Source organism: Anas acuta, chromosome 2, assembly GCF_963932015.1.
Source record: "Anas acuta chromosome 2, bAnaAcu1.1, whole genome shotgun sequence".
Classification (NCBI taxonomy): domain Eukaryota; kingdom Metazoa; phylum Chordata; class Aves; order Anseriformes; family Anatidae; genus Anas; species Anas acuta.
Genome location: NC_088980.1, coordinates 61,008,518 through 61,080,606, shown reverse-complemented (window position 1 = coordinate 61,080,606; position 72,089 = coordinate 61,008,518). Strand labels below are relative to the sequence as shown.

Sequence of the window (72,089 nt, the reverse complement as noted above, 5' to 3'; positions counted from 1 at the left end):
ACATAACCCCAAAACTGCTCGTAAAAATAATTATGTTTTTTTTAAATCACCCTTTTCCTTGTAACTTTGATTTTGCTTTCAACATTGTCAAGACCACCCTGTTGCAGTCAGTTTTAAATAAAAATAAACTTTGTTTTCACATTGAAATGCCTTTTATTTAGAAACATAATTTATTTTGCATTTTTCCATGAACTTAGCAAAATCAGAATGAGCCACTGAAAAATGGCTTCACAAAACAAAAACACGAATCTGAAATATGCTTTGAAACTCAGCTCAGGGTTGCCTTTTACATTTTGATTTTCCTGATTGGAATAGTCAGTCAGTCATTTATAGCACTGGAAAAATTCCCTAAGGATGAGAAAATTGTTTCCTGTTGTAGTCCCCAGATCTCAGGGATGTTTTGGGAATATTACAGGATAGCTTTAGTCAAGAGGAAAGGGGCCTATTGCATTCAGCAAGATCACACATCCAACCCTATCCACATTCTACATTTGTCAGGTGCTGTATGATGCCACAAAATGTTTTACTGTAGTAGAGAACTTATCCCAGTCTTTCCAGAGGAACTTTCACATTAATGGTGTGATGGAGGATTTACTTCCTGATCTGACCTTTTAAATGTTTGCAGTTGTTGTCCTGCTTGTAAGAAGGTTGGGATCCCTTCCAGCTTTCTAATCCTTCCTGCTCAGTTATTTCACAAGCACAGCCTGGAAAATAGTCTGAGTTTGTAACAAATCTGCACTTTAACCTCCTTCCCTTGTATGCAAGTATTCCCATCAGCACTTGGGGAACTCATCTTGTAATTAAAGATAAGCACATGTCTAAAAGTTTCCAGGTTAGTGCTTTAGAAGACAGGTGGTGCAGCTTCGACAGATGGGAAAGGAGAGGACAATATAATAGAAACCAGATAAACATGCACACGTATATATATATGTATACATATGTGTATATATAACTATTACCTACTTATGCATGCTATTTTTACATTTATTTCTGGCTTGCTTTGCAATTCAACAGTCAAAATTGTGAATGTCCAAAGGGCAGTGAGAGTATGGCCTTCCTTTGATATTTTTTCGTCTTAAAATCTTTCCTCACTGTACAAAATAGTTGGCTTACCGAAGCTTTTAAGCAAAGCATAAGTAAATGATTTTCTTTTTCTTTCTTTCTTTTTTTTTTTTTTTTTCCCGAGAAGTATGGTGTTCCCTGATGGTACACTTGTTGTTACATAGTAGGTCTTTAGTTAGTTTTGCAACGCAAGCACAGCTGGCTTTTCATCACTGTGGTAGCTAGTATTGATTTTTCCTATCTGTAATTTTGCTCACAGCAAACTCACTTTGAATCTGTTCTAAATTAAGGCCAAAAGCAAGTCTCATTCACAGACATGACAATCCACTATGGTCCAGTCAAAACACTGAATTTATAGACTAGGAATCCAGATGACACTCTATTCCTTATGTGTGTAATGCTCATTCTGGCAAAAGTGAAACTACAGTTTGGGCCAGATCATACATGATATATGAAACATGTCTTACATTAAATAAAAATCCCACTTTTACGATGGAAGGGAAATTTCTCCAAGTTGATTCCTCAGCTTTGCTGAGCACAGAGGATAATAAACCTGGTATTCTGTAAGGTCTTCAAAATGATGAGGTCTGTGTTTTCTTATTTTCTGCTCTCCTCTCTGTACCATCATTAAAATAGTTCAACCACAATGGATTTTGCTGCTAGTATTCTTTAATATACACTGTCTTTTTAATAAACAATACAGTCTGGGGAAAATGACAGATATATAACGGAGGCTGCCTACAAGGCCTCATGCAAAAACCTTCGTTCTAAAGAGACAAAGGTGAGCACGAGTATCGGTACCAGGAGGTCCATTGTTCAAAAGATATTATAGCATATTCCACATCTGCTTCAAAAGACCATCAAAGTGTTTAAAAACTAGTATATAATCAGAGTTAGAGATTTTTTCACTGTGGCTGTGTGGGGTTTCATGCTTTTCTATTTATGTTAAGATTGTCTCAGATTTAACTTTGAACCCCTGGCACTGTTTCCAGATGAAATAAGAGATGCTGATAAGGTAAGGTAGAAATGAAAGGTAATTTCATTTTAACAGTTCTTAGGCATTTAAAACTGTTAATGGTCCAGCCTCAAGTGGCTTTTCTGTACAGTAACGTGTAGTTATATCCATGTTAATATTCCCTCTGGATAAGCAAATTCAGGCCTCACACTATCCTGATGAGCTCAAGCCCACCTTCAGTCTGTGCTGCTTATTTTTATGTGAAAGTATTCTGCATTGTACAGAAAGTTTTGTTCAGGTTTGTGTTAACTCACCTGCATGCATGTACATGCCCAAAATAAATTTATATATGGAGAGTTGAGGAACTGTAGCTTCTAAGGACTCGTTTATTTACTTGGTCATTTTATAAATGTCATCATAGGCATAAGACTGTGGTTGATTAAATAAGCTACTTTGCAGCCAGATTAATTTGATCAATAGACCAATGCGAAGCGTTGCTTTTCTGTCAAACAGATTTCCTGATGTACAGTCAATAATTGTCTTTGGTAGTTTCCCTTTCAGATGGAGGAGGGGGACGGAGGGGTGTTAAAAGTGCAATAGATTGACACTTGCCCATAATATGCCTAACTTTTCTGACAAATGATTATACACATTTACATTTTCCCTTATATGTAGAAGAATATGCATGGAAAGGTTATAAGTTGTGTTTATCATAGACCCAAACATCTAGATGGCTCAAGTGTTTTAAACAGAAGGTTCACTTTAGGAAAAGCATTGCCTTGTCCTGGAAGACAGCATGCTTGTCTCGGGTCCAAGAGGGAAACCATCTGCGTTTGTTGTACTGCTGAGTGAAACCTTCAAGGCTGGAGCAGTCTCTAAGGCCCAAAGGAGTCTGGGATTTGTATGTGCTGTGACAGATGGTCCACACGGACGTCTTCTCTGCTGCCCCTGCAAAGGTTAGGAGGATTACTAAGGGGACCCTAAATGCTGGAAGATGAAAACCCCATTTAGAGTGGTAAAGGGAGTTTCTATCAAGAATCAGTGTCATGCCAGGGTTTCTCGTGCAGTGCTGAGGAAAAGAAGAGTCACTCTAATTTGTAAAGAAAATGATTTTAGATCATACAGCTTTTACATTTAGATAGGTACTTTAGCATTTTCTATTGTAGCTAGTCTGTAACTATGTCTTCTTGCTTACTCCAGGAGTAATAAGGAGAAAACAAGGAAAGAAAAGGACATGGTTTTAGATGAGGAAGAAAACTTTTCAGGCTTGTCACTCTTAAAGACTCCATTCCTCTGCTTTCATCAATCTTTAGGTCAGGAGGTTTGGGGGAGGTTACTTTTAGGGAAAGACAGATGTCATTCAGTAAATGGCAGATGGCATGGAAAACTATATTCCAGAGAGACTAGGGACAAAACAGTACTAGATGACCTCTGGCCCATGTAACTTGTGCTTCTCCATAAATGTACTTGTCTTACACAGCATAGGGTCAAGGTGGGAGCTGGGATCAAGAGAGAACTGCCTTTTGTCTCTGAGAAATGTTTCTCTCTTTCCTTTTTCTGAGCCATTAGATTAGTCTTGTTTCTTATGCTGGAGCTGTGATTCCTCACCTTCCCCTCCTGCTTCTTGCTCTAGTTTGAGGTGCTTAATCAGCACCTTCCCATACATTGACACACAGGGGCTTTCTGGTAAAACACTTGATGAGATTACAGAGTTTTCTAACCAGGCATCTGAGCTTTTATTTCCAAATATAATCACAATTCTTCTGTACTTATACCTTAAAATATTAAATGATTGATAAAATACTGCTGTATTTGTTCTCCTTTCTAACGCCATGTTGGCTGCTTTGTTTTGCTAGACTCCAAATCTGGGAAGAAAACCCTTTATATGACTGGAAATTACATGCATAAGTGTGAGAAATGACAGTGTCTACAACATGCTTATCTCTCAGGCTAGAGACAGAGACTCGTTGGCAAACTTGGACTGTCCCTAGGCCTGTCTGTGCCTCACAGTAAGGTGGCAAAGATACAAGTCATCTGAGCTTTGTGAACTTTCCAGACAAAGGGCATTTTAGTGCATGTTATCTGGTAAATACTCCAGTATCTTCTAAATGTTGCATCAGAAGAGGAATAAACTAGGCTTGTTGGAAACCAAACCACAAGGCTTTCAGCCCAGGGCATGAAACAAAGAAGCAAACAATGTTCCATATGGGAGGGATTTCAAGGATAAATTCAGGGGAAGCTGAATAATGTCTCTTAACTTCACTGGGAATCTCTCAGTTTGATGCAAGCATCCTGCATCCTAAAAAATCATACCCTTTACTCTTCATGTTATGGCAGCACCACAAGCCCTTGCTAGTCACTGTCCTGCTGTATAATGGAGCTCATCTCCGTGCCAATGAACTTACAGTTAGCAGCTGGCTCAGGTCTCGAGGGGGAACCTGGGCAGAGATACTCACTTGTCTACCGGCATGTTGTCAGCAGCAAAGCTATGAGGTGCATCTCTGCCATTGTTGAGCACCTTCTCTGTGGAGGAACCAACAAGAATTTACCTTTGTATATCCTTATTTTTTTTTTCCTTGGGGTCTAAGAAGGAAAATATATCTAGTTTTCAGTACTTACAATCCTGCAAAATTCATCAGATAAGAAACTATAATAGATTAATTGATGCAGGCTAGAGAAGACAGGGGATGATAGTTCAAGGAAGTAGTCTCATACATTCCACATCTTTCTACTGCATTCTGTGAGGCCTCATTGACAAATGTCTGACATAAGTGCTTACATGGTCAACTGACTGGCTCAGCCTAAGCCATGAGCCATGCTGGCCATCAGGTGATGCTGGCAGGCTTAAGATTGTTGGTTTCTTTTTATCAGGGTATGCTTTTGAAGAAAACATTTTTTTTCCTTGTATGTGTGTGTGTGTGTGTGGGGGGGGGGGTGTTTATTTTTTAATGTCTATGGAATACACATATACATGTATATATAGAATCATAGAATCATAGAATATCCTGAGTTGGAAGGGACCCTTAAGGATCATCAAGTCCAACTCTTGACACCGCACAGGTCTACCCAAAAGTTCAGACCATGTGACTAAGCGCACAGTCCAATCTCTTCTTAAATTCAGTCAGGCTCGGTGCAGTGACCACTTCCCTGGGGAGCCTGTTCCAGTGTGCAACCACTCTCTCTGTGAAGAACCCCCTCCTGATGTCAAGCCTAAACTTCCCCTGCCTCAGCTTAACCCCGTTCCCGCAGGTCCTGTCGCTGGTGTTAATGGAGAAAAGGTCTCCTGCCTCTCGACACCCCCCTTACGAGGAAGTTGTAGACTGCGATGAGGTCTCCCCTCAGCCTCCTCTTCTCCAGGCTGAACAGGCCCAGTGCCCTCAGCCGTTCCTCATACGTCTTCCCCTCCAGGCCTTTCACCATCTTCGTAGCCCTCCTCTGGACACTCTCCAACAGTTTCATGTCCTTTTTATACTGTGGTGCCCAGAACTGCACACAGTACTAGAGGTGGGGCCGCACCAGCGCAGAGTAGAGCGGGGCAATCACCTCCCTTGACCTACTAGCGATGCCGTGCTTGATGCACCCCAGGACACGGTTGGCCCTCCTGGCTGCCAGGGCACACTGCTGGCTCATATTCAACTTGCTGTCTACCACGACCCCCAGATCCCTCTCTTCTAGGCTGCTCTCCAGCGTCTCATCGCCCAGTCTGTACGTGCAGCCGGGGTTTCCCCGTCCCAGGTGCAGGACCTGGCACTTGCTCTTATTGAACTTCATGCGGTTGGTGATCACCCAGCTCTCCAACCTATCCAGATCCCTCTGCAAGGCCTTTCCACCCTCAACAGAGTCCACAACTCCTCCAAGTTTGGTGTCATCAGCAAACTTGCTCAAAATACCTTCTATTCCTTCATCCAGATCGTTTATAAAAATATTGAAAAGTACCGGCCCTAAAATGGAGCCTTGAGGGACCCCACTAGTGACCGCCCGCCAGCCTGATGCAGCCCCATTCACCATAACCCTTTGGGCCCTGCCCGTTAGCCAATTGCTCACCCATCGTGTGATGTTTTTATTTAGCTGTATGGTGGACATTTTGTCCAGTAGGATCCTATGGGAAACCGTGTCAAAAGCCTTGCTGAAGTCCAAAAAAATCACATCAGCTGGTTTCCCTTGGTCCACCATACGGGTGATCTTATCATAAAAGGAAATCAGGTTAGTTAGGCAGATATTATCTATATATGTTGTGGATATTGTCATTTGTAATGCCAGGAATTTTTTTTTTGGAAAACAGTTATACTCACTCAATTAAGGAGGTATAATAAAGATGTTAAAGAGCCCTACATTTTAGCACAAATATATAGCACACAAAAACATCTTGCAGGTCACATGCAGTCAGCTTATTTGAATGTCTCTGTTCTGTGCAGTTTGCTCAAAGGATCCCCAAAAAACGATTTTGCTCTGTGTTGCTGTGGGAAAGTGCTAGAGTGAGTGAGAGAAATCCAAGCTCTTGCAAAATACCGGGGTACCAGGATTTTTATTTATTTATTTGTTTGTTTGTTTATTTATTTATTTAGAGCTGACTGGCAGATGCCTTGTTTGTGGTCCTGGCTCCTGAGGAGTGTAGTAGTGCTAAGGGGAAACAAGGGGATGTTGCATCCTGTGGAGAATCCTCAGAAATCAGTGACCTGGAACAAATATTGGACCAGAGTTGCAGGGCAGTGGCATGGCAGTCACAGTGCTACAGTTGGGCTGGTGGGTACTTCTAGTAGCACAAGGACTATGCCTCTAATAAAGCTACTGCTACCAAATAGTGGCCAGTGACAGCAGACATACAGGGTTTACTACATTGTCTCCCTCAGCCCACAGAGCAAAATGAAGGGAAGGAGGAAGAAAATGTGCAAACAGTCCTTGCATCGCTCCTATTGCTAAGCAAATTATTACCTGCTGTTCTGATCAGGAAGCTGTCCACTGTCTGGGGTGATCTTTCATGATGTGTGGTGCTACAAAGGAGAAAGCACAAAATATTTCAAAAGGAGAAAAACAAAACCTTTATGTTGGATGGGATTTGTAGAAGCAGCTCTGCTTCCACTGAAACTAAGACTAAAACTCACCTTAATTTCAGTGCCTCCTTTTCAAACTTGTAATTCTAATAGCAAAAAGGTGCATTAGTCATTAACATTTTATTCATTCTTATAATGTCAGCAGAGCTGAGCCCAGCTGAAGGTTTGGCAGCAAGATGCTGAACACTGATCCCAGCATGAGTACATTACATGTCTTTCATTAGAGCTGCATAAGCTTTGCTTCATGTGGGATTTGTGTAAATACTTGCACAGATTCCTTACCCACAGAAGCTTGCTCCTAGCAAGTTGTTAAGCTCATTAAAAGGGCAAAAGGAAGATTGTGCTCATATAATTTCCAGTTCAATTATTATAGAGTGTACAAGATCCTAATTCTACTGCAGTCCAAGGCAAAACTCCCATTGATTTAATGGGGCCAAGATGGCACAAAGTTAATTTCCCAACACAACATAAAAATTGGAAACTGTCCCAGAAGAGTGACTTCAATGGAGTCTGGACCTCAGGAGATGTTAACTCTCTGTTGTCTCAGAAAGGCAAATTCCGTACCTTACCAGAAAGACCTTTCTAAGGAGGCAGCCATTAGAATAAGGAGCATTGTTGCAATGCACAGAAAATGTGCTCAGTGTAATCAACTAACGCAATATGATTTCCATTATGTGCATAGAGTTTTGACATAAGAATGATCTGGGCAACTGTTCTGCCCTTGAGGACTATCATGCACATATTCACTTTAAGCCTGTAAAGCACTGAAAAAGGTCTTTTTTAAAGTAATACTCATAGTGAAAAGAGCCCACTTGTGTTATGCAAAGGGAACAATGCCAGAATAATATCATAGATAGGGATGTTTGTGTACTCAGTATTCAATGGTCAGTATATATTTCAGTGATGTTAATGAAGACCGTTTCAATTCATGCAGTGCCCAATCATCAAGTACCTCTTTGCTTGTATTTTAATTACACATCCATTCTTCAGTAAGTTTCCTACTTACCAGCAATGAAACATCTGAACAATACCTTCCTAATATCAGGAAATTTGCAGAGACAGGTGAAAGCTACTTCTCTTTTATAATAGTCCAATGAGATCATAGACAACTTATTTTTGTTCATCACAGACAGGAAATTATTGACATAAAACATGATAGAAAGGATGTTCACATCTTCCAGCAAGTAGGCTTTGAGAACAAGTTGAACCAAAACCTCTTTTCGTTACATAAGTAAGCTCTGACCCACTAGAGGTATGACTCATGTTTAAACCAAATGCCATGAGCTTCCAGACACAACCAAACCTCTGTGAAGATTTTGTGGAGAGTAATGATGGGGTGCCCATCTTTGTTGCCTGTTGTCACGGATGTTGTTCCCTGGAGGTGTTCAAGGCCAGGTTGGACAAGGTCCTGGGTAACCTGATCTAGTGGGTGGCATCCCTGCTTATGGCAGGGGGGTTGGAACTAGATTAATTTAAGGTCCCTTCTAACCCAAACCATTCTGTGATTCTGTGATTCTATGAAATGTTTTTATATTTATGGTGGGAGAGGAAGTAGGACCAAACAGAGATATCAGGAAAAGCATCCGAGTGTGACGCTGTTGAAGGTGCTCCAGTGACAGTCAATCCAGCTTTCCACTGAAGCCTCCTAATGTGCTTACAACCCCACATAAAAGCTGAAGCTGCATACCTGCAAAGCCAGGAGAGAGGAGACCCTCCTCTCCTCCCCGCTCTCTCTGCTGCCCTTCCAAGTTCCCCTCCCTCTGGACTGGGACCAACAGCCTCCCTGTTAAGGCAGCAAGGAGGGGAGCTGCCAGAGTTAGGAAGATGTGGGGTTGGGAAAGGCAGGCATAGTCCAGTCCGAGTTCCAATTAATTTCTAATTATTTATGTCAGATGGAGCAGCTCCCTTCATCCAGACACCCTGCATGCCAGACCCCGTGACATGCCACACTCCTGTCGCTGAAGTACGCCCAGGCTTGGATAAGGATCAGCTGGCAGTGGTATACATGAGACAGAGATTGAGTCTGTTTCACTCAGTTTCTCCAGGGCCTGTATGAACAAAAAGAGAGGACTGCATCTCTCTCCTCTCCACCACACTTCATTTTGTTGTAATGATTTACCATATGCCCCAGATCCAGACTTTATGAATACAAATGCTAAGCAGGCAGGGCTGCCCACCGGTTTCTGAGCAGTAGGACCTATTCCCCCTCCTCTGCCAGCACAAGCATTGCTCCACTAGATACAGGGGCATTTGTGAAACCCATTCCTTAACCAGCACGGGAAGATTTGGGAGCTCATTCCTATCAGACTGTCAGCTGTGAATTCTCTGTGAATGTAATGTCACCCTTCTGTTGCCTCTTGTGGGCTGGTACACTTGTAGCTGCTAGGAGCTTTGTATATAGCCATACACATGACTGCACAAAACAAATTGGAAAGTAACTTCTTGCTCTGCCTTAGCTGTGTTGACTCCTGCTAGCAGTTAAATAAAAAGAAATCAAGATGCTTTTAGCTCCAAAAGTCAAGAGCCTTTCAGAGCTTCTGCAGGGAGCATATCTATTGACTGAGAAGGTCAACTCTAACAGAGACTCTCTAAAAGCAGAAATTAATTCTGAGGTCTTTAGAGAATTTTGTGAATCTATTTCCCCCCCTCATAAGCCTTCTTTATTCATATACACAAAATTTGCAATAGTCTTGTATAGTGATGCAACATTGGAAGAGTAATGGTCATATCTTAATTTATATAAAAGGGCTTAATTTTAGCCAAAACAGGAATGAAGGATTATTTTTTTGCTAATTAGTTCTGAAAATGATTGACTTTAGACAGCCTTCCTCCCATTTGGAAATCCACAGGCTGTGTGAAAGTGGTGCTAAATCACACTTCTTGGCCCTCTACAGAAGGGCCCAGATAACAAAAGTCAACTGGCTGCATCCATGTCATCTCTAGCCTAGTTATGGGCACCTTTCCTTTATACTTTACAAAAGTATAAGTAACAATGTCATGATTGAATATATCAGGGCTTCCTCCATGTCATAAAATTGGGAAGAGGGAATAGTTTTGTGCAGTTAGTAATTTCCAGCTGCTTAACTAATGTTTACAATATCTCTCCTTGAAAATAGCCATGTGCATTTCATTCCCTACTTGCTTGTTTAATTTAATTTAATTTAATCAATTGTTACACACCTGTTTCCACTTACTTAAAGCAAGCATTATCTGCAGCATAACAAATATGAAGAAACATTAAAAACAATTAATCTTTATCCTTGTAATGTTTCTCTTGGAGTGATATAATTAGAAAACAAACTATAACAATAATCAGATACCAAGTTTATACCTTAAAATACCCATGGAAACATGAACCTTCCTTGAAACCATATGAGCAGATCTGAAGACAGCTGCAGAGAAAGGAGAAATGTGACTCCTTGAACATTTCATTGGATATGCTTGGGGGAAAAAAAAAAATCTCTCTCTTTTTTTTTTTTATTTCTTAGAAGTTATGCTTTATTACTGAATGGTTGGAAGAGACAGATTCAGAGGGTATCCAGCAGAATTTTCATGCGCCAGACCAAAGATAAATGAATCTGATCCTCTTTAATTTTATCAGGTACTTCATGCACAAGGACAAATACTAATGTACGCTGCTTACTTTCCTAACAAGATACAGAACGGCACATCCAGCTAAATTCCTAGACTGTAGGGAAAATCTTGAACAAGGCTCCAAACCAACAAGGCAATTAAAAAAAATCACACACACACTCACCCCCCCCTCCCCCCTCCCCCTTCTTATTTTTCATTTTTAAAGCTTTTTAAAGAACTCTGAGCTGTTGTCGGTGTGAAGCGTGCCATCTAGAGGTCAGGCAGAGCTGAAGTGCTGGCTCCAGCCATCACCAGCTTTCTGGTGTAGCTTGGTTCTCCTACAACAACCCTAGAGGGGATAGTGGGCTCATCACAGGGTGTCCCTAAAAAGCACCTCATAGGCTCTTCTTTCCACTCTGGAAACCATAACCACTAACAAGCATTAAGAAGCAATGCTAGCCAGAGTTTCATGTACTTGCTGCTAACTGAGACACTAAATCAGCAGCATGGGATTAGCGCCTGAAAAGCCCTGTGCTTTCATAACCTCTGAGTTGCCCCAACTGTCTTAGACTTTTGGAGTCCCTATCTGTCTTTTTCTGAGACCCTTTTCCACTTTCCTTTTATGATCTAAAGACAGAAATTAATTTATTCCACCAAAGGACATTAGTGACTGGGTCAGCAACTTCATACAGTTCACAGGTGTGCCCTGCTGGTTCACCACTTCCCCTTAGCAAAAATTGAATGCAAAAGAAACTCCCAGAGACCTTAAATTAAGGTAAGTTTTTCCTTTTTCTTTCTTTCTTCCTTTTTTTTTTTTTTTTTTTCCTTTCAATTTTTCTTCTTTACTTCTCTTTCCAATGTCTGGAAATCCCCAGTGAGTCTGACATAAGTCCCTAACTCGGCTGGTTTCCGCAGAACAGAACGCTGCCAGATGACGGCTCATGCTTCACTGACGACGTTCTGTCATCTATCGGTGCTAACTATGGATCAGTGTCTATCTCTACAGCCTTTTTAATAGGTACTTTATTATTTTGACACATTTCCTTCCCTCCTGTTAATCTAGGGATTAGCAGTGACATGTCTAAATTCATGCTTAACTGTGTTAACATCATCCCTCTTGTATTGAATTTGCTGCGATCTCACAGTGCTAGCTGCCTAGAAGAAGACCAACATATCCTATTGCTTAAATATTCCCGTGGAGAGTCTCTGAGGTTCTCTTTGTGAGCGCCAAAGCTTTACCTGACAAGTTGGCTACAACACAAAGCACAAAAAAGACTGAATATGAGATGAAATGCTATAAAATCAATGGAGCTCCCATGGCAGAAGTAAATAATAAAGTAGTAAAAAAGAAACAAAACTATAAACTAAGGGGAAAACAGCAAAAGAAAATTGTCTACTTGGTCACACAGCACATGGGAAAAATCATTTATCCATCTCCTGGTCCTAGCCAGGATCTGCAAATTTATTCTGACCTGATACTTTGCTGATGTACCCCTGGGTTTTATTCAGCATGGATGTGTCTGTTTTCTTGTAGCTGAATGAGGTGGGCAAGTAGTGCCTGTGACTGTCCCTGCCTTCCCCGTGGACCCACTCCTGGGAAAGATTGAACCTCTTTCCTGATAGTCATTTTGTCTCTTAAGCATGGCCCCTAGCATGGGAACCCAGTCTGCCAGCTCCACCTGTTTTCAGCCATTCATCTGACTGACTCTGCATTCCTCTTGCTGCTCTTCTCCTCAGTCCTCTCTGTTTCTCACTGTACTTTTATCCTTATCCAAGTAAAAATAATCCATGGAAGAAGGGACATAATGTTGACAAAAGATGTGGGACTACAATGAAAACAGGAGAAAGAGAGGGGAGATTATAGGTTGCCCATAACACTTCCAGTGGCACTAGAGGAGTATTTATAATTGGGTAAAAACTTGGATTTGGTAAGGGTTGCACCCTGAGAACAGGTTCAGAAGAGAGAAAGGAGCTTGAGGTGACTGTGGTGGTTCTGCTCAAAATTCATAAGCACATGTAGCTCTCTTTCCACGATATTTCTGATAGAAGAGGGTAACAACTTCAGACTCAGCTCTTTCCTGTGAGATTGGAGCGTGGCAGCTGAATGAATAGATGTAATAAAGCTGACTTTGTAAATTGGACCAGAGGAGATACTCTATGGGGTTTCAAACAGCTTTGGAGAGAAACACTGCTGAAAGTCTGGAAACCTTTTTTCTGGAATCCAGCTAGACTTGGGTGGAGATGATTAAGGGGATGGAGGAATTGCCTGGGGAGAAAAGACTAAAAGGAACTTGTCAGCTCAGAGATGTTAGGCTCCTTAGAGTCTACAGAATCAGGAAAATGGTGGAAAAAGATGAATGCATACATCTTATGCACCAAGTCCTGTAGTTCTAACATTAGGGGACATTCATCAAAAGTAGCAGATACAGTTTAATTGACAGATCTGTTGAAACAGATCGCTTTCAAACAGGTAGAAAAGTTTGCATAAGTAGTGAATTTCTGAAATTCATTTTCACAGGAAGCAGTGGAAGGTCATGGTGGGAAGGTACAAAAGGATTAAACACATTGATGGAGAAGGAGGCAGGATAGGCCCTCTTTGAGTGGGATTTTGGATTAGATGATCTCATGGGGTCCTTTTCAACATGTGCTCCTGTGATTCTGTAACACTAACAGCTGCTAGCAGAGATAGGCAGAAAAATACAAGCTAATGTCTATTATCTAACCTTTGTGGCTGCTGGTGCCATGAGAGGAGAGTAAAACAAGCAAACAAAAACTATCTAGGTTCTCCCCACAAAAATATTTAAGAGTTTCTCTACCAAAGCTAGAGTCTTGCTGCAGGTGATTTGGTTCTGTTGTCCTTAACCACTGGGTGCTGTATCAAGGGCTTGGAGAGCCTTAAACTTACTATTTGTTTGTGCTGTGTCTTTACCTGCCCCTTGTCCCTAAATCACTTACTTGTCTGAGGTCCTGAAGTGTTCATAAGTGACCTTGGGAAGAATAACAAGTAAATTTCTTTCCCTAGGCTTCTGCATGAGGACTGTCAGCTCAATTATTTAACCAAAGGACCTCTTTGTACTGGACCCAACCATTTTGGGCTACCTTTAAATAAATGAACTACTCATGTTAGCCTGCTTCATCCCTGCTTTTTGTAGCTCCTTGTCTCTCATTTTCTTTATACCTACAAAGAATAGTTGACTATCACTCTTTCTCCATGTCTATCTGTGCCTACACCTTGTTTTCAGATTCTTCTTCCCCATCCGCAGCCAAATTTCCACTGTGCTGCTCACAAGCCTCCTCACTCACTTCTTGCCTGGGTGTCAGTCAGCAGAGCTGCTGCATGCAACTGGTACCAACTGCTCTGTGGTGCCTGTTTCTGAAAATGGGCTTGCTAGAAAACAGCTGGATACACCCAGCTGACACAAGGCTGTTACTTCATCTCCCAGATTCAGATTTCTTTGGCACCAGCTGCTCCAAGTTTCCCTGGACATCTCACTCCAGCTCCCCTCTACCCCAAGCTACACAAACACAGACTCCTCCATGAGTTAGCCTGGCAGGAAAACCAGACCCAAGAAAGGCATCTCTTGCATGTGCCTGGCCTGGTTTGGGATGACTCAAGTGCCCTTGCTTCCACTTCTCTATTTGCTAAATGGGACAAGCATGAGAGGAGTCAGAGCTACCCTGCTTCCAGTGTGTTCTGCTCTGATTAGAGCAGTGCTAGATCTGGAACAGCTCTCCTGGTGCCACGAGTAATATTTCCTTGTTATTGCTACTCCTTGTAGATCAAAAATTAAGAACATCAGAGCCCCTGTGCAGGACATTGCAAAAGCATCACTGATACAATAAATCCTAGTTTTCAAGTAATTAGATTTTTATTTTTATTTATTTATTTATTTATTTTTCCTTAAGCAATTGTAAGTATTCCTTTCTCCACATAAATTTTCTTTCTGTCAGTAGCTTAGAAAATCTTCTGGAATGTCTAGGTGACCTTTAAAAACTGAATCACCAGCAGGATGATACTTAAGTGCAGACATTTTCCCCCCACACCTTGCTTCACAATAGGGCTGCAATAACTTCACTTGTTGGAAAGGAATCTCTACATGTTGTCATAGGTATATCTTACTGTCTTCTTTTGATAGACTGGGAGCTGATGTAAAATGATTTCTCCCCAAAAACTGTTAGGTGAAATTGAAATGGGATGAGGTATGGGAATCTTGAAATGGGCACTGCACCTTTTTTCACCATCCCTCTGGAAGAGAGGACCTTCACCCTGCTCTGTTTTGGGACCCCAGGCAGCCTGCCACCCTTGGCAGATGCTTGCTTCCTCTGAAATCCCTCTGCTAAATACTTGCTGGAGCCATTCTTGGAGGCAGCTGGCCAGGCAGAGAGCACAGAAGAGGGGGAACATTTCACCTCTGTGTGTATTTGTGGAAGCCTTTTGTAGGCGACATGGTTAGAGTTTGCCAGTGACAGGCAAGGGTGTCAGTATCTTCAGGTTAGGCCCCAGGGAGCCCTCATGCTCTCTTAGGATAAAAGGTGGGAAAAAAACAAACAAACAAACAACTAATTAGCTCCTGATTTCCAGTCTCTTGTACTTCTTACCTCCTCACTACTTCTGTGACTGTCATTAACAATAAGCACCAATGTCCTAACTGGCATTTATTTTAATGGGAAAAATATAATTTCAGGAAAATGCTGCCAGTGTTCTGCATTATTTGTCATGGTAATAAATGTTTTCCATATTAAGGCTGAATTGCCTCAATGGGACACACCTGTGTCCCTCTTACTAGCTATGAACTGTGCTAATTGAGTGAGTGATGTGCCTATGGAAAGACAATGGAAAAGAATGAAATGAAGATAGATGAATTCAAACACACTACTCCAGCGAAGTGAGAATAGCATTGTTTCATGTTCTTTTAATTCCTGGAAGTCTCAGGTTCTGAGTTTTCCCATTTGATAAGAAAATTGCCTTTTTGTTCATGCTTCATCCTCTTTTGTCCATATTCATTTCTACAAGGAAGATCAAAACCTTGTTTCTGGAGCAGGGGGAGTTAAAACAGTCAACAGCCTTATAAAGTGACACTGCAGCTGTTTCTTAAGTAGCAATGGATCTTAATGAAACCCTGCTCATAAAATTATCATCCTAGCAGCAAGTAGAGGTCCCAACTGATATTGGGTCCTGACTGTGCCCAGCTCTGTAAGAACAGAGTATGAAAGAGTAACGTCTCTGAGAGCAATTTAAAACCTCATTAGATGAGACAGAAAGAAGGCAATATGGAAGAAGGGTCCCCATGGGATAAAGACATGAGTCACACAGGGAACACACGGAAAAGCCAGGAATAGGACTCAGGGTTCCTGCCACCTGGGCTGGCTGGTAGCCCTGGAGGAGAAAGGCTTTCATATCAAGCATCTCAGAACAAGTTTACTCCTCTTGCTTGAGGTCAAGATTTGAGATTTTTTTTTCAAATACTAACTCCAGTCCTCCATGGAGAAAGTCATGGGCCTGACCTGGGGCACCTCATCAACGTGCAGCATGGAGACAGCAGATGTAAGCTGAGCTTTGCATCCAGCAGAAAGTCAGCACCACACCAAAAGCAGCCGTCCCCTGCTATTTGGCTGTCATACCCCTCTCCTGAGCCCAGCCTTCTCCTAAGCTGGTGTCAAACCTACGTCGGACTTGAAGTTGAAAGGGACTGAGTTCCCAAGATACTTCTTTTCTTGGAGTCTGTTGGCAGCATTGACAATTAGGCAACTGATGCATTAATATGCCAGGGAGGCTCTGATGTTTATTCATGTGCTGCTCTCGAGGGTTTATTGAATTGATGCCTGGTAAAGCGACTAATGGGAGCCCGTGGCAGGGTACCTTAGATGGATTTCCTTATTATCCCTCTAGATTTTATACTCTCTAGCAAAATCAATATTAAAGCTGGTGCACAATGCAGCCTCTTTTAGCTTCAGGGTTTAAAGATTTATGGGGCATCAGGGAAAACCAATGAAGGCAAAAGACAATGACAAAAAAATAAAATCCAAGTGACACAAATGGTGCTGAACTACAGTGAGCAAAAGAAATCATTAGTTTTTTTATTTTTCTAGCTTTTTTTTAGGGAATCTTTTTTTTTTTTTTTTTCCTTTTTATTATTATAATTTTATTTTCCACTGATCTCCCCTGGCCTTCCTAATTTGTTTCCTCTCACATGCTTTGGTGAGACAGCATGTGGACCTCGTACTCCAGAAATTGTTACCAGGGCACAGGTAGAGCCCTTAACATGGAGTTACAAGAATTTGAGGTTGCAGTTTTAGGATTCTTGAAGGTGAGAGATGCTGAAAGAGGGCTGGAGCAGGGAGAATCAGTACCACTATAAAAGAGCAGTGTCCCTATGCATAACTTTTCCATAGCAGATCTGAACAATATTGCATGAACATCTGTGGGGCCTTGACAGTCTCATGAAACAGAGCCATTGGTTCAGCCCATGTCAGTTCTGAGTGCTGGAATAAGGAGGACAACAGTCTTTAGTTCAAATACTGCCATGACTGCCATTTCTCCACCTATTTGCTTTTACTTTTTTTCCCCAGAAACATTGAAGTGTGACAAGGTCGGTTTTCTTTAGATTTCAGACTTGTGAACTGGTTAGCACTAATGCTTTTCACAAGGAATGTAGTCCCCCTTGAGGTATGACCTGATGCCTTGTAAGCCTGCAAGCTATGGTTTTAGCTAGCTAGAGCAATTATGTTTCTCAATCAGATACATTATTCCATTAACTCTGTGAAGTTATCATTAAGAATCCCATCATATTTACTTATGAGTAAATATTTCCCCTGCCCTGAGGGGAAATAAAAGATAGCATTTAAAAGACTGGTAACACCATGTGTGGAAGGAAAAGAAGGTACACAGCTGGGTTGCTACAGTCACCAGTACCACTCCAGGCTTTCCCAGTCACAAAATGACTGCATGATTTTTTTTGGTCTTGCATCTTCGACAGCAGCACTGAGACTCAATCCAGACATTCTTGTAATATGGTTGGAGGACTTATGAAATTGTACTCCACCATAAATCAGAAGATTTTACCCCTTCCCCTTGCTTCGCATGTTTTTTATTGCTATGAGGTTATAGCTTAACCATTGTATTTATGGATGTCTGAGTGTTGCATATGGTGAACCCAATCCCCTCCACAACTTGCATGAGATTATAATTAAAGTGAAGTGAAGAACTGGACTGCACACACAAATCACCTACAGACTGTTCAAACAGGAAAGTTTTGTTATGAGGAGTCAAATTCAGTCCTGGCTGTGAATGCAGATGGTAGAAGTTGAATGGCACCAGAGGTCCCATGTGATCTTCGTGATCAAGAATAGCTGCCACCTGCGCACAAGGATATAAGACAGGCATACAGTGTCTGTAGCATCACATACCTACTTAAAGCTTTTACTTAACATGCTGCAGTGGCACATTCAAAAAGTAGCTTGTTTTATGGTGTGGATAAGGAAAAGAAAATTCTTAGCTCCTTCCAGAAGTCCTTTGGCACTGGCATCATTGTATATCCTTCACCTTGCTCTTTATTTGCCTTACTCCACAAAGTACAGCATCTGCAATTGCAGTTCATAAGGTACTAGAGGTGAAGGTTATTTTGGTCCTGTTTGCATGCCGCTTGCTGTCAAGATTAATCCCAGCAGCTTCAAAGTCACAAATCTTGATATATAAACTCTTAAACACTTGATAGTGTGGAAGTGGTGTACAAATCCCATGTGGGGTCTCAAGAAAGGGGCAAATTTCAACTAGCAAAATTCATGGCCCAGCAGGCTGTGGGAGAGCTTGTCGGTTCCTGTGTTATGTACCTCTCCCCCAATCATTTTATTGCCCTGAACATCTGTGGAAACATCAAGGTGCAGGGAGCCTCCAGGCTGCTCAGCATGTTTGACTCCATTTTCTCCTTAAACATGTGCAAATGCTACTTCTATTTGCACCTTTGCAGAACTGTGATTTGCAACACCAAAGTCTAAATGACACCTAAGATCCCTCCAGAGCATTAAACAAACAAGCCAGTAGGACGTCTCACAGCCCGGGAAGGGCTAAACTGAAAGCAGTAGAACAAACTGCTTTGAAAATGAGCTAGTTGGATTTCTCTGCTAAACTCCAAACCAGAGAGGTCTTTTCTACTGTTTTTTTGTTTGTTTGTTGGTTTGTTTGTTGGTTTGGGGGTTTCTTTTTCTTCTGCATGAATCCAAGTTCTGAGCACTCCCCAGAAAACTGAACCAGGATTCTGACTGAAGGTTTATAATCCCGTGATTTTTATTTTTTACTTTTTTTTTTTCTTCAGTTAGATTTGTGTGAAGCAAACATGAAAATGAAGAGGACAGCTAGGAGACTATCCACAGTAATGGTTTGACAGTGTGGGTATGTAACATTTTATACATCATCAGTGAGATCCTGATTTGATACGGACAACAGATACAAGCCTCATAAAATTAGTCAGAGGCAAATTAGGTTTTACTAGCTAATTAAAAGCTTGAAGATGGCTAGGGGCTGGCTATACAAGGTAGTTTGGACCTGAGGGTTAATATTGGTTGAAGGACTATGTTAAAATAACTGGGTTTAAGGAGAATAGCTTCTAGAGGTACCGCCTAGGCTGTCCACAAGTTTGTAAGTTTCTTCTTAAAACAAGCCCTCTCCTCTTCTTTGTAAATGACTTTACAAAGAACAGCCCTGTGTCATGCCAAGAGTAATACAGTAAGTTTTGCACTCACAAAATAGCAAAATGCAGTGTCTCTTTTTGAAATATCCTTTGAAGATGTCTGCTTTTCTGGCCAGTCACCTGATTGCAAATGAAACTGCTTTGCATAAAGCAGCGTTTTGCTCATTTGCTTCTGAGATATACCATGTATTGAAGGAGCAAGGCCACAATTATTAATAACAAAATCCATCAGTCTGTCCTCCATCAGTCTTTCCCTTCTGCTGAATCATTACCTAAAGGACTTCTGAAAGATTTCTTCAACTGAAAAACAAATAAACAAAAGGAAAAAGTGTTATGTTGAGAAAATGACCAAGAAAAGGAAATGGGTACAAAAGAATGACAAAACATGATATCAAATACATTTCAGTTTTTTGCTCCTTACTGTCTATGGTTCTCATTCTTTGATTTGTGTGCAAAGGAATCTGATTCTGCTTGGTAATACCAATAGCAATATCAGCATAAATCAGGAAAACAGTGTAAGATTACAGTACAGAGTATTCTTTCCAACTGTGTTTATATGAATGTTATGCAAAATTTGACCCTAACTGTTCACTTAAAAAAATGATCATTTGATCATTCCTTTAAAAATTGGGACACATGTTGAGATAAAACAGATCATCAAAGTGTAAGGCAGATAAGAAATTAGCTAGAAATATTTAATAAACAGAAAGGCAAGCAAACTTTTTTTTTTTTTTTTTTTTTTTTTTTATGATTACATTGTGAGATCAGATCTGTCAGAAATGCTAACTTTAAATTTCTTTGGAAAAACAACAAACCTTCTGTTTCACTGCCTTTACTGCCCTTGTAAAACCAGGTAATTGGCTTTGCAAATTGAAGCCATAAATTACTAATTTCACACTATGGGAGAGGTTTGAATATACCAATTAGTTGAACAGTTGCATCCAGAGTTCAAGCAAGCCTAGCAGACATCATGTACGTATTTATATATGCTTCTCTCTGGAGCATCTGGGTCATTGCCACAGCTTAGAGGGAAATAGCAAGGCAGGTCCAGTCCCAGCCTGTTCCTGTGCTGTCTGTGCAGGCTGACAGTGCCCTGAAGCACAGTCTCTGTCCCTTGGGATGAACACACCGTTTAGCAGGAAAGTGTCCTGATCTAGGCTGCGGCAACAAGGCACTGCATAGCTCAACTGCATTGTGAGTCAGCAATCCCTTCCACTTAAAACTTTGAGGCTGAGACTAAAACAGCTTCTTACATTGCGTATAAAGGTCTTAAAGTCCATTTTTGCTTGGGGAGGTCCTTTTATTTCCTTTTTGCTGGTGGAGGGTTCCTGTGGGTCAGACTCATCTGAATTCAGCTCAGGCACTGTCTTGGTAGAAAATGGTGCCAAGGGTGCCCCTGGCTGCAGGGCAGATAGAGAGCCTACTGCTGTGATGTTTTTGCTAGGAGCTCCTTGAAGTACCATTTTTGAGCACCCACTTCTAGGATGCACAGTGTCAGCAGCATCTGGAAGTGCTTGTTTATTCTGGGCATTTCTTTCTCCCTTCCAATCAGAGAGTCCAAGCTCAGAAAACAGATGGGATTGTTCTACCAGTAATTGGTCCAGCTGCTGCAGAGAAAATAGAAGGAAAAGCATATTGCAGTAATAAAAATATAATAAAAGGAATCAAGCAGGATACACAAGAGTATATGAAGCATGCCTGCTTCTTATGCTTGGTCTGAAGAAGATATGCTATGTTTGGCAAATGAGACATTGCCATAAAAAGGAGGAGAAAGGCCTAGAGGACATTTTATTCCAACAGATATATCTAATGTAAAATCTGCAAAAGGACTTCTATCAGTGGCCATTACAGTCTTTACCCTCTAACCCAAACTTGTCAGGAAAACTTCCCACAAGACCCAGAGTGGTGCCTTGTGCAACATACCATCAGGATGCCCTCTCTGACTTGGCAAGTTCGATCATTCAGCTGAAATTCCAGCTCTGCCACCTCCTGACGAATGGCCTGCCGTAGGAGTTGCAGGTTTCTGCTTTCCTCCCTGCAGGGTCAGAAGTGAAAGCACACTTGAATGGGCAATGAACACGCTCCTCTTCTTCAGCCCCACCATAATGCCTGTATCACACACTGTTGCCATCTGATTTCTACCCATGACCGTGGAATAACTTACAAAAAATTATATAAAAAATAAAAAATATTGCCCACTCTACTCTAGGTCTTCAGTTATCCCACTTGCAAAATTAAACATGTTGCATTTGTAGAGTGGGCTTGAGTCTGGGCAGGTTCATCAGTTCCGATATATTACTATCACAAAGACCGCATAAATGTCCTACTTTCATGCAGCTCAAGACTAGAAGCCCCTACGAAATTTTTGTATAAATGAGGCTTCTCAATAATCACTGTGAACGTGGGCTGAATCCATGAAGAGCTAACTGATACCTGTTCCTGGATTCCTATTACTATTAAAATATATTAATTCCACACTAAAAATCTAGTCTACATTTATAGAGCAATTTTCCCCTTCATAATACATGATTGAACAGTATGGAGAGCAGCTGGACTTTCTTCTAAGCAAAAATCACAATACTTTTCCACTTGCAGGATGCCTACGGCTGTAACTCACTGACCAGTAATGGTAACACAAGTGTCCAGACAGACTGTAAGTGCCCATGGGCTGTTGCTGGTGCTAGCTTTGGATTTAAGTAAGTGTGTGGGGCTGCCTTTACCTTCCTTCATGAGGCATAACATCAGAAAGCAGTGCCTGCTGTTCGGTCAGGTGTTGCTCAATCTCATCCAGCTTCTCACGGAAGTGCTGGCAGGAGATCTTCATTAGATCTATTTCCTGGAGGGTACACTGCATAGAAAAGCAAGAAGACACCCCACTTTACTACTTTTCTTTGACTGCCTCCATGGCAAATGCATTTGAAGCTGACAGTGCAAAGGACATGGGCCCACCTCTTACCTGCACAACAGGAGCTCTGTGAGCAGCTGCCATGAAAGTCCAGATGGCACTTCAAGTGTGTTTGTGCTGGGTGCATCACTCGCATCCCAGTCACCACCTTGTTTCCTAAATGATGTAGGATGATGTGGCACTAGTCAAGTCAATGGGAATTTCATTTTTGCCACGGAAGTGGGAAATGGACTTTGATCAAAAATCTGGCAAAATGTGATAAATCCTGATATTATGCTGTCGTCAGATACTATCTTCCAGCAGGATGAGTTACTATGAATTAATGAGAAATTACTGTCCACTGAAAGTTAGAAACTGTTTTGAAAAAGAGAACTAGGAAGAGGGAGAAGGAGAGTAAGCATGAGAGTGAAGAAATATAAGTACTACGAGAGGTACAAATGTCTTTCATGACAGGTTCTGCTAAGTTTCTGATAATTTCTCATCTATTACCTGTTAGACAGCTTGAATTGGATTTATCTAATGAAGTGCAGACATTTACCATAACAGATAAACATCCAAGTACAGTGACAGAGCAATTGTTCTGTTTCAAAATTAGACACCCATAACATGTCAGAGGATCTATGCCATAAATCATAGAATCATTAAACGTCACCATTATTTTTTTTTTTTGACTGAGTGAAGGAATCTAGTATGACTAATCACTTACATCTACTCTGATGTAAACATCTACACCAGGAATGTCTCAAAGAAGATCAGATGAATGAGTAGCGATAGTATAGAAAAAATCATTAAGATTTTCCCATTACTACTTTGGAGCACAGGAATAATATAAGTGCAACCTGCTAGTAACATCAAAATAAATCCTGCTGCTAGAGTCCATAGATGTCTGTTTCTAGACATCTTACATACTTTTCCTTGACTTTTAACACTTCATTAAAGGAAGTAATGCAGACAGCATCATCAAAGTGATTTTGGAGACAGTACCACCTGCCTTCTGAAGGCATGTCCCTATTACATCTTAAATTGCTCAGAGTGCAAGCAGGAGTTCAGCATGTTCTTGCTTTGGCAGATTTTAGTCTCTAGTAAATCATGGGAAGATAGTGTAGGAACCTGCACTCCTCTGCTGACTACCATAACTGACCAAGAGTAAGAGTCATGTCTACAAAGTGTGGCAATGCTTGATCTCTTTGAATCCCTGCAATCACAGCCTTTGAAGATCTCTTCATGTTTGTATGCTTGAATGTGTCCCTCAGGCCCACCAAGGCCTGAAACATGAGGAAGTCAGCCCTGCTGAAGGAACAGCTTCAGCTCGAGAGCAAAAGATGTTCCCCATGCATTTGATAAACCTCATCCCCAATCTCCATTTCAACAGGCACGCTCTTGATGTGTATGAACCCAGGGATAAATTTTCCCATAACAGCAAATGAACTATCTAACTTCAAGTGGCATAGGATAGCATCAGAAAGGGCTAATCAGAGATTGGTAGTGGTTTGACAGAGCTGGTCCTATGACTGTAGTGGAGCAGAGCTCTCCTAAGAGTCTACTCCATGCGGAGCACAGTTGGTTCTCTTAATGCTATAGGTTAGGACAACAATCATGCACCCCACTGAGGCAGTCAACTGTTACAAGGACCTTCGGATCAAGTGTTGGCTGATTGCTCATCCCCCCTCAGCTCCCCTCCAGTCTTTAATCTTGATCCTCAGGAAGTTTGGCTGTTCCTAGATGAGAGCGCTAGGATGTAAGTCAGCAGTACCCATATGATAAAGAGGACTTCATCTCACCACCAAATCTAGCGATCAGGATATCTAGCCATCAGAAAGGTGTGCCCAAATGAGACTGAAGAGCTCCTGTCATGCACGTCACTATGAAGTCAACGGACTATATATAAATGATTCCTCAAGACTAACAGAAATCTGGAAAACACCATGCAAAAGATCCAAAAAGTATAACGAGGTTTGTGAAAATGTTATGGATGAGGTAAGGGCAGCTCCCCTGGCACTGACTCTTCAGGCATATCACAGAGCACATGTTCACATAGATTTATTCATAGTTCAATCTCAACAGGGATGGAGGGGGGGGACTAATTTTCCCAGAAACACTCCAAGGCAGGCCATTGTTTCAAGTAAAGTGAGTACAAGTAGGGTACAATTATTATCTACCAGTTGCTCCACAGTGGTTGCATTCCCTGTACATGCCCTTGATAAATGGGGTAGAACCTGAGAGAGCTTCTTACAGTAAAATACATAGAAACTACCTTACCTTTAGTGTAAAGCAAAAATACGCACCCATGAAATATCTAGAGTGGCTAATATTCAGTATATTCACTCTCTTATTGCACAGTGATGGTGATGTTAAGCCATATCCCTAAGGACAGATCTTGGATAACAGTATGGTGCAAAGCCTTTTCCTCCCACACTCCCTGTCCACAGACTGCAGAAGAAAAATCACCACTAGCCCCTATTAGAAGAGTGATTAAGTAGTAATCAGTGAGAACAAGCTTCTAGTCCACCATAAGTTACTGATTCACTGCCATCTTGTGGCAACAGCATGATAGCTAACAAATGCATGTTTTTCCATATAATGTTAAAAGACAAGACATTGCAGATTTATATATTCAACGATGTGGCATCAAAAGAGGAAAAACAGGAAGTCCTGCAAAGAAGCTGGATGTATACTGCACTACATTTTTCCCAGGACATAAAAGCCCTTTTCAGTTCCATTCCTTTCTTTCTTACCCAACACACCCTAAGTCTTTCACAACTTTTGGGACCTCTCAACAATTCTGACCAAAAAAATAATAATGTGGTGACTTTTTACTATTGATCTTTTTATTGCAAATGGTCATCTTAACACAGCCTTAGATTTAATGAAAACTGCTTACTCTACCATGATAAAATGACTTGAGGCTCTGAGAAGTTGCTCTTCCCTTTGATTTAAATCAGTTTGGCTTATGGTATGTATCTGCATATGCACATTCAGTATTTAACAAACACTATAATATAAATTAAGTTAGTTCTCAGTAAAAGAGGATTGCACTAAATTATATAACCTTGCTTCTTCTACCCAGTACAATACTCAGTTACTGTAAATCATCTGATTCACAGAAACTAATTGAAACTCATTCTCTAAATCAAATCTTATTTCTTCTCTGCACTTAATCTGAAAATTTAATAACCTAGTTCACAGTAAATATTTTAAGACTGAGTTGATGAACATACATTATGAAAGTAAGTGGCCCAACAAAACTGAAGGTACACAGACATGTTTGCCACTTCTGTCCAGAACGGAGTGCTTCTTTCCCTCCCCATTTTCTCAGTTTTATTCCCAAGATATGTCTCACTAAAGAAACAAGCAAAATAGGAGAGGAAAGATAAAGATAGCTTGCGCATTTAGCAAATAAGTGTGTCAGCCATCTATATATTATTATTTGAAGGAACCTACTCACTTGAGGAATATTTCGCATCGCAGTTTTCTGCAGGAGTGTCAGTGTCTTCAAGAGCTGCAGCTTGGTGGTGGCGTGGTTTGAGCAGCAGCCTACAAGGCGATGGGGAGAAACAGCCACAGGATATGTCCTTGAGCAGCAGCTGTGGCAGCAGCGACAGCAGTGATTGCCCTGTGCACCTGTGATGCCAGAGGTTTCACCCCAGTGGTGCGACCTGTATTTGCCAAAGAGCATGCTGTCTAGAGAGGCTGATTTTGTCAGGTGGCTATGGGGTGGACAAAGCAGTGGTGACAGCCTGGTTTTCCTGGCGAGGGTGTCAGTTTGGCTGGAGGACTCAGTGGTCTGCTTCACACCATCCTTTGAAGCCCCTGGGTCTGACCACACAAGACGACGACCATCAGGGAGTGCTAACACGCTGAACATGTCCACAGGGTCATCCTTAGCAAGGCTTTCAATGCAAGGAGCATTTTGCCCTTTGCACTTCACCCTTGAAGTAAACTCCAGCCCTGAAGGCATCTGAACAGTAACAGATTTCAGAGGAGTACGAGTCATTTCGCAGTTTTGGACAGTGCCTGCCTGTTCAGGTTTGTCAGCACCTAGCATCTCCCTTATGCTACCAGTCTGTTGATCTTCAGGGGAGCTTAATCCAGGCCCTTCTGCTAGGCAGCACAGAGGACTGCAAGATACTTGTGAAGTGCTGGTTGAAGTGGCACTACTCCCACTCTGCACTGCCATGCCCTGACACAGAGTTTCTGGGAGCCCCCTTTCAGAGAAGTATCTTGTATTTTTTGCATTACTATCCAAGTTGCAGAGCATCTGTCTATTTGTCTCCTCATTCACTGCAAGCAGGGTACCATCTTTGCCAACCACTTCCTGGCCCCACCACTGTCCTTTAACATGTTCTATACTGCTTCCATGGGCATTTTCTTGATATGCAAATCCAATGTGCTTTTCAGTCAGGCACCTCTCACCTTCATCGTTGCCTCTGTGTTTGCCCTCACTGATGACTGCATGGTTTGTATCACTCAGTTCAGTGAAGGCTATATTTGCATTTTTATGCCCTGTACTGAAACAAAACTGATGATCAGATTTTGAGGAGATAGGATCTCCTTCATCCTGAGTATCACTCTTAAAACAAGGAGTGTACTGTTTCATGCACTCCTCTTTTTCCAGTTGCTTTCTTCCAGTTTTATGCTCTTTCTTGTCCATATTGTGTAATCTTTCCTGGACAAGACTCTGTAGCTCACCATTACGGGCCTGATAATCACCATTTTCTGCAGTCAGCAGGAGACTAATCTCTTCTCCCTGGTCACTGCATGCTTTTGTTGGCTTAGATACTGTCAAGATGCTCTCATAAGCTGTGATGAAGACCTCAGTAAAACAATCATCTGGATTTTGCTGGAAATCTTGATTTAACATAGGAAACTTTGTCCTATGTGACAGGGCTGTTTCTTCATTGTAGTTATCAGAAATAATATTCATCTTTCCTGACAAAGATGAATTCTGAAGAAAATAAAAGAAGAAAAAAAGGGAGAGGAAAAAAAAAAAAAGAATATTACAGTTTTACTATCATTTTCATTTGGCAACCACTACTTTGTTCTGGGCACCCCTGGGCCCAGAAGACATCTTCAAATGCATCTCTAAATACCCAGCAAACCAAAGAATCAAAGATTCATGTCTCATTTATTCTCTAACCTTGTGCAAATCTTGCATTAGAGTGGTGGGAGAATTGCACAAAGCTCTGAGAATGCTTCTTGCCTTATGAGGTTTTCTAGGAAGGTGAATTTGTTTTAATTAAGCTTTCCTGACTCCATGATTATTTATTTGTTTGTTTGTTACTTGTGCCAGGGTTACAGAGTTTTCACAGACCTGCTGATTAATATAGAATATTGATCGATTCCTTACTTGCAAAACTAAGGGCTCTGGCAGCTCCTCCATGAACCCACTGCTGTCTGATTGGCAGCTGCTTGTTCTTGTCACCATCACCTCTGCTGGGGGAAACAAAAGGATGAGGCATCAAATAATGAAAATCATACAATCTATTTGTAGACAGCAACTGCAGAACCAAAAACACATATTATGAATTACTTGCATTGTCACTTAGTATCATCAGCATATCAGTCAATTTTCTATTTCAGATGAGAAATATGTGGTTCCCATCTCACACATTACAAAATTTGCAATGAAGTTGCTGAAAAATGCCTGTTTTGTGGGTGGTCTCAAAACTCATCTTTGCAGTTTCCCACGAACAACATCGTGGTTCAGCTTCTCCCCCAGGGAGACTACTCTACAGATTCTCTAAACTTTTTTTTTGAAGCTGTTTCAATTACCCTTTGCATCTTTGCCAGCTGTTGCTTCCAGTGTGTTAGTCTGGCCTATAGTTTTCCATACATAAAAATGTAGAAAGGCTTAAAAATTTTTGAAAAGTATAAATGTTTTAGCTGCTGTAGTTGAGCCACTATGAAACTCAAAATAACGCCCCATGAGAAGAAGTCCCTCCATCACAGGATATAACAAAACTTGACCTTCATGCTTTAAAGTCTGCAGAGTTAGAAAACCACATTATCTGCTTATTTAGTGACTGTTTTAATCCTGAAACATGTAGAATACAAAAGTAGCTGAAATGTTACTAGAAATTATATATAGGAGGAAAAAAAAGGAAAAAAAAAAAAAGAATAAAAAAAAACAAAACACGCATAACTTTTAATGGAAGAGTAGTGCTGTTAGAATTCACTTTCTAACCTAGTCAAGACCAGGTGGCTGTAGTCAGGTCTGGCCCATTACTTGAAGTAAATGCAAAGCATCTGTTCCAACAACACAGTCAAAAGTGTTTATGTATTGCAACCGTCCAGTCTGTCCAGACACACCATGAACTACCTAGAGCACTACCCAAGGTATGTGATGGTACACTCTGGGCTGATCTTTAGTCACAAGGTGAAACATAATGACTGGATTAAATGTCCACAGAGACAGTTAACATCATTGCCATTAGGCTACAGAAAGACCTCCAGAAGTCTCCCTGAACTCCCTTGGAAGTAGGTGTCAGGTGTGCTCAGCTATCCTGGCTCTCACTAAATAACATGCAAGGTATATACTTAAACCAAGGCTCAAACCACTCTGAAAGTCTGTATCTGTATTTAAAAAATGGTTATGTCACAGGACCTAATGACCATTCTGAGTATGAATCCAGTTTCTACAATTTTTATGTAAGCAAAATAGAAACTTCCAAGAGAAAATAAATTCATGGTTGAATGAGAACCATCTTAAGCACAATTCAGTCAAACCGCTGAAGGTGAAATCACCTTCATCTGAGTTAGGCATCTAATTTGCACCTACCTATATGTTAGATGTGTAGTTAGCTAATATTTCTAGCGTAAAGACTTAAATTCCCCATTTAATCCATGTAAAGTGAAGTCTTTGAGGATCTGTGCTGCAGATCTTTTCCAAGTACATTCAGGCGCCTAATTTAATCATTACATCCCACACCGACATGTGAGATCCTACCAAATGTGCCAAGCCATATCTAAGCTATGCATGCAGGTGGAGATAAGGAGTTTTTAAAAGATGAGATTTTTCTCTGACTCTGGAACACTTTATTCAAAGCCAGTGAAAGTTTCAGTGATTTCCACTGAAGTCTGAATTTAAAATAAGACATAGTGAAAACAAATACGATCCTCCAATTCAAGAAGAAGTGAAAAGCTATGAAGATTGTCATAGTGCTCCCACAAAGACTTCAAGTTGAACAGCATGCTCCCGGGAGAAATGTGAAGCAGTGCCGTGTTGGGAAGGCAGGTCATGCTGCAGGCTGGGGCTGTGTAGAAACTAGATTAAACATGATATCCTTTTCAAATTGAGGCAGCTCAGTTTTAATGTCTATATATGAGAGTCAAGTAAACTATGTCTGGTTTAAAGTCTGTATACCAGAGTCAAGTAATATTTGCAGCATTTGTGAGAGGAAGGCAGCATTTGTATACTGAGGAAACCATGCTTTCGATGAGGACTGGGCCAATCTATCACTTCGTTTCAACTTAGTGTCCCAAGCAGGGAGGGAGTAAGTGAGGCTGAAAATTAGAGCATGGCTAGTGCTGTCCTGAGAAGGAACAGTTTCCCTCTTTGTGAAAGTTAATAGTTTGCCAATGGTAACAGTACAGTTTTTCTTGGCAGGCTCTAGTACCTGGTGAGGATAGCTATAAGCCCAAGTTTCTGCTAGGTCTCCCAGGACAAATTCCTATAAATAACATCTTTTCTGAAAACATCCAGACTGTATGCTGTTGCTAGCATCTAAAAAACTCTCACTGCTTAGAAGCAACAATTCCTTATTTTTAAATGAACTAAGTCTTTCAGCAACAGGAAGAGCATCGTTAGGAAGGATACAAGTTGACCAAAAAGACAGGAGGAAGGATCAGCAAAATTTGCATGGTATACTTTGGCATTTTTTAAATGTTCCTTTCTCTTTCAAATATACCTTTATTATTTTTTTTTTCTGAGAGTAACTGCATTTTTTAATTTAAAGTAGAAAGGTGAAAAAAATGGGTTAAATCACCTGAACATTAAGCAAAACATGTTTTTAATTCCAGTCTACCTAAGCCACATTTTTCCCCAATCATTTGGTTCATCCAGTGAACCAAAATATCCATTATTCATGTAGTTCCACTCAGTTCTCCTAGTGTGTGGAGACATCCAAACCTGTTGAGATTCTGCAAATAACATGCAGAGCATCACACAAAGGAAAGATAAAGTATGTTTGGAGAAGAAGTAGAGACGCAGACCAGTATTCAACTATGAGATAAAAATTACAACTCTGGGCCCTGTGTGGAGAATACATCTGGCTATGCTGGAAAGAGGAAACCTGAGAATTGCCCCTGAAGACCTTGGTGAGGAAAACCTTGGCTCTTCGCCTTTCTGTGCTAATTGAACTGGGATAGTTTAGCTCCTGCATTCCATTTCTGTCCTGCCTGAATTTTAAATAAAAATAGGTTAGAGGAACTTACTAATCAGGTTGCTGCTTCATTTTGTACCACATAAGAAAGTACATGCCTTCCAAACCTCAAAGGTCCCACAGCTTTCCAACCATTTACTTGATCAATCCAATTTCATTAAGAGACTTTCTCTCTCCCCTTATTGGCATGCAGATACAGTGGCTTCCGTTTTCACCAGCCTTCCACGCAGGATCTTTCTGAACCTACTGGGCTTCTAGGTTTACCACTAATGAAAGAATATTCCCTAATTAATAAAAAAAATAAGTGCTGGAGTGCAGTTCTGGGTTCCTCTGAAGACTCTGCAGCTGGTTTTATGTGGACTTGGCTGCAAACAACACAACCTCTTTATATTTTCCAGCCTGGAGAATACTCACAACATGAAAAGATGCCATGAGAACTTCTGCATTGCTTATAAATCATACTATATTTTTTGTATGTCTAGTGAATCACATTAACATGGATCAGTGCACTCCAGTGTTTGTTTTCTACCTCATTTGAGTATTTGGGGAAGCATAGGCACAAAAATTTCAAAGGCAAGAGCATTTGTGCAAATCTGAATTTTAAATTCACAAATTAAAATCTGGACTACTCATCCTGTCATAGGAAATAACAGAACGGCCAATTGCAGCCTAGCAATGTTTTTTTTTTGTTTTGTTTTGTTTTTCCCTGTAGTTATTTAAATGTTGAAGGACCTTGATGTAGTTAAGCATTTCTAAAACTATCTGTTATATACATGGGACTAAACAATGCAGAGGCACCACAATGTAGTCAGATATCTCATGAAAGTAAGAGAAGCCTGAAAGGCTTAGTCTAAGTTTTTCACTTAGCTATGCAAGCAAAGGCAGTATGCAATCTCTCACATGAAACTCTTAAGGCACTAGCATCATTACAACTTAAACACTCATGTTAAATTCAGCAAGAAAACTAGATTTGGGCTTAAATCTATGCATAATGTTCCCACACCCAGAGTTTAGTGCACACATAAATACCTTTTTGATTGGGGCTTGACAAAACACTTCAATTCAACAATAGTTTAATTCAACAACAGTTGAATGGAAGGACCACTGAAGTAAGAGATGGAATGAATGAAAGTCACACCACATCCATGGAAGTGCCAGAACTGAATAGAGGTTTTCTTATGTTCTGTGTTTTGCTTCTCAAACACAGGCATCAAATACCAAAGGCACCAAAGCTGCACAGCTCTACAGCTCTAGCAGAAGCAGGTAAAAGATGTGAAGGCTCTGATTCTCCAAAATATTGCAATAAATAAATGAATAATAAAAAATAGATAAAAATGAATAGTTTCTGTCTTATAGGACAAAAACTGTTTCAGAAATACGTTTTTGAACAATACTTTCAAAATGGAAATGGGTTTATTTTGGGTACCTACAAATATCCTTCCCATTTGGACACATTATCCCTCCTGCTCTGGGAATTGTAGGTCTGTATGTTACCCTTAACAGCACTGTCCTGTCTATAACATTACAAAAAAGGATGTTGCAGTAAGAGCTGGCTGTGTGCTAGAGGAATATGTCAACTGCACGGCAGTTACAGATGGTCCTGTCTTGTGATGGGAGAGTTGCTGCAGCTTACTGCCCTCTCTTGCTACTCAGAGAGGACTGGCACTGCTGATTTTAGGTCTCACGCTCTATTATACGGCCAATAAGGACTAATAAAACTCCACTGAAAATATATATTTCACATAAGCCACAAAGAACCATTTTTTTTGGCATTGTTACCCAGAACAGTAGATTTTCTGAAGCCCATTAAACCTTGTTGCACCAGAAGAAATTATTTTGTACAGTTTTCAGCATTTTAGGGAAAGAAATGTTGCTGTTCATATCGGTTCCCATGTATGTGGCAAAACCATGCTGTCTTTCCCTACTTGGAGGTAGCTCCCTCACAGGCAACTGCATTGATTATTGGCTGTTGACTACGGACATAAACATTTTACTTAGTGCCTGAAATGCAGGAGAAAGTCTTTTCTTAGTCCTTTTTTTTTTTTTTTTTAAATATTCCTGTATAGCTTCAATAACACCCATTCACTTTCCACATTGCAGAAAGGATGATGAACAAGTGAACTAAGTTAAGAAGGTTTATTTATATCATTTGTTTTCTAGCCAAACATAATACACAGCTCTACAACTGTCTTGCATGTAAGAGACATCAGTATAGAAATACTTCTAACTATAGTGGTGCTGCGGGACTGATCTCTCTCTATACAGCTACATCTGTTTTGTGCAGCATTTCAGGAAAACAATCACCAGATGGCAGCAGCACATAAACCACAAATTTTGTTTCCAAAGGCCAACATAAACCACAGTTTTTAACGACATCCTTTGCAGATTTCATTTTTCAATGACATTATAACAGAAATAAGATAAACCATCTTATTAGAATAGTCATATTATATGAAAGCAAATTATACACCCCAAAATGCATCAGATGCAGCAAAGATATCAATTCTTATTCAAAATCAAGCATAGCTAAACATCTGTCCCTTGGTCCCTTTAAAGTAAAAAATTGAAGGGGAATTCCATGGCAAACATCTAACACAGTATGACTAGGTGAAAATACTTTAAAAACAATAACAAAACTCTATGTGAGGTAATTTCTGTTATTAATTGTGCCATACCGTGATGATAAGCGGCATACAAATGGCACAAAAGGGTCTGTGTCTAGTAGAGATGAACACAATCTGGCTCCTCTGAGGAATTTCTTAATGCTTCTCAAAACCCTATTCCCCCTGCTCTCACCCAATCTTCAATAATTTTCTCCCCATTATTATGGGTAACACTGGTATATTTAAGACTTCAGGCATGCATCTCTTTCCATGGGGGTGAAGCCAAACTCATTCTGAACAAGAGGGGAAGGTCCTGCAGCCCCAAAACTGCAAGGAACTGCCGTAGGCTGAGTATACATATGCTGTACCCCAAGGTGGTGAGACAGGGCCAGGGGAGAGATGAAAAGCAGAGGGCGTGTGTCATGTGAAAGCCACAGATATTTTGATTCATCTCTACATTCAGTCTGCAGTTCTTTTATCCATGGGGTCTGGATGTCATGGCCATCATTAGCAGGAGGCACATGCCCAGCTCCAGGCGTGCTCCCACGCCCTGTGACCAGGGGTGCACACATGGTGCTTTGTGTCCTCCTGTGCAGGCTCCTACTCCTTGCCCAAGGCACCGCTCCCAAATCCTTTAGGAGGAGATTGACCTACATGCTCTCCAAATATTAGCCGCAAACACCTCAGGGAACCAGGTCAGGGAGCATTAAAGATGCAAACTGCACTGGCAGAAATAGCTGCATAGCAATTCTACGTCTACCATTAGCACATTCAACTTCAATTCTTGTCCTACAAAACACCTGAAGAAAAAGCAGTTTTGCACCAGGTTCCAGCCAAGCTTTTGGCTTAGGATTCAGCATATAGGATGGTTATGTCTAACACACTCATGGCACAGCACAGCCAGCAAGCAGAGCACAGCAGCCTGGAGCTGTGCCCAGGCTGCAAAACCTGTCACAGAAGTTGGGTGAGAGGGCACGCTTGGCTCCCTGATCCTGTGGCTAGACAACCACTGATACCTAAGCCACATACTAACGTGCTTTAAAACCGGTGGACATATTTACTGATTTAAAACTAGCTTCAGTACATCTGCTGTACCCTACAGTCAGAGCCGTGACAGCAGGTATAAATATACTCCATCGTGAAATGCCTGGGGCTGGTGGGTGGGTTGGCTGGCTCTTTCGCATGCTCGCATTACGGATTGTCCATAGCTCATGTGTGGAAAGAAGCTTTGTAGAAGAATTGAATTAGCTGATAATATTCTGTTAAGCTGCTTGTTAAAGAGAAGAAAACAAAACAAAACAAAAAACAACATTTTTTATTTCCTTTCCTTCCTACCCAAATCATAGATGAATATAGACAAAGGAAGTAGTGTGCTCACTACCTTTTGCATTACTGAAAATCATATAATTACCTGCCTAGCACTAGTGAATTCTCCTTTGCCTCCCCAGAGGAGGTCAGAACCGACGTCTGTGGACTTCAGTGGCAGGGTTTCACCATTCAGAATTTTCCGACTTTACCTCTTTTAAGAATACCCCCAGTACAATTTGGTTCCTGAGTCTGGAAACCCCCTTTAGAGTATTTAAAGTATCTGGGGACAAAGGTCACATCAGGTTTGGTTATACAGCGTGACATCAGGAATCTCACAGGCTGTCACACAGAACAGCAGACACACCCCTGCAAGCTGCCACACTCGGGAGTAAGGTGTCTGCCTTGCCTGCCACTCAGAGTTCCGAACATTTCTTGCTTGTCCTACACAAGAACACACTGCCCTAGAAATGATAAAAGTATAAATGAGTAATCTAAGAGCTGAATTTGACAGGGAAAGAGAGAACACTGTAGGCAGTTATCTGTGATAAATGATGTTTCTGCAGTCTGGGAGGTTAGGCGTAGTGATGAATCTAGTCAAAACCTGAAATTGCAGTCATTTTGACAATGGTCTTTTATCTTCCTTCAGCTGATGAAACAGCTTCAAACTTTGCCAGGTCCTCCTCCTACTTTTCCTTGAGAGTCAGTATTACTTCCATCTTATTTCAACTGAGCTTCAGCCAACTGTCATTAATTCAGATTCGTGCCGCTGCCAAATGTCGGGAGAGACGGGTGATGGTTGTGTCTGCTTCTGATGAAAATGAGAGGTAGAGCTGAATGTCATCAGCCTACACTGTAGATCATGTTACATCACAACTTCTCCCAGTAGCAGCTGCACAGAGATAATGAATAAAAAATAAGCAATTGCAGTGAGCCTTGTAGGGCTCCCTGCAACCGTGAGCACCTCACAAAAGGAGGGATGGCTTCTGGCAAACCTTACAGAGACCTTTGAGAAAAATGAGCAAAAAGCCCCTTTGTTCTTGCTAGGGTTCAGCAACTGCTGTGTGATCAGCAGTGGTCAAAGCAATTGGGAGGTCAAAATACATGTCTGTCTTTTGGGCATTACTTTGTAGAGATCAACAGCCAATTACAGTAGCTCTATTTTCATGGTAATATCAATTAAACTGTGTTCAGGGGGTCTAAGAGCGTTAGGCTTAGTAAGCCTGCCTCTCTGTGTCAGTGATATTTTCCTGAGGAAAAATGCTAAGTATCAGTCAGTAGATGACAAGTATGTAGAAGATCTATGGAATAGGAAACATGTTTCTCATCTGGAAAGAAATCTGATTTTTCTAGAGCACAAAAATATACCCACAGTAACACCAATGTCCCCTTCTCAAAAGGGTCATTGACAGTAGGGGGAATCAACCCCCTCTTTTAAAAGCCATGGCAAAGCAATATAGGAGCATCAGAAAAGTATCAGAAATGTATGTTCTCACAAACCTGGCTTGAAGCCTGAGAAGGATATGTGTCAGGAATTACGAGTTTTGTAACAGGGTTTAAGGTTCAATGGTCACTCTTTCAGCTGGCACCATGAGTACAGCATCATGGTGGTCTGGCAAGGCTCTGACCCTGCTGTGCTCTGTTGAAGTTGTTGGAAGGAAAGGCAGAAGAAAAAAATAGAAAATGACTTCTTTCAAGGCCTCAGCACAACTTTAGCACAACTGGATTTCATTTCAGAAGTTTTCTTGTTTAAAAGGCTATGGCTGTTAATCTAAATCCATCCCTCAAACTATTTGGTTATCCTCTTGGTTACCTAAGGTATTTTATACCCTCTCCCCTCCCCCCTCAAGGTTTAAACAACAACAGGTTTTATAACTTTCACTAGGCCATCTGCCTTAAGTATGAGATGTGTGCATATCCTTTCCCACCAGGATGAATCAGACTGCTGCAGCAGGACCTAAAATATGACGCGTATGTGCAACAAAATGTTATAAATGCACAGTGACTTTTAGGAATGTACTCACTGAAAATCACACAAGCCCCAGTGTTCCTGGGACAGCTGCCTTGACCTGAGGACTGGCCTCCTGGCACCACTGACAGGAGGTACGACCTCCCAACAACCATTTCAGAAGTCTGTCAGACTTCCTTTATTTGCTGCCCATCTATTTTTTGTACTAGTGACTGGCATCACCACCTGCTGGGTTTCCACCTTAATATCCATTGCTGAACTTGGATATATGCTGATGCGTGACACATGTCAAAGACCCTGACAAAGTGAAGCAGTCAGTGTATTCTCAAGAGCAACAGAATTGCCTCTCTGAGAGGACTTCTTTGAGGGGATCAGGCAACTGAAGATGTTTCTGTACTGGCAGAAGATACAGGAAGGTTTGAAAACTCATAATTTTATAACCTTGCCTTTCACTTTTGCTCTTTTCTCTCAGCCTCTACTTTCTGACAGTTTCTGCTTATTGCTGGATCACAGAACTTCCCCTCAAGATGTCTTCAGGCTACAAAATGCATGAAAATGACACAGCTTCCTCTTAATCTCCCTTATAGGTCTCTAACATAAAGAAATAGGAAAGAATGAGAAGGCCTTTAAATGGTTCATGTGCATAAGATAGAAAAAAATATAGACTTCACCATCATAAAACAAATGAAAGTAACACAAAGAAGCTAAAGAAAGCAGATGACTCCTTTGTGCCAGGTCACCTGCAGAAGATAAAGCTGTTGCAAACAGGACTTCTCCTCAGGATGCATAAAGATTAATATCCAGGAGCAAATTCCACGAATAACGCTAATAAAAGCAAAACTGTTTTTTGTAGAAAATGCAGGACCCTCTGAGTGTTCTTGTTAGTGAGATCTTTGTGAATATTTTTTTAAAGGACTGGAGATTTTTTTCTCCTGTGAAAATATCTGTGATGCTAACTCAAATGAACTGTGCTATGACTGCTTCATGAACATATAGAAGTGTATTATGGATCTATTACTCATCATGTTTTAGGAGACCCCATATGAGGAAACTGTATGTGATCATTAATGGCAAATCTAAACATAAATATCAAGCAGTACCAACAGAAGAGTAGTTGTAGGAAATTTTTAAGTTCCAGATTTTGACTGCCACTTTAACAAGCGACCTCTTTGGCTGCCTCTTTGCCTTTCTTTATTCTGTTATTAAAACTAAAAATCATTGTTGTAAGTGAAGAAAAACAACATGATGCAGGCACTACACTAAACAAGAAATTTTAAATAACAGTTCACTTCTTTACATTGAAAATAGGGAGAAGTACCTGGAAAATCCTATACTCTTCAAAGCATAGGAAATATACACATCTTTTCTTCTTGCACTTTGGAAGACATTGCTCCTTCAATTGCAGACAGACATTACAATGGATAATGGATAACAAACAGGATTCACATTCTTGGCACTCTGTCAATTACAAGAAATGCCAAGTGCATTCTGTGAATATTCCCATGGTGCCAAACCATAAGAGGAGCCGGTGAGTAGGAGGAGTGAAGGTGTGATAATTGAAAGAATTGCCACTTGATAAGTCACAGGAGCTAACACGTTAGCTCAGCATGTGGGGAAGCTAGAACGTTCCCAGCTGCTGCAAAAACTGGGTGTATGCGATCCCTGGCACCACTCGTTGGGACAAGATGAATCACAAATGCTTCAATAGCGAGCTACCATGTCACAGAGAGCCAGATGGAGGTGGTTACTTCCCTGATTGATTGCCTCTTGGGCTACCAAGGGCTTTTCCAGCAGGCTAATGCCTTTCTGTTGGCACTCGAGCACCCGGGAGCAGCACGTCCGCCTGGGTCAGCACCACACAGGAATTCTTGCCTCTTGGGCATGTGGCCATCCCCACAGAGGGAGAAGGAAGTAAATAAGAAGCAAGGGGGAGCGGGTGCCTACAAGGCACCCCCAAGTAACACTGGCTTCCGATGCCTCCCTAATAGATGTGGCTGCTAATGAATTTTCAGGCACGTGCTGAGTGAACAGGGGTGAACAACGCTGAAACATCCTTTAGTTAAACCCAGTGCTTTACAAAGGCTAATTGAAAAAGGAAGGAGCGGCAGGGGTGGGGGGTGGAACAAGGCAGAAGAGGGGGTGGAGGGGGAAAACAGCTCTATTTTTCAAGTGCTGAATGTGAAATCCCTGCAACAGATGAGTTTACATGCAAGCCTGCACCTCATCAGGGCAAAGATACAGTGAGTGAAGTCAAGTAATTTTCCTCTGCACGCAGCATCCCCAACCCCTTACCCTGCCCAGCCAGCTTTCTCAACTGTGAGCTGTAGAATATAAACAGCCAATAAGTAAGGACAATAACTGTAGTTCCTGCTGAGAGCTAACTCTGCCTGTCATGCATTTGCTGGGTCCTAATACAGGACAGTGAATAAAGCTTCATTACAGAACAATGGAGTTAGCTGCCAGAGCCTACAGATTTGAATAAACAACAAATAAGCAACATCTGCTCCAGCATATGTGTATGGTAAAAAAAAAAGTCACAAAATAAAAGAATTTGTAAATGCCAAAAGCAACACTAAACTGCCAGTGCTACTGTAGAGTGAATTTTTAATTGCACATGCATACAGGCAGGCTGTGGGTATTAGTCTCACATATGTCTGGTTGCTGCCAACCTGGGAGTATAGATGAATTTAATTAAATAAGGATTATCCCTTCTCCCCAGTACAATTACTTATTTATAACAATGATAAAATTGCCTAATAAAAAAGATTGTAATATTTTTTAAAACAGAGCTAGAAAACACTCTGCTTTCCCTGTAAGTCATTCAGGGATGTTTGGGGGGTTTGAGCGTCTTTTAAAATTAAGTCTCAGCGTTCTGCCAAGAGAGAAGGAAAAAAAGCCTTATCATAAAGCCTACTGCAGTTAAACAGCCAGAATCTACATTATGGAGAAATATAAAGAAGACACACAGCAGCCAGGGAATTGGCTTTCATGGGGAGTGTAGAAAATTAAGCAATTGGACTAAAATTGAGGCCAGACTACAGAGCCAAGGGACAATACCACTGGGACAAGCACTTCCATAAGTCACCTGGCTCTAATATGCTCCATTTAGGCAAAGCAGTCTGTTCCTATCTATCTCTATTTCTTCTCATAGTGGGCACCTCACAATTCTTTGAGCAAGTTTGCTGATGACACCAAACTTGGAGGAGTTGTGGACTCGAATGAGGGTGGAAAGGCCTTGCAGAGGGATCTGGATAGGTTGGAGAGCTGGGCGATCGCCAACCGCATGAAGTTCAATAAGAGCAAGTGCCGGGTCCTGCACCTGGGGCGGGGAAACCCTGGCTGCACGTACAGACTGGGCGATGAGACGCTGGAGAGCAGCCTAGAAGAGAGGGATCTGGGGGTCGTGGTAGACAGCAAGTTGAATATGAGCCAGCAGTGTGCCCTGGCAGCCAGGAGGGCCAACCGTGTCCTGGGGTGCATCAAGCACGGCATCGCTAGTAGGTCGAGGGAGGTGATTGTCCCGCTCTACTCTGCGCTGGTGCGGCCTCACCTCGAGTAGTGTGTACAGTTCTGGGCACCACAGTATAAAAAGGACATGAAACTGTTGGAGAGTGTCCTGAGGAGGGCTACGAAGATGGTGAAAGGCCTGGAGGGGAAGACGTACGAGGAACGGCTGAGGGCACTGGGCCTGTTCAGCCTGGAGAAGAGGAGGCTGAGGGGAGACCTCATCGCAGTCTACAACTTCCTCGTAAGGGGGGTGTCGAGAGGCAGGAGACCTTTTCTCCATTAACACCAGCGACAGGACCCGCGGGAACGGGGTTAAGCTGAGGCAGGGGAAGTTTAGGCTTGACATCAGGAGGGGGTTCTTCACAGAGAGAGTGGTTGCACACTGGAACAGGCTCCCCAGGGAAGTGGTCACTGCACTGAGCCTGACTGAATTTAAGAAGAGATTGGACTGTGCGCTTAGTCACATGGTCTGAACTTTTGGGTAGACCTGTGCGGTGTCAAGAGTTGGACTTGATGATCCTTAAGGGTCCCTTCCAACTCAGGATATTCTATGATTCTAAGATTCTTTGCTCAGGTGAGATCCCATTTCAGCAGGGTCCTGCCAGGCTCTCCCATCTTCATTGCTGCTCTCATAACCCTTTCCAACAGAGTCCACAACCAAATACGAGTGGCCCCTTATGGTATCAGGCACTGCATGAGCCTTGAAAAAGAGGCAATCTATGCCCCAATGGATTTACAGTCCAAATCTAATTTCAGACATGCTCTCCTGGGAGCTGAGGTTTTCCTTGCATAGGCTACCAATGGAACCTGGACCCTGTTCCCTACTGTCTCCTGCTTTGAGGACCACTGATTATCAATCTGACACAAATTCTGCTGATTTGGTAGGAATTGTTGTAAGATCTAGGTATTATTCGCTACTAACAATACTGCATTCATAATTGGCAATTTTTAGACTGCTTCCATGGTATGCAGCAAATTGAAGTTGTAGCAAGAATCCCATGGGTATGGAGTATGAACGCCATTTAAGAGCAGTGGGAAAAAGAGAGAGAATAGAAATAAAGCCCATAAAAAAAAAGACTGAAATTGGTCTTTAAATTTAGGCCAAGCATCAATAACTCTAAAACAACAGAGGAAGAGAGATTCCAGTGTTTTTTAAAAAAAAAGTCTAAAATAGTATTGTGGTGCTATGAAGGCATAAATAATACATAAGTTCAGTTTACTTGTATAATATATTGATCACTTAACTGGAGGACAGTCATACCAGGATCAGAAACAAATTATTACTTTCTGCATTCTTTGTTTTTTACTACCAATTTTACTACCAATTACTACCAAGTACATGCTTATTCCTATGACTTCAAAGACTACTCAGTTATCTTTTTTTTTTTCTTACATCATGATTAATATACCTATTTAATCTCCAAAATCCTTTAACTAATGCCTCTATCATTAAATAGCACAGTCATTTTTACATCTGGGCAAAGAAAGGAAAAAAAAAAACAAAACATTTGTAAGTATGATATCACATCTGGATTTTTTTTTTTTTTTCCCATCAGGATATGTCCACATTCTCTTTTGTTCATTTCTCAATGAATTTTTGCCCAAATGGTGTTTTGCATTGCACGTGTCCTGGGGATCTGCTATTCTTTGCACAGATACTGCTATGAGCACTGGTATGGGGCTTGCCTTTGTTCATAAAGATCAAGACACCCATCAGAAAACAAAATAAAAACAACGTCATATAACTCAGGTGACAAATCACTGAGCCTGAATTGCGTCAGGGACCTGACATTAACTCCCTTCATTGGAGTCATGCAGTGATAGACTGAAGACATACAACCCTGCCAGAAGATGTGCCATAGGTATGCAATTTATTATAAAACAAACAAATGACAACAACAACAACAACAACAAACATTCAAAATAAAAAATAACCCCCTGTCATCCAAAGGATTCATGATATACCCCATCATATTTACTCAGCTCTACCAATTACCAAGAAAACCCCACACACTTTGATGAAATTGCTGGCCTATCTGAAGTTAGTGGGACTTATGCCACTGGCTTCAAAAGGCTCACTCCTGTACATCCAGCTGTCACTCCAGCCAATGGCATCCATGAACGATCAGCTCCAGTGGCTATCTGAATTTTTTTAGATATCTGTGTATGAAGCTGGGTTGATTAATTATTTGTGCCAGCTCTTCAAAAGTGATATAACACAGTCCTCAAAAGTTGAGGGCTCACCAGGCTTTCACTTTTGTCCCTTGTTGTCTGATTCTTGGTATTTATTTCTTCTTTCATATAAAATTCCTTTTCAATTACAAAAAAAATAAAAATAAAAAATGTAATAGTCCTGCTCTAAGCACTGGTTAGCAAGGGTTACTAGGGAGCAAGGCCAAACGCTCCCTGTTCTGGAGGCTGAACAGCCTTCTTCTCCAGTACCACCACCCCTGCCAGAAAATGCTTCTCAGGATCCAAGCTCATATTGCCCCAGATGACAGTATAACATCTGGTCTAACAGCTTTGTGTTTAATCCTGTCATATACTACTCAAACAACTATTTCCTAACATGATTCAATGCTATGTCTGCTCATGTGATGATAGTCTATGTGATAAAGGAGATTCAGATGATGGAGTAGAAGCCATGCTGCCACCAGAATGCCCTGGTTGCATAGCCTTGGCTGAACTGCATACAGAATGGTTGCAGAGCTGCTAACTCCAACCTCCTTGTTGACTTATCTCCTAAGATCCTAGGATCTGAGATCTGGTAGATATGGGGTCATTCAGATCTGGCAAATGAGTCCCCGAGTGGGAGTGAAGCTTTGGTGTCACTGGTAAGAGTAGAGTGGTTTGCTTAAAGCATCAGGCGGAGACCCCAAACCCTCAGAACAGTGCATATGAAATACCCTTTTCAGGTGTACACTCCGTGTCTCACTGACAAGGTGAGTACATTTTACAGTCCTGTCATTTATCGTGTCTTGACTGGCCATGCTAGATTGGTATGTCTAGAATAATGCATCCAATGCCAGAGGTGATGGGAGCAGAGTGGAAAAACATATTCTTATAAGCTTTAGAAGCAACTAAATGGGAACACCACTTTAAAAACAAATCTGGCAAAATGTCTGTTTCTTAACACTCACCTGAAGTGGTGTCAGGAGCATTTCCACATGGAATTTCGTCATCAAAGCTCTGAACCTGAAAATGAAGAGGAAAAATTCTTATCTATGGTGATGATTATTGCCAGGGACAGGGAGGGGGTTGGAATAAAAAATATCTAGACATTTCAAAGTGAAAACATTAAATCTTTCAGATGGTTCTTTTTTTGGTTGTTTCCTTTAAATATATGTCTCTCTCTGTGTGTATGTGTGTGTGTGTGTGTGTGTTCTTGACATAAAGTAGGCTCTAGTCTCTGAAGCTTCCCTAGCCTTCCTCAGATAATCAATACATACATGTTCCTAACCTGTAAATACACTAACAATCTTGTCTGAACAGCCTCAGAGAAAAATTTCCCCCTAGAAAAATTTATGACTAAGTAGAAGAAACCCAAGGAAATGTAGCCATATGGAGGCAAAATCTTGCCAAAGAGTGTATGTAAGGTCAGATCAGATTTTTTTTTTTTTTTTTCCTCTAGGAATTGTGATCTATTTGTCTTTTTCATGGTATCAATGGGAACATTATGTCATGATACTGCATAATCCTCCTTCAGAAAAATCCTTATGGAAAAAGGGACCCATTACACAAAAGTAATGCGTACACATGCATGCTAGGTGTGGGTTAGATGCAGTCTGCAGGTCAAGACATCTCTAAATCCCTTTTTGTCAAAGGCCAGAAAGGGAAGAATCACTCTATACCCATGTTTCTTATTCTCTTCCGTAGACATCTGCTACAGGCCATTGTTAGACTAATGAGCTAGGTGGCCCAATGCTTTCAGCTAGTACATGGTTCTTACAGCCTTAGTTTTCTTAATGATGTGGTAGAGAATACCCAGAAGTTAAACAATGCATACCGAGTCTAATTTGAACTTATAACATTCATAAAATTGTCTTAGACGTCAAACTGAGGAGTACACTATCATCTGCATTCACTGCCCTGTCAATGTCTTCACTTTTGCATGAGCCTCTAGTCACAGAGCTGCAAGTCCAGCATGATAAGTACTTTATGAAGACATATGGGCTACTTCGGGACTATAAATTTGCTGTGCTGGAGATCTCTGGGAGAAACCTTCTTCCTTATCAAAGCTAATAATCAGGCCCTTGCTCTGACTCTTGAATCAATTCTGCAGATATAAAGGCTGCACCAAACCTTTCACAGAAAAATACCCTTGGAAGGGACTTGAAATGATAAATATCCTTTCTTCATGAAGAATGCCACCACCTTAACCTGACCTTTCCAATACTTTCAGAACTGTAAAACTTTTTTAATGCCTCCCACCTTTTCAGGCTTTTTGCTGTTCCTCCCTCCCTCCCTTCTTTCCTCCCTCCCTTCCTTCCTTCCCAAGTTCCCTAATTTTTCAGGGGGGCAACTGTCTAATTTCTCCTTATTTCTTTGTTATTTCTTTGCTTCTTACAATTGAGTTGTAAGACCCTTTCCTTTTCCTCACTCTTGAAGGATGGCTGGAAAGGATAGATGAATGGGTGGATGGGTGGGTGGGTGGGTGGAAAGGGAAGAGCATTCTTGTCAGCATCCCAGTGAGTCTGTATGATTGGAGATTGTCCTACTGTAGCCTTTTTTCTGCAGTTGTGTGGCCAGAAAAACTGCTGCTGACACAATTCTAGGTGTAAGAAAGGGACTGGCAAGTATCCTGGTCTCTGCTACTTCATGCAGAACCCCACTGACAACCCACTGTTGCTAAAACATATAGATAGCTGTGCATCCTGGACTTTGCAGACAGAAGATATGAGAACAAGCTGCTGTTCTGAGTTAGTTTGTTTTTAGGATGCTTAGCTTACAGAGTGATAAAATATTTCAAACACTGCTATAAAACCAAGGCTAATTTTGTGATGAAACATTCTGAAAGAGCACACCAGAACATGAACACAGGGAAAAAAGAAAAAAAAATGGTTAATGACTGGATCTGTAAAAATATCCTTTACCATATGTATTAGTGTTCCTGCAACTTCCTTCTATAAAACACACACAGACACACAAAAAAAACTAGCGTTGCATAAAACATATTGGCATCTTACACTATCATACTGGTTGAACGAATCCTACCTCAGTAACTTCAGTGCCAACTTCTTTGACAATATCCCAACACAAAGACAATCTAAAATAATCAAAACCCTAATGAGCACTATAAATCCCACTGTTTTTCCCCATAATGCTACAGCGTGGTGTTTGAAGTAATTTACTCTAGCTTCCATCCTGAAAAAAGAATCCAAACTTATACAATAAATACGGGTAGGGAGACATTACTAGCATGCCATACGCAAAAATCTACCTCGCCTCTTCCATTTCAAATGAGTCTGGAGGCTTGCAGTGTAGGCCTGCTGCTTTTTTGAGTGTGTGGGCCAGAAGCAAATGTGTCTCTCTTCTTGGCCTGTCTTTGTCAGGCACCTCACATCCAGAAGAAAGGTGGGGCTGTTTAGTCACTAAATGTGATGAAGCCCAGGTTTTCCCTGGCAGAGCTGGTGGACACTGCGATACTGGGTATGCCAAGGAACCTTTGTCTCTGGAGGTTTGCTCCTGGGTCAAAGAGCCCAAGGTAATGTACAGAAAATCCCACCTGGATTGTTCCCCTCTCAGCAGTATCTGCACAAGGGTGAGGCTGCTCTTTCATGCCAGGCAGATGGACTTCCCCAGGTGCCAGCGAGCCCCGTTTCAGTAGTGCTGTCTGCCGAGAAGCCCGTCTCAGGAGCTGGCCTATTCTTCTCCTCTTTGCTTGTGTGACTACAGCTCTGGTCTTCGCAGCACCCAGGAGGTCAGTCTCAACCTTGCCGGTGTCCTGGGCCATGGTCTGTTGGGTGTTCACATTAGTCAGCAAAGACGAGAGGGCATTAGTGATGTGGTCAAGTACTTCCAGTTGTCGAAAACGTCCTTAAGTTTGGCAGAAAGGAAGGTAACATAGTTATTAAAAATATAATTCAAAACAAATAATCAGGTACAATGGTTATTCAAACCCCTCACTGCCAAGAAACATACAAAGTACCTGACTCAAAATTGGCTGAAGTTTTCCATTTGCTTCCAGAAGATCCATTCAGGCTATATATGTTTCATTGCACAGTTTTTATATCAGACAAACACTTAACAGTGTTGAAATCATTGGGTCAAGTACAGCTGAATGCTGTGTGAATAAAGGTTACAGAATCCTGCCTAATATTCTCCAGCTGGCTGGACCAGACTCAAGTGCCATATTTAAGAACTTATTAAAATTCTTGTGATAAGGTTATTAAAATCTGATCTTAAATATTTACAGCTGGCTGCTGTCCAGGATAACTGAAAAATGTATATATCCTAATAAATATATACTGATAAAAATTGATGATACATGCTATGTCCTTGATTTCAGAACAGCATAAAGCAAAACTCTTATCCCCTGGAAACTCATAGAGGATATTGTACAGAGGTTACCATTTATTTTCATTGTATCGAGCTTTTGTAATTTCTGCATCACTTTTTCCGTAGCATAACATTTAAAAAGAAGTGAATGATGTTTTTCTTAAGGGATCCTGGACATATCCATCTCTACAACACTATCGAGTTATTTATACAAAGAAATGAAACACATTTGCTTGCGCACTATGTCAGCAACCGTCCTGAGGCAATGAATATGTCACCAGGACTTCTACTTCCTTGAGAGATTCATTGAGGATAGTAGATGGCAAAATGCTAACATTCTTGGCTGCCATTTCTCTTAGAGAGCAGCTAGATTTACTGCATGCATGCTGTTGGTAATGCTGCCTCACCAACAATTAGACAACAAGGGGATATTTAACATGGCTCTGAATCAGTCCTCTGCATCAGGGACCAATACCATGATGTATAATTCCTAATAATTACCATATCTCAATAATATTATTTTTTTCCCCAGATATTGTCTGATTTTTAACACTGGAAGATGTTGCCATTGCTAACACTTTTTATGACATGGTCAGAAGTGTCACCTGATGCTTTTTAAAGGACGTACTGATCTACTGGTACACCATTTTAGATAGTTTTCATTTGCATAAGTTTGGAAAGTCACAGTACATCATTTCTGGTTATGTAAATCTACTGTGCTACCACATGCTCCCCATGTAAAGCCATTTTAGCCTCAGTATTTTATCTGGCTCCCGCTACGTCAGGCCATAAAAATGCCAAGTGCTAATCTGCTTTGAATGACAGTGGCAGAGCAGTCCAGACGTTCTGATTTGAAACAGAATCAAAACTGCTGCAAGTTGAAATAGCTTTGGTAAATTATATCCAAGAGATTGTGACACCTAAGGAACAAATCAAACAATGAGCAAAATGATAAATGAACAACAACAAAAAAATCCCCTCACTCACGTGCAATGTCATGAAGAAATTATGTCAGGGACAGCTTTGCCTTGTGGACTATTTCTTTCCAGGCAAGCTGTTGCTTTGGTTTCTAAGGGTGCTCCTCAAGGAGTACACCTCAAACAGGCAAGAGGCTGATATGAACAGTTTAGTTTTTTCAGCCGGCTGCAAAATGGTCTAAATCTGTACCACATATGAAATACTGAAGGATGTAACTGTGGATTCATTTTCACTAGAAACTTCAGAAGAATCAGCAAATGGCTTTGCCATAAACAAGATCAATGAATCTTCAGCTGAATCTATATTTTTCAGAGCAATTCTAATGAATTTATAATCTCCCATTTTAGAATTTAGGAGGAGAAGCTCACAGTTTTGTTCCTCCTTCCCTAAATCCGGTATTGCACAGGCTGACACAGTTATCTGCATAAAAGATTTGGAAAGTCTTCAAAAGGCTCACAGAAGAATGAAGTAACACAGTTTTTCCAGAGCCGCTAAGAACTTTTCAGTCAACTTTTTTTTTTCCCTTCACAGGAAACTGCAGAATTTGGAAAAAAAAAAAATAAAAGATTTCAGTGTTAAATAAATAAATAAATAAATAAATAAATAAATGGAAATTGATGTTTTTCTTCAAGAAAAATCACAATGAAATTTCAGCATTTTCTACTTGTCATATATTAAAATACTTTCCTTTTTTAGATTGTTTCTTTGTGAGCCTTGGCAATACTGTCATTGCTTGAACCAAAGCTGTAGCTCAAAGAATGTATTTAGCAATTTACATTTAATTTCTCTTCTAGGGATGGGTTTACTGTCTGATATATATCTCTAGTGATTTGTGCACATCCTGCCTAGCACAACTGTTCAACTGTGGTTGTCACAGGACAACCATATGTCATGGAAAATGGTGTCTGCTTAATACATCACAGAGGAAAGTGAGACTTGAACAACTCCTTCAGTGAGGTGCTTGCAGCAGCTAAAACACCCAGATCAAGGTAATCCCAAACCTGAACACAGGATGGGTGACAGGTTAATAGAGAGCAGCCCTGCAGTCTCTCTCTGCGCTGGCACTAGCACTTGGGGGTGCTAGTGGGTGCAAAGCTAAACATGAGCCAGCAATGTGCGCTTGCAGCCCAGAAAGCCAAGTGTGTGCTGAACTGCATTAGAAGAAGTGTAGCTAGCAAGTTGAAGGAGATGGTAACCTTCTCCCTCTGAAGAGGTAGGGGTTATTTAGCGTGGAGGAGAGAAGGCTCCGGGGAGACCTTTAGCAGCCTTCCAGCCTTCCTTTAGCCTTCCAAAGGGGCCTAAAGAAAGATGGCAGAAGACTCTTTATCAGAGAGTATAGTGATAGGACAAGGGGTAACGGTTTTCACAGAATCACAGAATTTCTAGGTTGGAAGAGACCTCAAGATCGAGTCCAACCTCTAACCTAACACTAACAGTTCCCACTAAACCATATCCCTAAGCTCTACATCTAAACGTCTTTTGAAGACTTCCAGGGATGGTGACTCCACCACCTCCCTGGGCATCCTGTTCCAGTGTCTAACAACCCTTTCAGTAAAGAAGTTCTTCCTAACATCTAACCTAAAACTCCCCTGGTGCAACTTAAGCCCATTCCCCCTCATCCTGTCACCAGGCACGTGGGAGAACAGGCCAACCCCCACCTCACTACAGCCTCCTTTAAGGTATCTGTAGAGAGTGATAAGGTCACCCCTGAGCCTCCTCTTCTCCAGGCTGAACAAGCCCAGCTCCTTCAGCCGCTCAAAAAAAAAAAAAAAGTACATTTAAATTAGATATAAGGAAGAATTCTTCACAGTGAGGAAGGTAAGGCACTAGAACATGTTGCCCAGGGAAGCTGTAGCTTCCCCATCCGTGGAGGTGTTCAAGCCCAGGTTGGATGGTCTTTGGCCACCTGATCTAGTGGGAGGTGGTGTCCCTGACCATGGCAGAGGGTTTGGAAATGGGCAACTTTTAAGGTTCCTTACAAATCCTTCTATGATTCTATGAAATTAGTAAAAATCTCCCAGGGGAAAAAAAAAAAAAAAAAAAGAGGTAGATTTAGATACCACGGTATAGAAAAGTGGTATTTTTTTTTTTTTTTAATTGTAAAATTTAAACATTTCAAGACTTTTACACTAAAATGTTCATAAACCTGAAGTTTTCAGAGATGTTTTTTGAACAACATAGTCAGAAGCATCATTATTTTTTACTTAATGTAACTTCTGATTCTCAAGTGACTTTATTCCACCAGTTAGGAAATCAAATGTTACTTCTGATGACATCAGTAAAATTTTCACCAGTGAGTGATGGAGATAAGCTTTGCCTTTGGATCTGAGCTACCTAAAGGGTGACTGATGTTTTTGAAAATGCAGCTTATTTTTGTGAACTGAACCCTTCAAAAACTCTGACAACACTGAAGAATCAGCACCAAGCAAGGAGACAATTAACAAATAACTCTGTAACAATCCCCATGCATTTTAAAAGGTCAGATCAACAATGGAGCAGCTCTAGAAAACTATTTTTGTCACAAGCAGGGAAAAGGCAAACAGAAAGAAAAGGATTGCACTAGGAAATGAAGGAAATATTAAAGTGGAGAGATCATTGCTATGAAAGTCATCGGTCCCTCTCAGGTTCCTCCTCTTCTTTTCCCCTCCAGGTTTGTTGTCACCCATACTATACCTATTATCCTCCCCATCGGTCCCTTTCTCAGACTAACACGTCATACTAAATCAGTTAGCTTTCTCTGCTGTTTGAGATAAAAAGAGAAAGTAAACTGACAACGAGATAATCTCTCCGGCATTCACTAACCAAAACTAAACACTTTCTGCAGACAAATTAGAACAATTCAGGCTATTTGCATTGAAATAGTTTGTTGATTATAAGCAGCCAAACCAGGTGACAACAACCAAATTCATCCAGTATGTCTTTGGCAACAGTGGTTTAATAGAGCCTTGAAGTCTCTAGAGATGGTATGCAGTCTGTCTCATTTTGGCACTTTTATTTCTTTCATTCCCTAGTGAGACAGTCTTCCAACAGTAAAGGGTATGAGGTTCCCTAAAAGGTTTTTTAAAACATAAATGCCATGAAACATCACTAGACCCAAACTTTCTACTTGATTTACAGAGGAAGATCTTTTTCTGTATCTTCTTCTGGAGGCCTTCAAAATCACCTATCTTCTTTAATGCCATTACAGGGCTTCTGCTTTAGAAGAGCTGGCTCATTATGTGTCTGAAAATGTAGGTGCAGCAATAGCATTGAAGGCAGGTAGATCAGATTCCAATCTGTAAATGCAATCTATTTTCAAAGCTATTAAACGTGAATTTTCCACCCCTCCTTCTTGCTATACAACTCACTGCAAAATTATTGGACAACCTAAGGTTGGCAAGATTAGAAAGAACAGCTTGCAAGCAAATGCCTTCAAAGTCCATTTAAGGATATTCCTTATGATTTTGTACACTAAGCCAGGTGCATTCTTATTAGCAGTAAGTCTTCTCTTGGGACACTCGTAGGAAGGTACTTGTGCTGGATTCCTTACATGGTCACTTAGACAGACTGGCTTGTTCTGAGAGGTGTTTGAAATAGTGGCTGGATGATGTGAGGTGCCTGACTCTCTCCACTCTCTATAGAGATGGAGAGACTCTGTGGTGATTAAGATCCTTGAGACTGTGCTTCAGCTAAATGCCTATAATTTGATGCAAGGTTTATGAGGTTAATCACCACATATAAGGAAACGTAGAGTCAGTGAAGAAAGAAGAGGTAAGCATCTCTGAAGGGTGTGAAAACCCCCTCCCAACCTGTCAAAAGCAAGATAATATGTTCTGATGGACATCTCATCCACCAAAATAGAAATTCAGACCTTAATTAACTTCACAGTAACTCCCCCATGCAGATAAGCCACTAAGTGTACTAAGAGTGCTCCCATTGAGAACTACTGCAAAACTAGTCATTAAATTCACACTGTGGCTTACCACTGCTTGCCTTCACTGTGCAAAGTCCTTCTCTTAGAACCTCTTTCCTCTCATTCACTCTAAGATCTGTACCTTCTTCCCTGAGATCTTTATCCACCATCTACTCATACAGATGATCTCCATTCCTCTCTCCCTCTCTTTCAGGAGTTAGAGAAAGAGAGAGTGAGAGCTGAGAAACCTGTCTGATGTGTCAGTTTGCTGTAAATATTGAAATGTGTGCATGGGGCTTGCTATAAAAAAAGAGAGAGGGGGGAAAAAAAACACATTTTCCATGATGCTCTGACATTTCTGTTTCAATTCTTATTCCATCCATACTGCTTCTTTACTGTAATTTTAAATGGGAATGCACGGACTATGCAAGAGATCCTGCTTCACTGAGCATCTTAAGTAAACGGAAGATTTCAAGAGCCATCTGGCTATCCTATGCAGCAAACATGAAGGGAAATGATGTCAAAATTGGACTTTTCAGATGGGCAATATACCAGAGAATTAACAACGCTATTTTAATGCAGATATATCTTCAGGGTGAGGACCTTGCACTCATTTCTCAACTGCTAAATACACAAAATGAGAATTAAAACCATCTAAAGCGAATAAAAATTAAGACTGCATTCTTTAAATGGTGCAATTTTATTGTGCTTAAAATAAGATCCTCATCCATATCTGGCATATTTGAACCACAAAATTGTTAGGGTCTAGCTAGAGATGTATGGGTCTGATACACAAGCTCTGGCAGCCCTTGTGATGGGAAGTTAAGATCTTGTCAACTGCTCTGCACATTTCCCTGTGAGAGAAGGGAAAAAGGAATGCAAGCCCACATCTGGTCCGGCTGAATTCAAAATCCTGCATGTTGGTTTAAACCACCACTGATGGCAGAGACATGTGAGTGTGCTGCTGGTGAAGCGACTGAGGCAACAGAGCCATGTTCTGTTATGCTGGTGGTTATGTTTTAAAATGCCACACACTGGCAGCTAGCTCCAGCAGGTAAATCACAGCCCACAGCTGAAGAGAGCTAAACTGTATTTCACCCACAGTGGGAATTGTTATTACTCCAAATGGGTGCATGAGGATTCTTGTCTCCTGAATATGTGCCCCTTTTTTATGCATTTTCTCTCATAAGCCTCTTCTTCTCTACCCTCTTAGTCCACATGCTGTTTGTTTTACCTCCTGGCTGAAATTTTGCCTTTTGCCAAAATGTCAATGCTTACCATATAGGTTTGGCTGCTCAATGTCCATCCGCTGCTTTTGAGCTTCCAAAAAGACACGGATGTTGATCCCTTTTGCCACAGAAGCACCACTGAGGAACCGAGGAGGGATTTTAGTGCAGACATCAGGTTCTTCTGTACCAAACCCCAAATCAAGAAGAATCTCTACTGGATCCTTTTCCCAGAGTGCCAGCCATTCAGTGATGCTGTGGTTAAAACATCAGGATTATTTACACTACTGTCTAGGTACCACTTTTCTTTCAGCAACTATTATATAGGCTTGTTTTTGTTAAATAATTCTCTTCCCTTCTCCCCTCTTGTGGAGACCACTGCTTAAGTGAAAGTAGTCATTTTCAGTCACAATGCTACAAGTAACACAGGTTTCTTACCCCAGAGGTATTTGGTGGCGTGGTATCCAGAGAGCTAAGCAAGAGGAACATTAGTAAAAAGAGTAGGTTTACAGCTCTGCAGGAAAATTTCTTTCAAGACACGATACAGGGAAGATGCTGCAGCTGCCATAAGACCTTGTAGCTTTTTTATCTTCCAATGAATTCAAAGCACACTGCAGTTTCAGGTGAGTTTTTTCTTGTTGTTTTGTCTTTTTATTTTGTTTTACTGGTACAAATGCATTTGAGATCAGACGCTTGTTACTAAGAAGGTCATTTTGATCTTGTTAAAATAAATGAGGAGACGTTTTTTATGAACTAAAACGTGAAAGTGCATGCTCAAAATTGTACTCATATCCGTTGATCACTAAAAGGGCTAATTCCTCCTATTCTTAGCTGGAAATTCATGGAAACAACTAACCTCTGTGGCACACCTGTGACAGAGTGGGCAGAGCTGAGACTGTTGCATCTTGACATAACCGGATTTTCTGAGAACTCTTGCAGGGATCTGGTTGGAAAAAAAAGTCAACAATAAAAAGTGTTTACTCATGTGCTCCTCTGGGATGTCATTATGATTTTTTCCTAGAGTAAACATTTGCATTTTTTCTTGGTTTATAATGATACATAATAGCAATGCCTTAGAAGAAGAGTCGGCATGGGAGCGTGGCAATACGCTTATTCTCAAGAACAGTATGTTACAGTAGGTGTGAGAACGTAGGTGTGAGGTACCAGTAAATGCTAATTATAAAGGTGGCAGAATGGCTCACTTTTGACAGATGGTGAATCTTTCGGGAACCTTTAGGGAGCATGGTTTCTCTAGCCACCTACTATAAGAGATGTAATTACTCTTAACAAAGTTTTGGAGAGACAAGGCACAATGAGCTGGAGCAGCAGGAGTGGCATCTGAGAACAATTCTTTACTTAGCTTCCCATTGTGTTTGTATCCGGTAATCTTGCAGAGAAATATCTGTTTTTTAGAACGTGCTCATTGCAAAAGGAACTAAGCTCTGGCATAGCTGTCTTTCTTAACAGGAACGATGGCATGCATTTGTTAGACCCAAGCTAAATTTTACCTACATGTACCTATCAAGATCAGTAGTAAATGTTTATATACAGAGGAAACATTGATCCATTTTTTCTCATTGCAGGTTATCCCTCAGTTTACGTCTTCAACAAACCGCAAGCAATATGCAGATTTTTGAACTAACAGTGTTGTTATCCATTTGAGGAAAGAAAAAAAGTACTAGATAAAATTCCTCCTTTTGTCAAAAAGAAAAGGAAGAAAAAAGAACTTATAACAGATCGCTACAGTGTCTGACACCTACATCCTGCAACTTTGCACAATTGTAGCATTTCTGGTACCGACAAGGAAACTGCAAACAAGAACTTTTTTTTTTTTTTTTTTTTAATTTGTTCTCTTTCCATTTTTGTCCTTCAAAAGAGAAAATGTGTCAAACTAGAGAATAGATCAAAATATATGTAAAGAAACATTTTAGCTAAAGTGGCAAAGTTGCAGAACAATACCTTTGTGGGAAACTCAACTCATGGTACAAGTTAGTCGCAGACAATTGCAACAGAAATCAGTAAGAAGGGGAAAATAGATGCTTTTACATTTCATAAACCATTAGTGATATATTAAGGTTCTATTCTTTAAATGTAGATACTATCAAGTATATTCCACCTTTTGCTACAAAACCACTGAAGATGTACATGCAACAAATAAGATGAAAATACCTTTTCATCCCTGATTTTTGAAGAAAATAATAGTTAAATACATTACTTTAAATTTTAATTCCAGGAAATGCTGGTACAATTTATTTATTCATTTATTTTTTATGAATAACAGTTTTCAGGTGTAATTCCCTGAAGCTGTTGATTATTTTACTATTGATTTCATTTGGTTTTGCATCATGGTCCTAAATACTTTTGAGAGGAGCACCACAGCTGCAGGACACTTACAAGAATTTCTAGAACAGAAAATATTTTTCCAAGAACTGCTAAAATTGTTTACTGGACTACATGCATGCTATATCTATAAGGTGCAAATTTTATCATTTCACTAACTTAGTTATACTGGCAATAAGTAAGTTGTATGCAAATACGCAGTGCCTGTAGTTATCACTTCCTCTCCTAAAGCTGCAATAACACAATTCTTGATCCTTTGAAAGCTGGGGTAGCATTTGCCTAGGAAAGGCAGTAGATAACTTTCTGCATTGCACAAGATGAATATTTTTGTCTAGGTTTTAAAGTTTTGTTTTCTATTTAACAAAATTATGTCAATAAAAAAGGAGAAAACATCCTTTCATGTTCTCTGCTGGATTATTTTTCCGCTCGTAAATTCTAACATGAGTTCCTTCTGGCTTACTCAGCGCAAGGATATCCATCCAAATTGAGAACATAAAGGTTACTGACATCCTGTAATTTGCTGTAGCAACATAAACCAGACTTTCTAGCATCAAGCTGAGCATAATTTGAATAAGAATCAGCTACTTGTTGTATACAATTTCCTACTCATGTGCCAACAGTAGCTGTAGATTCAATATAAAAATGCTTCAGAATGTCAAAAATATGATCTAAAAGTGTGGGCTAATACAATTTTTCCCTAGCACAATGTAGGCACTCTTCTCCATAACAGAACATTATACCCCACAACAACAAACTTGCTGCAATTTTTATTTCCTCAATATCTCAGACTGTTGGGAGTGAATGAACACAAGTACTGCCAAATTAAAAATCTATCAGTGTGAAACATTGGCCAGGGTATTAAATAAATAAAGTAATGATGAGAAAGTTGTTGTTTGTAGGAGGCCTTAAGTAGTAACAGGTCACTGAAAAATGAAGGGTTGAGACTCATGATCAAATGCACAAATCTTGGTAGGTTACCATACGTCAGCTACAGACAGTAGCTGTTTGTGTTTGTACTCTTACACTGGGAAAACACTGGTTGTGACACCCTACCTATATTTTGTAGCATCAAGTAAGTTAAACAATGTGCGAAGAACATACAAATGTAGAGTTACGAAGGCTAAGCCACCCAACCTGTTAAGTGACAGTAAACTACTCATGAAACCATATCCACCTCATGACTTGGACAAACTTTGAACTTGCATGGGCTGTCTCATTCATGGCTAGAGTCTCCACTTCTTTTTCGAATGAGAAGATTCTCATGAGACGCTCCTCATTAGAGAGCTTGACATTTTGAAACATTAGAGCTTGTTTTCTCCATATTTAAGAGGTCACAGAAATAGTAATGGGGAGGGTATGGTATTTACATTTCATGATCTGTGTAAGTATTTTATTCCTGACACAAGAAACACTGAATCTCATTACCAAACTGGAAGATACTTTGGGGGAAATAATGCCCTTTAGAAATCTGTCAGAAAATCTTATGAAAACAAACAAACAAACAAAAAATACTTTGTAAACCAACTGTGGTGCTAATTGGTGCTCTGTTTACTGCACATCTAAGTATATCTTTGCTTATGAATAACATATTTTGCTAAGTGAAATGTAGCCTCTGATACTTGAGGGACGATAAAACATTTTAGCCTCAGTGACATCTGAGTAACAGGAGAAAGTATTAAATTGTATATTATTGAACTGCACCTTTTACTTGTGAAACTAATAAACAAAAAGTGTAGATATGGAAGCATTGGGCTCCCAAAAGCACTAAAAATGTGGAAACTTTCAGGAATTTATAAGGACCTGAGAGGTGATCTGTTCTTTTGGTCTCTTTCCTTTAAAAGTAAATAAATAAATATCTCTGAATTCACTACATTCAGCAAATCAGGAAAGTGGGAAAAAGTGAGAAGTTCTGCATTCGTGTCAGGCACACCTGAACCTCTTGTGCCATAACTTCCAGACCTTTCTGAAAACCAATCCTAAAGACCTCCACTCCTTCAACAGAAGAAAATCAGCTTATGCCAGTGAAGAAGGTGATCCTATGGAAGGAGGAAGACACAGCATATCCATGAACACCAGCTTTTTTCCCGTTGGTGCCTTCCCCTCAGAAGTCTGTGGTATTTGATATTTTGTAGTAAGCCACCTGTAAAAATAATTTCCCTGAAAGTATGACTGCTCTCCTGAGAATAGATTAGGTCTGGGAGTCAACCAGATGGGCAGGCACCCACCCTAATGGCACTTGGGGCATAAATCAGCTGAATGGGGATGGATGTTAGAAGAACGAAGAGCCATAGGCCCATCCTTTCTGCTGCTTCTGAACACCACTTACTTTCTTCTTATCATACACTTGCCTCCGTTAACTGTTGAGATTCAAACCTTGTATTTGTGATTAAGGCAAAGCCCATGAAATTTTAGCATTCTGCATGAGTCAAGCCTGTCACTACTGAACTTAAATTTTACCAAGAATCTAATCAAATCAGGTTACCCAGGGGCAGGAGTGTGAGGAATGGAAGCATAAGCCTTTTTGGTGACATAGTAATTGTTAATGATAATACTCAGCCCTGCAATGCCTACCTTACCATACTCCAAACATCATTCCTAATGCTGTGCCTTTCATTTTTTCCCTTCTTCTTCTCTGGTACAACCTCAACTCTAACCAAAGAGACACAAGCTTAATTTGCAGTGAATGCATGGAGTCCTGGACTCAGTATTTTTCAGTTCATGAGAATACTGGTCTTTCAGAGTTTTTCTATCCTGAAACAGTAGAAAAAGTTGAAATACAAAAATATTGGTGAACAAAATACACACAAATTTAAATAAGTTCAAGGTTAAATTATATTTCCCTATGGTAGCCCATTGCTTCACGGAGCTATAGGTATATATAACAGTGTTAGGTCAGAGGTTGGACTCAGTGATCTTGGAGGTCTCTTCCAACCTAGATTATTCTGTGATAACAACAGTTTCTGCCATAAATCACACTCATGTGGTAAGCTACATCTCCCCTGAGGATGTAGCATTATCAAATTCCCATGATGTACCAAGTAATTTGATCAGAAAGCTACCCAGACACATGATGGAAAATGTTATCCTTCAAAGAATACCCTGGAACTGAACAGAGAACTGTTCTCATGAGACATTGGATCATAAGCAAGGCATGTCAGTTAATACTGAGTAGTTGTGAAAGAGTGCTTTGATGCAGGTCAACAAAATAAAATAAAATAAATTATTTGGTTGACATCAGCCAAAGAAAAATAATTTGTTCTGAATTTTTAAGGGGTCACGATTTTCCTAAAGAAAATTTCAATATTGCAGACATTATATCTCCTTTTGGAGAACTCAGGCAACAAATGATTAAGGAATAGTGTGACCAAAACTTAAAAAAAAAAATAAAAAAAATCAAACAGTGAAGAATATTCTCTTCTATAGAGACTTCTAAATACAAAAATAAAAGTAACACCATGCAGGAAGCCTGGGGCAGAGCAAGCAGAGGGTCCCAGGTCTCCTACCATTCAGTTCAGTTTTTTAACCCGAAGGTAAGCGAAGATGACTCAGAAGTATTCAGCTCTTTGCTGAAAAGTGCAACAAACAGGCTTCTTTTCCTTCAGGTTCATCTGAAGCCACTGGGATCACCAGCTCAAGGAGCTGCCTTGCTCTCCATGACAGTCAGGAAGAGCTGATCTTCAATGCAGCTCTGGCAGACAAAGCAGGATATGTTCTTGTTGAAATACTCTCATACGGATTCAATGCTGCAGTCATGATTTGCACAGTGAAAAGACATGGAAAGGGTACGGCAATCAGAGATCTTTACACTCAAAACTTTACAAATTTAATTTTGACATATAGAATACAAAATATATGGATTTGAAAGGCTTCTCTGTTTTTTGTTATACCAGAGAGCAACAGAGTTGTTTTAAGACTGTCAATCTTTGCTCAGCTGTGACCCTGAAAGCTCATCACTGTTGCACTGAAGATTAAAATCTCCAGTAAACCACTATGTTTTCCCCACATCAACCTTCTAGGCTCCCTTTATGGGCAAAGAGTAGGGGACCACCACAGAAGTTCTGCTACATTAGGAGGAAGAGAGAAGGAGCTGTTTGTAGATGCTTTTCTTTGCAGACCAAAGAAGCAGCCTGCCCTGAGACTAAGACCTTTGAGATAGCTAGTGAGTCAATCCTGGGTGTGATGTATTTTAACGAGTAGCACATTCATCCAACTACAAGTACAAAGAGTAGAACAAAGATGAAGTGTGAGGGAAATAAAATCAGATTTTGCAACACGTGGTAATTTTTCCCCATCCAATGAAGGGGAAGGAAGCGAATTGCAATCACTATTGTTATAACAAGAATCATTTTAAGTATCTGATACTTATAAGCCTTTGAAATAACTTAGATTTTTAGCTGTAGTTAGCAATTTGTCTTTGCATAACAGAGTTGATACACCAGGTAATTTATTTTTTGTTACTGTATAGAAGACCTCAAAACTAATAAAACAAATAAAAAGCCTTGAATAAATACTGAAAGGTTAGCAGAGGATGGGATGTACAGTATTAAATGTGCTCACAAGTCCTTTGGCCCTGTGGCAGAGAAAGTCTAGAGCCTAGTTTACTTGCTGTAGTAGACTACAAATTCCTCACAAATTCATTTCAGTTGGAGAACTTCAACTACATAAGAATGGTGAGAAAACACTGAGCTGAAGGAAGAACAGGGGTGACAGCGTGCAGAAAACCTCACACCCTGAGCACAGATGCAGCTGAGAGCAGCCAATCCTGTTGCTGCAATTGATCAAAGACAAACAAACAAACAAACAACAACAACAACAAAATTGCCCACAGTGAGAGTCATCTGCTGTTATTTGGGGTAAAGGTAAATGGGAAAAAGTAGTCAAAATGAGTCCAGAGATAGCTTTTCCTTTCGCCTTCTAGATCAACGTATATGCCTCTCTGCCAGACAGTTGAAAAGAGGATCAGCCAGGTGAAAAGTCTGTCTTGCCTCAGAAAAGGATGCAGAAGAGTCCTCACATATCTCCTGCGCCCCTTACCGCCTGCAATGCATTGGCAAACCAGTACCTAAAGCAGGAAGAATGAAATTCTCTCCACATCCTTTGGCACCAGAGAATTTTTCTTACCTGAGGACCCCAGGTAAGCCCTACTGTGAGGAAATGGAGCCTCCCACCTGCCACAGAAGCTGCCTGGAGAAATGCAGCAGACGGAGGTCACAGAAAAGATAGTATTGCTTTTGGGGAGCAATGGGAGAGAGTGAGGCAAAAGAACCATTTTCTTGTGTTAGAATAGCTTACAGAAGAGGAGATGCAATGACACACCTTCTTGTGGCTAGAAATCAAAGTTTAGAGCTAGTTTAATTGAAATTAGCTCATTTCCCAGCTGAGTAATCCATTGGCCTGATTCTCCGTTGCCTGATGACTTGCTCAGCCATTTACAGCAGGGCACAACGAGGGTAAGATGCTACAATGGGATTGAACTGTAAATGACACAACATGAAGGGCAATAAAGAGTTTGGCCCCAGATGTGGGAAGTACAGAGGTAACTTCCATTACATTTAATTAGTGTTATCACCATTAATTTCCTGTGCATAGACAGAAGAAGACATCCTTTTGATTTCAAATTAATTAACACATAATGATTAATCTGATAGGGTACATCTTTTCAGACAAGAGTGTCCTCTTGATCACAGTTTGGGTGCCAGCACCACTCATCATCTGTGTGTTTTAATTTCTAACTGCTCTCCAGAAGCAAATTTAGCTCTGCAAATCTGTCGATGGAATGAATGACTGGCTGGTTTCCATGTTCTGTGTGTTTTGTTCATTTGATAACACACTGAGAACATCTTGGAAATCTCTTTTTTCTTTTTTTTTTTTTTTTCCTCCCTCTCCTCCTCCCCTCTGAGGAGGTTTCAAGGTAGAAATTGAGGAATCTGCAACAGCGAGCAATTTATACCAGCTCTTAACTAGAGAATGTAAGAAATAAAAAAGTTTCTAAAATTGAAAAACACATAAACAGTTTATGGCAGGTTCCCAGACAGATTTGTCTCACTTCAGTTGCCAGAATTTAACAGAACCATTCTCCTTGCCATCAACTACAGTAAAGTGTGTTTGTTTCACTGAAACAGGATCTTGAACTTCATCAGCTTCGCACCATGTTCCTCACACTGCATGTTACCTACCAGATACTGCTATTAATATTACTCTTCCCTTTCCATTTGTCAAGTGATTACTCAATCACACTTTTTTAATATTTATCCACTTTCTTTAGATGGTTATGAATGCAAACAGCTCCATATCCAGGTGCAGCAATACTTGAGTAGACAGCTGATAGTTAACTTTAATATTGAGAAATATGCAAGTAAACTTGTAGTTCTAGAGATATAAATTAAGAGGTAGCAGCAAATCTCAGATACTTCAGTTAAGAAGGATTTTAAATGTCCAAGACATTATTCAGAAGAGTATTTTAGCATATTTGCAGACTGTTTAGGTATGACAGCAGTACACTAAGTATATTTTTACAGCACAAAATGAATAAGGAAAAAATAATGCTTTTTTTTCAGAACCCAAATCCAGGATGAGAAGTGTCTATATTATTGACTATATGAACTCAAATATACAATTTCTGAATAAATCACTGAAGGGATGGGACAGGGATGGGGACAGAGAAAGGGAAGTTCCTAATTATTGTTTCAAAGTCTTTTATATGATACAGTTGTGTTAGGCATTCTGGCTCAGATATGCTTTTCATGGCAGCCCCTTCAGGGAGAAAAGAAAGCTCATGGTATGTATCTACCTATCTTTGCTCCAGTAAACAAGAAGAGAGATGCAGTTATTGCAGTGCCCTCAGGCAGGAACATGTGTCATTTCTTTTCTGCAGTATTCACTCTTTTCAGTTGCCATTTCTGTGGACAAACTGCTGTTTGAAGACTGAAGACTCTTGTTTTCTCTCTGTCCTGCTTAGAAACAAATGGAGATGACAAAAGTCTTTTCAATGTTTAACTTGAGCACCTGACTTTAGACAGCTAAATGAAGTTGAAGTCCCCTTTTCCCTGCCCATCAACCTGTGAGCCGTTAAGTGCAGTGAAATCATAGCTGGTGTAGGAAGACACTCATTTACTTTGTCTCCATTTGCATTGAAAGCAAGGAAAGAATTCAGTCCGATGTTCAAAGCAACCCTGGAACATCCATGGGAAAACTCACAAGTAAGATTCCCTTAAGTGCAGTAACTCTGGGGAATTAAGCTTTTTTGGAAATGCACCAGGTAGTGTAAGCTGTAATAACACTTCCAGCCTTCTTATATATTGGCAAATTTGGGTACATTTCTGTGTAAAGTCTTCGGTACAATTCTTGCTTAGAGGCCACAATCTGACTCCTTTCAAAATACAAGTCCTACTGTTAGTTGAGACAATCAGTGTTGCTCAGTGTGAATAACTGCACTGGAAGTCAATTATATCATCATGTTGCATTTTAATCTCAATGCAATCTCACTCTTGATTGAGAGGAAATAGGAATTAACAGATAATGCTAAATAACAATAGCCAGAACTATTTCTATTTGAAACAACATAAGACTGTGATGAAGAAGGAGAGAAAGAGTTGTATTTTAAGCCTCTCAGATACATAAGGGAAAATGCGTAAATTCAGTGCACAGGTTGTCACAAGCAAGACAAAAAAACAACAGTGAAAGCAGTAACAATAGCAACAGTTTTGCAGTACACTCAGCTTGAATCTGGTCCCTTTGCTAAAAATGTTTCCTGGCTGGTCAAAAGAGACAGTCTGTGAAGGTTTGAAAAAATCAAAGCTCTTTATATCAAGTTCTTTTAACTGGAATTTAAACCAGAAAATTAAATATATATGTATTTCTCACACATATTTTACAGATCAGAAAAGGGGAAAATAAAAGGACTTTTTAAAATTTTTTACAGATTTAAATTTTTAACAACAAGAAAAAAATGATAAGCTCCAACCTGTATGGCTTGATCCAGTTGTTAGTACAATAGAATAGTTGCAGGCTAGTGCTTCTGCGTCTCTGCTCTACCACAGACCCGAAGCCTGAAAAACTAGGGGACATGAACTGGTGTTCTTGGCTTGGCTTTCCACCTCCGTTTTTTATATATTTATTTATTTTAAGATACCAGGAAGGGCAAGGAGAGGCTGTTTGCCAAGAAAGTGGTGTTTAAGTTGACAGTTCGGATGGATGTTTGTTTGCTTAGCCTCCAGGCGAAGGGAAAGTAGAAATCAGGACCAGTCTAGTTTTTAACAGGAACTCTAGAAAATGACAGGATGGGAAAGGGAGGGTAGAGGAGCAAGAACAGCAATCACCTAAACAGGAGGGGAAAATAAATAAATAAATTAAAAAATAAAATAATAAAAAAAAAGCCACAATTTATTTTGGTTGCTTCCCTTTCCAAGAAATATATTGCTGTCCCTTTAACTGTGTATGCCTCATTGGCACATGTGCCAGGGGAAGGATTACACTTTACTAAGGAAGTAATGCAAACTTGTCTTCATTTGGTTACCATGGATATGGTACTATGTGAGACAAAGCCTCCCATTTGCATTGCAAACAACCAGGAGTGATGAAGGACACCAAACTTGATATTCTGGCCACAGAGTATCCCTGGTTCTTCCATGTGAATGATCACAAGGAAAACTACCACAGCTCTGGGCCTGCTCTTGATACCATGAAAACAAGGGATGGGATGCTGCCTTTCCGATCAGGCAGAAGCAGAATCACACACACCTACAAAACGAATGGTGTTCCTTGTGCTACCTCATGTGAAATAGCTAACGGATATGTATGGCAATCGTTTAGCTTTCCAGCTTTTTCCCATGGGGAATGAGAGCTGAATCAATATGTTGGTAAACTGGAGTAAGTGATTTCCACAGATACTGGAACGGAATAGAGAGTGGCTAGGTCGTATAATTGCTGGGCTTTTATGCAACAGCTTTTATCTATTTGAGTGTCCTCTTCATTCTGCAGAAGTACTACATAAAGTACCTTAATTTTATACAAAATCCAGTTAAATGAGTGAGAAGAACAGTCCCCTAAACAGACCTAGTGGGAACCAGTGCAGCACAGTTAATAGCAAAGAGGGAAATTGTCTCGTTTCCCTAAAACAAATTGCAGATGATTGTTTGTCTATTAGATTGCTAGATTGTCAGTAATTCTTTTTTATTGCTTTAAGCTTTGGCAGATATATAGTCACACATCATTTTTATTTCAACTGACATGGAATACAAACAGTATGACCCTGTTTCTATAGATAGAAATGGCCAAATTGCCATTGGTCTGTGTTAAAAAAGAACTGGATCCCAAACATTGAGCCCAAATCCATGAATTGAGGGTTTTCTCTCCAAGGAAACTTAGCCATGGATTAACTGGAACAGTAGATCAGACATTTGGCACAAACACTACTTCCTCCCCGAGCACTGAATGGGGCATCCAGGCACAACTCTGGTGGGGCTGTGGCAGCTATACCACACCAGGATACTCTTTTTGGCTCCCCAGTTCAGGACAGCAGCCTGTGGCCACCAGCACTAGGTAAGCAGCTTTCCTGTGATATAGAGGACACAGACAGATCGCTGTCTGTCCTCACACACCATTCTCTGTGGGTGCGCGTGTGTGTGCACAATTAAGACCACCAATCCTTTAGTTGCCCAACAGAGGGTCCACAAAACAATAGTTGTGCACCAATGCAATCCCAGTCACTTCAGTGGGTTTGTTTCCTGCTGGTGTCAGTGAGCGTGAGCAGAATAAGCCCCAGATGCGTTTGTCTTTTCCCTTTCCACTAAAACAAGCAGCTGGCACCATGCCTAGCCCTGCATGCATTTCTGAAACCGTGCTCTCAGAAAGCTCAAGTCCACTGCTGTTGTGTCCCTGAGTAAACACTGTGAGCAAAGAATGGCAAGCTTTGCAAAAGAGTTTTGTTACCTGCTGCCAACAACCACCAAAGGGACAGAGTCCTTCAGGGAATGTCCTGCTGGGTGGAAGGACAGGGAAGCAGGCAAGTGTTAAACACAGGAAGAGTTCCCTGCCATTGAGGTTCCCGTCTGAGCACCATTAGACTTTACCTGCATGAGCTTCAGTCTTTTCTTACCTTTTGAGAGCATACAACAGGGAAATAAAGCCCAAGCCCAAACCCTACTCTTTCTTCCTCCCTCTCCATGCCAGCCTAAGAAGCAGGTCAAGAAGGGAGAGGGAGGAGGGACTTGAAATGGCAGCAAATACCTGGACTGGTAGCTCTGTCCGCATGTCTCTGACAGCTCTCCAGGGCTTCCAAGTCCTTGGGCTCCCCTTGAAGTGCTGCAGAGTAGAGAGGACATGTTGCCCTCACCCATCGTCTGGTCTCAGTACTCTTCCAGATGCACCCTGCAACAGCAACAGGAAAGGCGTGGAAAACCACCGGATCAGCCTGTCTTTTCAGACCAAAGCAGGCGCAAACCCTCACCATACATAGGTCTCCTGAAAAACTGAACTTAGTATTTCACTTACTTTTAGTCCTAGCTTCTTGCCTTTCAGGCTCCTTTCATTCCTCTGCACCATAACAGATTAGGAAAGGTTTCTTGGTATTTCTTTAAACATTCATGCACTGGCAAGCAAAAATGCAGTGAGGCAGGCTGGATGGCAAAATCTCTTGAATGACAGAAGTACTCAGAGTGAATAATCTTGTAAAGCGCTGTTTTCTTTAAAGTCTGAAAATAAGTTTGGGCTTAGCCCTCCAATCAATAGATCTGTTCCCTCTGTGTGTTCAGTCCTCCCTGTTTATTTTGGTTTAAAAAAGAAAATGTTGTTTAAAGTTGTTTTAATTCTATTAATCTTGCATAACTACCACAGGGATGGGAAAACTGGTGTTCTTTCCTCCCCACATCAGCATGACTGCAAATTCTATATGAAGATGCTGAATCTATAAATGGCAGATCTCCTGCTATTTCCACTGGTTTCAAGGGAGTTACAGACAGATATCCCAGAAGAGGTAAATGGCCCGCTATTTTTATTTTCAGCATTGTCAAAGCCAGAAATAACTCATCCTGACTTTTACGGACAAGGCTAAATTTGCAGAACTGGAATTTAGAACAGTTTTTTTTTTTTTTTTTTTTTTCTTCTTGATAAAACTGGGATCTTCAAGTCATAAAGGATATAACACTAGTTAAGTGAATCAGCCCTTGCAATGTCATTCTTACCGGGCTCTTTTCAAAGTATAGCATCAGTGCAAATTATTTTTACATTCATTGCTACTTATAACAATAGAGTTCAGGAGAGTTCTGGTTCTCACCAGCCCTTATGTTCCTTCTCCACTCATATATGAGCTCGGACTTATTTGATTTGAACAACAGTTCACACAGCCAGTACTGATGATGTGATGGATATGCCTTTCACTAGAGTCTCAGTAGCATCATAGCACAAAGATGCAGGCACTGATTCTGCTTCTTTGCAACTTCTCATTACCAGTTCTGACATACTCAGAGTTACAATGGGTTTGGACAGTATCAGATTAGTCGACAAGCAGCCTGACTGACATCAGTCAGAAGCCAGCATGCTCACTACACACCAGCATATTTGGAAAGAAATCAGATGAGGCTAACCTCCTCCCTCAGGTGCAAGAAGGAAATCTCAGGCTGGAGGCATTACATGCTCACCAGAATTGCTCTGACTGGTATTTAACCATAATTGTTCCCCTCTTTCTCTTCAGGACAAAGCTTCAACTGGTTTTACTTGCATATGGAAGTAGACACGTTTTGCCCCAGATTACTCCTGATTTACCTGAGAGCCACTTCAGGTCTAGTTCTGAGCCTACAAAATTCAATTGAAAATTACCCACTGAGAACTTGGTTCAAACTTTGTCCACACCAGACTCTGCTAGCCCTCATGAACACTGATTTTACCCATCTGTGTACTGACACAGGAAACCCTGAGGGCAAATGTTTTGCTTTTGTGTGTTGATAAGCATATGCTTTGCATACTAGGGAAAGGTAGGAGTGGGACTGTAAGCACATGCAATATGTTGTAGGCAAGATTTTTTGTCCCTTATGCAAACAGGCATGGCATTTAAACAATTGCTAATCCTATCTCAATGTCTGAGAAAACAAAGTGTATAGTCAAAAAGTCAATAACTTAATCTGACTTTATACAGACCAGTAAAACTACATGGCTCAATATCTTAGACACTAGTGTCATTAGACATTCTATATTTAATTACTCAGTGACATAAACTTCAAGCTTCAGCCACTGGTAATGGGGTTGTCCCACACAAATAGGGTAATCCACTGAAGATGGAATTGTTCTTCCCTCTCCATTAGATATACTTGTTATTCTCACAGTAAAATAACAGAAAAGGAATGTTGTCCTCCAAAAATGCTTCTATTGGCATCACCCTTCTGCCAACAGTGCTTAGCTGGGGTAGGCTTACATTACAAATACAGCTTCAGAAAAAGAATAAGGGAAAGTAAATAAGGCTTACCTGTGCCAGTACAGATATTGCATGCTCTAACACTTATTCAGAAGCCAGAAAACAGATAGGTGAGGCTCTCCAGCAGGCTCTCCCGTAACAGCTCAACAGCTCTGAAAATCCAAGGCAGCCTTCATTGCTCCTAAAAGAGAGAGGGCAAATATTTGCATAACCTGGGCCGATATTTTCATAATCCCCACCCATTCACACCAAAACCTGTTTTTCAAATACACTTTACTCCGTGTTACATAAGTGTTCTTAAGAACAGATGTGTTCAGGAAGTTTTGCACAGTTGAGATTTTCCTTAAAGCCGTGTGGGAAGCTGACGTGGTGCAGATTTTAGGGTCATTGAGATGTGTTGTGAGGGCTGTTGCCGTGCTGGTGCCACAAGCAAACCTGGATGTGCACAGGGTTGTACATGAACACAAAACATCCTGGGCAGTCTTTGCAGTGAGACTAACACAGGCTGGGAAGAGGTCCCAACAGCATCTAAAACTGGCCTGGCTTAGCATGGTCAGCCCACACCATCTCCTATAGGTGTGAAGGTTCAGATGCCCCTGGGAAGCCAACCTACCCCAGGGCAGTTGTCAGTCAAGTGTCAGGGGATGGTGGCAGCCGCAGAGTTCATCAGAGAAATAAAAATTCCTGGTGCCTTCATGACCCATGGAAATTGCACAGTGCTCTCCAACTTCAATCCCAAGAACAAACAAGATTTTTAAAACAAACAGACAAGCTAACAAAAACAAACTGAGCACTTGAAATCTAATGAAAATAACACAGCCAAAGCCTACAAAGCTGCTCTCATCAGACTTGAAAAAAGTAAATAAACAGCCTGACAAACAATAAATCCAACCTTGCAAAACTACTTTCAGCAGCACAATATTACCAAATGCACAACTGCTACGAGATGTGCCATTTCATCTGGGGGCAGATTTGAAAGTTCAAGGCCACTTTGAATAGCTCCAGAACACCAGAGATGTGAATACTGAACAGGGCAGCCAATGGATACCACCTCAGGCAAATCTTATATCCTTAGCCTGGCTCAGGCACTGACTTTCACTAAGTATTTTGGACATGTAGTTTGATTTCTTTGTCTCTACACTGTACTCTCTATAACATAAGGATTCTGGTAACCTGGCACATATATCCCAGTGTATTAATGTACACATACCACTTTATACATTAGTATTTTATATTACCTACAGCTATCTTCAGTCAGTCCTCACCAGGGCTGAAACATCTATACAAACACATGCTACAAACTCAGAAAGTAAAATTTATGACGGAAAAGGTGCCTTCAAGCAGCCATTCAGCCAGGAAACCTGATCAGAAAAGTCTTCATAATTTCTCCCTCCACATGTACTGAAAGCTCAAAGTTCATAGTGGGTGGGCTTTGTGAAATAGCCAGGTCATGAAAGCATAGTCAAGTAGATTAATTAAACCAATACAGAGAGTAGAAAAATCAAGATCAAAGGAAAATCTAGTAATCTAACCTGAAGCTCTGCAAGAGCTCCTGGAGAGAAGCTAGTTACCATACTTGAATTCAAATAAATAACACCTGCTTTTGTTAACTGTACTTTATCCTTCCCTCTTTCTTCCTCTGAGTCTTCTACACTTTTTGGGTTCCCATCTTGTCAGTGGGAAAATGCCAAATACAGACAACTGGTGTTGTGTCTGCGAGTAACTTCAGTCCATTCACTATCCGTCACTCTCACTGAGGATAGATGCGCAAAGCTGGAACTAATAGAACCACAGCAGAGCCGCATTGAGCTTCATCAAGCTCCTGGTGTACAGTGTTAACTAGTTTGTACCATTGCATGGCATTTTACCAGAGGTAAACTAGTTTCACAGCATTAGTTGGTATTACTGCACCATGCAGCAAGTTGCCCACCAGAGACTGCAGGGATGTCTCAACGCAAGTTGTGTAGCATGATGTTCACATAACACATCCACCCTTGCAGCTTGGAGGCTATAGTATAATCAATTCAGTGCAAAAACTGAAGCAAACTCATCCTCACAAGCTTATTATGTTACAATTTTCTTGACTGAAATCCCAGCCTCTTTAAGAGCAAAAACATCACCAGCCTGGATTAGCAATTTGTATGCACCTGTCTTCCTTTATTTTCAGGACATTCAGTGGACTGTTGTAGTAAAGGTAAAAAATGGAGAGAAAAAAAAAAAAAAAGCAAAAAAGCTTAAAAGTCTAACAGCAACACATCATTATTTTTTTTTCTCCAGTGCTCTTTAACCAAGTCAGACACTGTACCCTAATATTTTTGCCACAGACAAGATGAAATAATTTATCATTACCATGAGCATAATTTAGTGAACATAAAAAAATATATATATTATGTGATGATTTTCATCAGGGCTCAGAAAGCGGGATTTAGACAACATCTCACTCTCCAATATGTACCCCATTGAGTCAAATGGTGTTCTCAGTTTTCTCTCTAAACACCAAACTTTCCCTATATACAAAATCCTTCATTTTCTTTCTTAGATTTCTGATCTTTCCATCATTTTTATTTAAAACTTTCCCCTTCCCTGCTCCAAAAATGCCAACTAAAGTTTTACAAACTCTTTCAAACCCATTAAATATTTCTATTTAAATAATACCAAAACAACTCATTTTAAATGTTATCATTTAGATTTGAAAATATTTTAATAAACTCCATTTCTATGTAAAAAGATGTTCTGGAGTGGACAAAAACATTGTGATGAAAATGCTATAATGTGACATTCTGTACAAGTCCACAAGAAAGTCTGTCTTAAAGAATTTCAGGTCAAGATTTGATCAAGATGAACTATTTTTATAAAACATTCTTGTTTTGGAAGACCAACATTTTTGATGAGGAAAACATAAAAAGATCTAATCAGCTTTATGTCTAATTCCTTTCCCTTCTCCACCACTCCTCTTCATCTCAGATTACTTTGAGGGCAGTCATGTCCTGTCACAGAATCACAGAATCACAGGAACATCTAGGTTGTCAAAAGACATGGCTTTGTCTCAGTAAGAAGCAGTAAAAGTTTCTGATAAACAGTGTGATCATGATGTTTGCCAAGTAGTGGTAAACTGCTTCTCAGATTTGTAGGAAAATGTTCTGTTTTCTGTGGGAAACTGCAGCACATTCACATCCTTCTCTCCATGCATTCTTTCACGTTTTATGAAGAAAGCCTTGGCTGTTGCTTGAGAGTAGATGTACTTGGTTGTGGCACTCTGTCCAGGACAAATGGCACATACCTTTTGTATTAGCTCCATATGAGCCAGAAGAGAGGACTATTGCAAAAGCTGTTCTTAAATGGTTGCTCATTCATTACCAGAGGCATTCAGTCTCTACAAAGGATGTGGGATTGCACCAACAAATCTGAGCTTACATTTTCAGTAGAAGGGGTGGCTTTGTGCAAATACAATAATAGCCAAATTTCCTTCTTCACATCAATGCTACCCCACTGATTTCAGACTCTGGACTCTGAAGCAGCAAAGCATGTGCTCAGAATGAAGCACAGCATGAACTGTTATGCTGATAAAGACAGACTTGCACGTGAAATTAAGCCCAGGCTGAAACATTATCTTGATGCTGGACTCACCCTTTCAGCTGTAGATTTTCTGTCAACTTGTTTGCAATGACCTTTTTAATTTTTCTTCCTGATCTCTTGTAAAAATATCAAATAGCTCAGCTTCTCCATCAGAGATTTAAAACCACAGAAGACTTCTGTACAAATAAAAGAAAAAATAAGAGTTTGGCTGATGATCTGTGACACCGAAGTGAAACTATTTCTCTCAGAGCTATTCCTAGAATACCAGAGGAAAAAAATCAGTGGGACAGTCATTAATAAGGAGAGATTTTCATGTGTCTCTGTATCTATGGGCATGTACAGGAAGTGTACAAAATTATAGAAAAGTGCTGAGAATATATTTTTCCAGTAGTCCCTGTGGAGTTAGCCAGGATCTAGACAAAGAACAAATCTGGATGGGGAAACAACTAATAGTTGTTCTCCTGAAACTTATGACACAAGAAGCTCATTCTGGGCTCTTGCCACTTATTTTTTGTCCCCTTTCTGTCACATGGGAGACTCTAAGTCAGAGTGCTAAAGACAATTTGGGAAATTTTTTGGGAAACAGCATTTAAATGGCTGGGGCCCTGCCCTGTCCTGTGACTACATGGTCCCTGGAGACAGCTGGTTGGAAAATTTCTGAAGAACTTTCTTTCCCCAGTGAAAAATATGTTGAAACTGAGATTCTTGTGAGAATTAAGCTTTCACAAGCTGGAGTATATTTTTTATGTGAGATTATTATTTTTTTAATTATCTTTAAACAAGCACATTTAGAAAGACAGCAGTGTTTTCACATCCCATTTTCCCACTCTGCTACAGTGTTCCAGTGTGGAACATTGCTCCACAACTAGAAAAAGTACTGGGGGGGTGGGGGGGAGACATGACACAGAAACCACCTTTTTTTCCTTGCGTATTTTCAGACCTTTATCAATAACAAAAGTCAGCCAACGCCAGCACCCAGAATAGTACACTCATGGCTAGAAAATGGTACCTGTGACTTTAAGGAACATTTCAAACTAGTATAATCCAGGAAATCTATTTGGCCATCATTTTCTATTTCTCCATGCTTGAACATGAAATAATGCCACTATCAAAGCAATGTTGGTTGTTTATTACCATTCACTAAGTCCTGTTTATATTTCCAAGTAGATAGAAAA

At 40.6% G+C, this 72,089-nt stretch overlaps 1 protein-coding gene across 3 annotated transcripts; it reads right to left on the bottom strand.

Annotated features, from left to right (window-relative positions):
- Window positions 1-16,748: 16,748 nt before the first annotated feature.
- On the bottom strand, window positions 16,749-67,520 carry ITPRID1 (ITPR interacting domain containing 1). 3 transcript variants are annotated; one of them, XM_068675036.1, is made up of 12 exons: window positions 67,390-67,520; window positions 65,160-65,300; window positions 53,449-53,535; window positions 52,645-52,847; window positions 45,724-46,034; window positions 43,139-43,193; window positions 27,581-27,666; window positions 25,679-27,178; window positions 22,049-22,176; window positions 21,252-21,363; window positions 20,582-20,935; window positions 16,749-19,628 (listed from the first exon to the last, which is right to left on the bottom strand). In XM_068675036.1, the coding sequence occupies exons 2-12, from the start codon at window positions 65,267-65,269 to the stop codon at window positions 19,572-19,574; spliced, it is 3,003 nt and encodes a 1,000-aa protein (XP_068531137.1). In that variant the 5' UTR covers window positions 65,270-65,300; window positions 67,390-67,520; the 3' UTR covers window positions 16,749-19,571. The 3 variants fall into 3 exon arrangements, with proteins under 3 accessions (XP_068531137.1, XP_068531138.1, XP_068531139.1); XM_068675037.1 differs by having other exon boundaries at window positions 27,581-27,663; XM_068675038.1 differs by lacking the exons at window positions 65,160-65,300; window positions 67,390-67,520 and adding an exon at window positions 62,896-63,014.
- Between the last annotated feature and the right edge of the window lie 4,569 nt (window positions 67,521-72,089).

Bases quoted from the DNA above. Each gene is read 5' to 3' on its own strand.
- ITPRID1 (XM_068675036.1), bottom strand. From the start codon at position 65,269: ATGGGTGAGGGCAACATGTCCTCTCTACTCTGCAGCACTTCAAGGGGA. The intron at 53,536-65,159 runs GTATTTGCTGCC...TTTTCCAACCAG, and splicing joins GGACAGAGCTACCAGTCCAG to ATCCCTGCAAGAGTTCTCAG. The intron at 27,179-27,580 runs GTAAGGAATCGA...TATTTTCTTCAG, and splicing joins CAGAGCCCTTAGTTTTGCAA to AATTCATCTTTGTCAGGAAA.